The sequence below is a fragment of the Triticum urartu genome, chromosome 3, assembly GCF_003073215.2.
Source record: "Triticum urartu cultivar G1812 chromosome 3, Tu2.1, whole genome shotgun sequence".
NCBI classification, from domain to species: domain Eukaryota; kingdom Viridiplantae; phylum Streptophyta; class Magnoliopsida; order Poales; family Poaceae; genus Triticum; species Triticum urartu.
The window spans coordinates 564,139,806-564,211,894 of NC_053024.1; the positions used below are offsets into that span (position 1 = coordinate 564,139,806).

Genomic DNA, 72,089 nt, shown 5'->3' on the forward strand with positions numbered 1-72,089 from the left:
TGCGGTTAGATGGGTTGTAGCTGGTTCTCTGCCCAACGGTGTAAGTGTGCAATCTGGAAGAGTCTCGATTATGTGTGGTGGGGCTAGTTTGTGGGCCAGTACAACCATGGTTCTATCTGCATCGACGGGTAGCACTGTCTTTTGTGAAGAATGGGTTTTTGCTCCCTTAGATACTGCCATCACCCCCTCCAATTCAAATGGCTGATAAACAAGAAAAGAAATTGAACATACAGACATTGTATGATAGACAAATGTGGTAATTCACATATATGTTGTCTAACCAAACAGGACAGCATGACACAATTTCACATATATGATGCCTAACTAAACAGGATAGCATGACACAGTTGCAGATATATGATGGATAACTTAACATGATATAATGGCATAATTCAACATATGATGAGTACCTAAATAGGACGACATGACAAAACTATATGATGTCTTTCTAAAATAGGTTGGGATGAAATAAGTCACATACATGTTGTCTAAGTATACAGAATGGCATGATATAATTGACATAATTGATTCATATACTAAGCAGCTGGCACTCGCATGTATGATCTCTAAACTAAGTAGATAGAATTCAATATTGTGCATATGATGTCTAAACTAAGCAATGCAAGACACCATATGCATCATATGAGAAATACAAACATTGCAACTTAGAGCATACACCTCAGGTGGGATATAGGACTGGTCATCTATCTCTGAATCCTCCTCCGAGAAGCTCCCTATAACCATCGAGATATATGCTTCAACAGGTACCATTGCCTGCTCTAAAGACCTTGTTTTCACTCCAAATTTTCCCATAACCGGCTCAAATGGCTGATACACATGAAGAGTAGTTCAATATACACAGATTGTCGACAAATGGAATATGTAATGAAAAAAATATGGCATGAGATAATTCACATATATGATGCCTGGCTCCAGGGCAATGCATAATTCACATATATGATAACTGGCTGAAAAACATGGCATTGCATAATTCACATATCTGATATAGAAAGCAAACAGGAGGCATTCACACAAAGCATGTCTAATCTAAGCAGATGGCATGGCAATGCAAGACACCATATGCATGATATGAGCAATATAACCCAACCAAGTTAGAGCATGCACCTCGGGGGGGGGGGAATACGACTGGTCATCTCTCTCTGAATCCTCCTCTGAGGAGCTATCTGTAACCAGCAAGAAATCTGCATCGACAGTAGCACTGACTGCTTAGAAGACCTTGTTTTCACTCCAGATTTTCCCATGACCGACTCAAATGGCTGATGCACAGGAAGAGTAGATGAATGTATAAAAATTGTTGACAAATGGAATACATTATGGAAAAAAATATGGCACAATACAATTCACATATACGATGACTGGCTAAACAGGATGGCATTGCATGATTCACGTATATGATGCCTGGCTAAAGAAGATGGCATTGCATAATTCCCATATACTCCCTCCGTTCCTAAATATTTGTCTTTTTAGAGATTTCAAATGGACTACCACATACGGATGTATATAGACATATTTTAGAGTGTAGATTCACTCATTTTGTGTCGTATGTAGTCACTTGTTGAAATCTCTAAAAAGACAAATATTTAGGAATGGTGGGAGTATGATATAGAAACCAAACAGGTGGCATTCACACAAAGCAAATCTAAACTAAGTTGATGACATATAAGATGTATAATGTAAGCAATGCAAGGCGCCATATGCATGATATGACCAACATCAGCATGCCAGGTTAGAGCAAACACCTCAGGTGGTAAACAGGCGTGGTCGGCTCCTTCTGAATCTCCATCTGAACAGTTATCTTCCTCTGGAATACAATATGGAAATGTAGGAGGGGGGCACTTCGCCCACCATGGAGCGGCGTCTGCATGAAATTATATTTGCACGCAACGGTCTTCTCTTTTTCTCTACATGTTCAGTACGATTGTGTACAATATCTGACATGCATAATAAAAAATAGTTAGATTTTGTAAGGCCTAAGGGGTGCATGCAAAAGTCAAGACTGATGGTAGAAAACGAGTGGATGGATCCAAAACTAATGATAGCAGGTAGATTATAGCTTCAGTTTAAAAAGATAGACAATGGATCATCTATTGTTTGTTGCCCACCCAACATGAACCACATAGAAGACCCCAGATGAACTAGATAGTAGACATATACTATTTGTTGCTGGCTCGATATGAGACCCATGGGCAATTCAAAACTCAAGATTGAACGATAAAGTAGCAGGTAATAATAACCGATGTATAACGTAAGCAAACACGAAAGACTGCGACCTCTCTTCCAGAACTGTGTAGTCCTTAGGTTCATCTGCTCAGTCGATGATGGTAATGCAGTTGGCATGGCTTCCGGCAACGGGGAAGATGATCTGAGGCGGCGAAAGGAAGTCTGCAGGGGGATCTCTGCTGCAGTGAACGCTTTTGTCGATGGTGCACCTCAGGTGGGGTGGATGATGGCACGGCAGGAGCAGGACATAACACACAGATTTTTCTTTGACGCCTATCTGAAAATGAAGTAAATCTGTAAGGGCTCCTTAGAATTGGAGGATTCTATAAACACAGGGACAGGAAAAACACAGGAATAGGATAGGAATGCACGTGCAAAACAGAGCATTTGGAAACATAGGATTTCAGTCAACCTGGGTGTTTGGCTCACATGAATTGGAAGAACAGAGGAATGGAGAAACAAAGTGATGCGATGAGTGTACAACCTCTTTGGCATAGCCTTGTGGACCTTAGCATCATTGGTTTGGACGTGGAGGATGGTGATGATGCTGGTGTGACTGTCGGAGGCGGGGAAGAAGATCTGAGGCCTCTGGAAACGGCGTCGAGGGTACTGCTCCGCTGTGATGGACGGTTCCGTCATTGGAGTAGCTCCGCTAAGGTGTACGGCGACGAGGCTAAAGCATGACAAGACAGACAACATTAATCTGAAGTGGGACCCTAATATCATCTGCAATAGATGATGTAAAATACATCACCAAAAAGTGCTAGATGTAAAACGCATCAGCCACACCACGGCCGCTCCGACAGATGTTGTAAGTACTGTTCACTCTGAACTTAACTGAAGAAAATGAACTTCACAGTCAAAACTGAATTTTACTGTCGAAACTGATTGAACCAGTAACAGAGCATTGCAATAGATGTTTAGGGCGTTCGAGCACTAGTAGCAGAGAAGCAGGGATCTAAATCAGCAGACGCTCGAGCAGGGAACGCACTTGCAGAGAGCAAGTTGTGCAGTAGCACCATGAGCGAGTGCTAAAGCAGCAAATCATGTAGCTACCGGAGGTCGTGCAGCAGCAGCAGTAGCGCAAGCAAGAGCAAGAGCAGAGCAGCAGCACGAATGAAAGCAGGAGCAGTGCAGCAGCGTGACCGACAGCACGAACAGAGCCGCAGCGCGAGCGAGAGCCGGAGCAGCTGCAGCTAGTGCCGTTGTGGAAGTCGTCGCCGAGGAAGCAACGACATGGGGGAGAGACACCATGGATGTTGTGGCTGGCGATGGTTCCGTCGATGGAGACACGCAATGTCTGCTCGGTATCGAGCACCGGCTGCCCCGTGAGATCGAATAAAAGATAAAATTCAGCGGTGAGTGCAGAACCTCCTTGGTGGCACCGAGTTGGCCTCGGCTTCATCGGAGAAATTGGTGAGGGTGTTGCGGTTCCGGTGGGGCAGGTCAAGACGGCGTTGTGGGGATTGAGGTGGCGCGATAGACGAGGCGAACATCGGGCAGCTCCTTGGAGGTGGAGGACGGGGCAGCTGATCCGGCGGGACGACAAGATCGACAACAGATCCTCATCCAGTGCGAGAGATGAGGGACGGCGAGCTGTTGCGGTGGACGACGTAGTCGGGGAAGAGTCTCCGGCTGGGCGGCGGTCGAGAGGCCGACGGAGGAGCGTGGGGTTTCGCGGGTTTTGGCGGCCTCGATGTACGAATGGGGGGTGAAGGGGGAGGGGGAGCCAAGCTTAGGGACGCGCTTGTCCGAAATGTAGGGTAAGTTACCAGCGTACCCCCATCGGTTTTGACACCGCGACGTGGAGCTTCATTTCCGGCTGAGGGGTAGAAGGGGGATTTCGCGTGTCTGGGCTGCGGGAGCGATTTCGGATGAGGAGGGAGTTATCACGCGCATCCAAATTTCGGGATAACAAGGCGCGGCGCGGGTTGAAGAAGCGGGAGTTTCAAAGCAGGTGAGACAAAAGATACTCGAGCTTGAAAATTTCGGGATAACAAGGTGTGGATTCCTTGTTTGGCAGAACAAACTTAACGTGTAAAAAAACAATTCATACAAAACACAAGAGAGTCATGTCCCCTTTTACTATACTGCTATAGATGCCATTGAAAAAACTACAAGAAAAATGTAAAAAAAATCGGGAGAACAAGATTACCCTGCACAGTACCAAATCGATTCGCACTTCCCTCAACAACAACAAAAAACAAATCAATTCCCACCAAAGAAAGAGTAATGTCCCTTTTTACATCATTAGAGATGCCATGATCTCGAATTTCAATTTTTGAATCCACGTTATGTTGAATTCGAATATATCGTTAGGTGACCTTGCGGTTTATAATTGATGTAGTCATACATTTTGATCTTCCATCATATATGAACATTTTACTCCACCATGTGAACATATATATTGTCGTCTACCATATGGACTAAATTTGAATCAATTTTCCTTATTTGAATACGATTGTTGTCAAGTTATACAATAATTTAAATATTATCTTCATATTTCACTATGAACTACATGTACCATACGCTCTCCAATTCAAATATTTGTATCCATTTTATGTTGAATTCAAATCATAGTGCATTATTGGTCTAGGTAGCGAGATGTTTGGGATAATCTAAACCCCGTTTTCATACATATAATTTTTGGCTGAATTGGGACAAGTTTTGGTATAAGCCTCTTGCAAAACCGGAGATTCTCTCAACAAGCCTCGTGGTTCCGAGAGGGAACGTGTCACCTTTGTGTGTGAAACGATATACGCTGCCTCCCCCTGATTTTATTTACAGAGGCAACATAGAACTATATGAGTTCCCTGTTAAATTTTGGAATTATTTCGAGTTCATTTGGCCTTTTTATACATTAATTGAGTTTCTGGACTTTTAATGTGCATAATCTAAATATGAATTGCATGCACATGCTCCGGTGCACCAAAGTGGGTTGAAAAATCACATGTGTGTCCTTGGTTGAATTTCTAGGTCCCATGGAAGAAATGAGAATGAAATTCAAACATCTGGGCATCATTACTCGGGCGAGAACATCGAGAAACTTTGATTTTAAATTCATGTAAATTCAAAACTCGCCTGGAAATCATGAAACTTGGCATGGTGTCATGTCATGGCACTAACATGTTGTGGTAAAAAATTGGGCCGATTTGGAAGCTCGTGGTTCTAAGAGGGAACTTGCCACCTTTGAGTGTGAAACGATATACGCTGCCCCCCTTGAGTTTCTTAACAAAGGCAACATAGAACTACATTAGTGCCCTGTTAAATTTTGGAATTATTCCGGGTTCGTTTGTCGTTTTTTATACATTAATTGAGTTTCTGGTCATTTAATGTGCATAAGTCAAATTTGAACTACAATCACATGCTCTCGTGCACCAAAGTTGGTTGAAAAATCACATTTGTGTCCTCGGGTGAATTTCTAGGTCCCATGCAAGAAATGAGAATAAAATTAAAACATCTGGGCATCGTGGCTCGGCCGAGAACATTGAGAAACTTGGTTTTAAAATTCTTGTAAATCCAAAACACGTCTGAAAATCATGAAACTTGGCATGGATGTCATGTCATGGTACTACCATGTTGTGGTAAAAAAATTGGCCGAATAGGAACAGATTTTGGTATAAGCTTTTGCAAACCGAAGCTTCTCTCAAGAAGGCTCGTGGTTCTGAGAGGGGACGTGCCACCTTTGAGTGCGAAACGATATACGTTGTCCCCCTTGAGTTTATTTACAAAGGCAACATAGAACTACATGAGTGCCCTGTTAAATTTTGGAATTATTCCGGCTTCGTTTGGCCTTATTTACACATTAATTGAGTTTTTGGTCATTTAATGTGCATAATTCAAATTTGAACTACAAGCACATGCTCCCGTGCACCAAAGTTGGTTGAAAAATAACATTTGTGTCCTCGGGTGAATTTCTACTCCCTCCTTCCATCTATATAGGTCCTAATGCATTTTTCAAGGCTAACTTTGACCAAACGTTAGAGCAATAATATATGACATGCAACTTTCACAAAGCATACCTTCAATTTTGTATGTCAAAGGAGCTTCCAATAATATAATTTTCATAGTATACATCTCATGTGCTATTAATCTTGTCAATAGTCAAAGGCTGTCTTGAAAAACACATTAGGCCCTATATAGATGGAAGGAGGGAGTAGGTCCCATGCAAAAAATGAGAATAAAATTCAAACATCTAGGCATCGTGGCTCGGTCGAGAACATTGAGAAACTTGGTTTTAAAATCATGAAACTTGGCATGGTGTCATGTCATGGTAGTACCATGCCGTGGTAAAAAAATTGGCCGAATAGGAACAAATTTTGGTATAAGCTTCTTGCAAATCGGAGCTTCTCTCAAGAAGGCTCGTGGTTCTGGGAGGGAATGTGTCACCTTTGTGTGCATAATTCAAATTTGAAATACAAGCACATGTTCTAGTGCATCAAAGTTGGTTGAAAAATCGCATGTGTGTCCTTGGGTAAATTTCTAGGTTCCATGCAAGAAATGGGAATGAAATTCAAAATTCTGGGCGTCGTGGCTGGGTTGGAAACATTGAGAAACTTAGTTTTTTAATTCCTGTAAATCCAAAACACGCATGAAAATAATGAAACTTGGCTTGGTGCCATGACATGGCACCAACATGCTGTGGTAAATTTGCAGTCCGATTTGCGAAGGCGCACACATTAACAATCAACAAAGTCATTTTGGAACAAGTGTTGTCACGTTACAATCGGAAACACAAGTATTATTGAAACCATGGGCGTTCTACTTACTAGTACCATTTACGTGCCGCCAGGCGTCCCTATTTTTTATTAGCTAGGAGGCGTCGTGCAGGGTAGCTATTTGAGTACGAGAGGCGTGCGATCAGACCCCTGCGCCTGCTTATCGGGAGGAGAGCCCTTTGACCTCCATCTGCCGTCCACCTCTCTCCCAAGGTCTCCATTAATGGTGCCCAAGCCTTTGTTTAATGGCGTGGCTATGTCTCACTCGACTGAGATTTAAGAGAGAAAAAAAATAAAATCTGAAAGCACGGATCTTGATGTAAGATCCGACGGACCTATATAGCATCTACTGCGACTTATAGCAAGACTGATGAATATATAAGGATGATTAATTTTTTTTATCAAAGAAGGGCTTGCCCCTTCCGATTTTCATTACTGAAAACCACCACAATTCACAAGAAGTTCAGCACAACTCCAGCCTAACACGAAGGACTAAAAGCTACCAGATTGAAATCGCAACATCCCAAGAGGCCAACAAAGGCCAAACATCCGCCCTAGAACCCAACATTTCACAACCGACGACACAATCCACATCCTAAACCGATTATTACATCAAAAGAAACCAGGAAACTAGTCTCCGCGGCAAGCGGCGATGAGCTCTTTCGTGTCCTCAAGACGCTGCTTGAGAACATCCACGGATTCTTCCACCAGCCTTTGGCGCTCGTTGCGGTGCATGTCATTCTCATCCATAAGTTTCTTGACGATGTCGCCGGTCCTCTTCAACAAGGCACTGGTCTCCTCCTGCTGGTCTGCACTTCGGACGATCTTCTCCCTCAGCAGGTCGCGCTCGGCCCAGAGCCTCTCATTACCCTCCCTTAGTTGCCGGATGACGCCGGTAGCCTGTTCAAACAAGGCTATCATGTCGTCCTGCAACCTCGCCGAGCCGGAGATCTGATCCATCTGGCTATGGACGATCGCATGCATGCGCCTGTAACAGTCATCGCCTGCCCGCGAGAAATTTTCCCAGGCCACCGCGGCGTGGCGGGACATCTCTGCTGCTTTTGCGGCACGGCCAGACCAGTCTGTTGCATCGACAGTGCGGCGGGACCTCCGTGCTGCTTTAGCGGCACGGCGGGACCTCTGTGCTGCTACTTCCGCGCGGCGGGACATGTCGGCTGCTCTCGCAGCGAGGCGGGACATCTCTCGTGCTTCCGCTTCCATGCTCGACCCAGAACTCACGCTGGCCATGGCAGACGCGAGGGAAGGATGCTGAATGACTTGTTTGTTTTTGTGGATGAGGAGTTGAGGAGGAATGTGCAGTCATCTTGGCATACTAGTATTTATAACCGAGTACTAATACGCTCCTAAGTGGGAAACCGTTTAGGTTGTGATCGGTGTGAACAGGTTTGCAATTCAATATAGCATGGAGTAATTTGGAGTGTGACGAGACGCAAGCTCAAAATTTATTGACGGTTCTAGTTTTGAAGTGCGGCACTATTCCCGGATGGAGTACTTCTTTTTCTACTCCCTCCTTTCTGGTTTTATAGGGCTTATCTCAAAATTTTAGTTTTTCCATTTTATAAGGCTCAATTTGGTTGTTCCCCAACACATGGTCAGATTCCAAGGTGCATTAAATCATTGCATGCAAGTATTAAGAGAAAATTGACCAATGCATGTACTTTATGCATGCATGCATTGCAATTAATGCATTGATAAACATAATTTTTTGAGAAAAACAATAGCCGCGTGGCGAGCTCTAGGCTAGTCTTTTTTTCAGACGCATTAAACCTATCTCTCGGGACTTCTCGCACGCACCATCGTGCCACCCACAAAAACTTGTACTCTGAGTTTAGTAGTATGTTATACAGGAAGAGAAGAGGTGCACGCACGCACTCGTCCTCTCACACACGCGTCTATTTTTTTCTCGAAAAGGAGGATGATGACCCCCGACCTCTGCATCTGGGAGTCAAACACGCAAATTATTGAAATATATCGAGTGCAGTGCTTTGATGTGTCGCGTCAACTCGTACATCAACGAGAAGTTTGATTATCCTCTCCCTCGCGGAGTTAACTGCACCTGCCTTTGGCTGTATGACAGGTTGGCCACACACCAGTCGGGCCCACCTGTCATACACGCAAAGGCAGGAGCGTCCCTCCCTCGCCCATGAGCGTGGTGGCTGGCAAGACTAGGAGAAGCTTTCGCTACACGCTCTCCCTCCCGCACGCGGTGGACATGCAGCAGTTCAATCGGTGTCAGATGGCCAAAAGCGTATTGTAGTACTCCTCCAGTGCAGTAGTATTCCATCATTGTTCGACTTCCCGAAGAGGCGAAGAGCCAAGCGCAGCCCGGACGCTCGTGTGGCAGTTTCATATGTAGAGTAGTCTAGGATAGCGTGTACCATGCCTGTAAGCTTAAAATCGTTGGGGTCGGCTCCATGCTATGCGGCCGTCTCGAATTTTTAAAAAAAAAATTAAAATAGTCTTCTGGCCCTACCCGAAAACTGCCACGCGTACTGCCCAAGAAAAGCCCCGCCCTCAACTTTTAACTACGCGAAAATAGTTCGAGCTTGTTCGTTCTATATAAATACAGTACTTACTGTATGTTTATTCACCCGTGGAGTTGTTCAATGAATGGAGGGGCGGGGAGCACAAGTGAACAATACTGTAGTACTACTAGTAGTAAGTAGGAGTCGTACAGTAGTCACCTTAAATAGAGAGTTTCTTTTCTTTAATGCCACGTACACAAATTGAAATGCTTGTTGTGGAGAGAAAAAAGATAATCACTCCACTATATATGGACGCAGGGGCCTGAGCGCTTGCTTTACTAGGGTTGCTCTCTTCCTTCTCTCATCCTCTTCAGATATAAACAAGACAGCGGTAGCGACATTTTCTCTCTGCTCACCGCTGGTCACAGATCCGGCCGGATCCCTTCAGCCAGTGTGTGTAGAGGACTAAAAGGTGCATCGTTCACGCGGTCATCGCCGCGGAGGGAGGAAACCCACAGCTGCCGGAGGGGCTCGGTCCTCTGCCCGTGCCATTCTCTCCGACACATGGCCGGCTTGGGAGGTCCTCCGACCCTTCTTCCTCCCTGTTGTATTATCCGCAGATCCGACCTGTCGCCGCCGACATCCTGGCAACCCTCAGGTATAAGTTCTTCGAAAGCGGCATTGCTCTACTACCCCAGCTCCCCACGTGTCTGCATGTGCATCTTTTTCTACTCCCATCAGCTCTTCCAAAGCCACCTAAATTTTTAGTATTATTAGAGGTAAAACTACTTCATGCATTAAAATCTAGGGCTTTGTTCAAACAACGAAGAAAGGGGGAAAGTTGTAGCATGAATCTAGGACTTGGTTCAAAGAGGAAATAATATGGTGAAAGTAGTAGAGACCGGATACCCAACCGGTCTCTTGGTTGAAAAGGGAAATAATGGGAAAACGCAGTACAAACTGGATAAGGAACAGATCTATTATTGGTTGAAAAAGGATAGAAAGTGGCAGCTGGTGGACAAGTCAACAGAGTATGTCCAGGATTAGATTTGCTGCCATCACATAGTAAAAGGTCTCCAGGATTAGATTTGTTACCCTCACATAGTAAAAGGTCTCAGGATTAGATTTGCTGCCCTCACATAGTAAAAGGTCTCCAGGATTAGATTTGCTGCCCTTACATAGTAAAAGGTCTCCAGGATTAGATTTGCTGCCCTCACATAGTACAAGGTCTCCAGGATTAGATTTGCTGCCCTCACATAGTACAATGGCACTCCTGCTGTTTCCCCCAGTATGATAAGTAAGTTGCTCCTTTACGCTGCTGAGTGTCCTGGTGTCCCCACGGTCCCATGCCCTTAAACCAACTCTTTAGCTGCTGTTGATTTACTGTGTCTGGTAAACAAGCAATGCCACCATTAAAGTAATCCCATGTTTGAGGAATCTCATTGTTGATCATAATGCTTCTGGTAACATGAAACATTGCTGACGTTTTCAAATTTCTACTGTCCTTGCGTGATTGCCATGAACATAATTAAGATGCTTCTTTTCATTTTGTATATGTTTCGTATATTCTTATTGACCAACAACTATTTACTTTCTATCTTTTTGTGCAGATAGGGATATCCATTTCACCTTGTTGCTATTGTGACCTTTCGGTGAACTGCACAAAACACTTTTTTGGAATGAGTGTCTTGTGCAGTTCAACAAATATGTCACGTGGGAAACATCTCTCAATTTTGGTGGAACAGCACAAAATGGTGATTGGAGTTTCCAAAATCTCCGTCAAGTTCTACTGGTAATCTTGTGCAACATTTTATTAGCCTTTGCAAGATGGAGTCGTCACTGTCACCACAATGGCACTTTATTTTAGTGGAACTGCACAAAAGGATAAGAAAATTATAGTTGCACCTTACATGAGCCGGACAGCCAACCTTAATGTTCCTCAATTTTAGTGCAACTACTAAAGAAGAACCTGCCAGCTCACAAGAGCAAGTACTTCTTGCTAGCTGAATGATGCAATCTTTGCTTCATTTCAGGTGAACTGCAGAAAAAGGCGCATGAATTGAATCATGGAACTCCAGGCAGACCTCATCCAAGTAGAGCTAGAGGTTGAGTTCAAGGAGGCCTCTATTAAAGCGAAATCATGCTCTCTTGTCTCCTTGTTTGTGCTATGCAAACATGCTATGCAAACAAGAATACTCAACTACAGATGTTGTGATGGTCAAGAGCATTCTCCCAGTTCTTCGATTGTATGACATGGCTAGCCAAGATGGATTTAATCCCGATATTTACTTTATCAAAAGGCTCTGATGGGTTGGTTCTGAATCTTGCAAGCTGGGAATCAGTGATATTTGTAGGCATCTTTGTTGTACTTATTATTTGAATCTTATTTGTTGGTTCTGAATCTTGCAAGCTGGGAATCAATGAGATGTGTAGGCATCTTTGTTGTACTTATTATTTGGATCTTATTTGTTGGTTCTGAATCTTGCAAGCTGGGAATCAATGAGATGTGTAGGCATCTTTGTTGTACTTATTATTTGAATCTTATTTGTTGGTTCTGAATCTTGCAAGCTGGGAATCAATGAGATGTGTAGGCATCTTTGTTGTACTTATTATTTGGATCTTATTTGTTGGTTCTGAATCTTGCAAGCTGGGAATCAATGAGATGTGTAGGCATCTTTGTTGTACTTATTATTTGGGTCTTATTTGTTGGTTCTGAATCTTGCAAGCTGGGAAACACGGCATGATGATGCAGAGGACAACAACCATAACAAACAGTTCAAACTTGGTAGTATTATCTTTGTGAAAGTGCGACAAATGTGTTGATCGTGTGCGTCCCAAGAATAATAATTCTAATTGTTGTGCATGTTGATCCTGTCGCACTGATAAAACGAGTGAATGCATTGCTTGTTTTGAGTATAAATTTCTATTAAAACTAATTAAATTTAACTAAAGTGACCACTAACTCCTGTTATTACAGTACCAATACAGACCCGCTCGTGAACCGACATGTGGCCGAGGGTGCATCTTCTGTCGGGCGTGCAGCGGACGAGGGAGGGGTAGTAACTGTTGTCGCCTGTACACACTCAGCTTACTGTTGTCGCCTGCTGGATATGGACTTCAGCAAGGAGTTCCCCTTTGAGTTCGTTGTTCAGTCCTATGGCTACACCAAGTTGAATGTGATGTACACCAACGATACGGACTCGGTGAAGCTCTGCCTCGCCTCAGTCCTATGGCTGCACCAGGTTCTGGAGCATTCGCCCATTTCATCGGCAGCGCCGACTGCACCTTCGCTACGGTGGAGAGAAGGAAGAACGCAATGATTCGTCCATCTGGTGCAACAAGCTTGTCGACATCCAGAAGCAATACAAGATCATCAGCAATGGGCAGGAGAAGGACTTTGTGGTTGACCTCGCTGAGACCATCATCGACCCCTGATACGCCAACATGAAAGAAGACGACCTGAACACGTGGGAGGTACCTCTAAATCTAGCCTACATAACCTACGCGGCCAAGGACGCATACGCATGCTACGACATGTACATGCAGATCTTGGACATGAGGGCGTGTCTGCTTCCCGTAACCGACGAGTACATGGACAGCCGCAGCGTCATGATCAAGCGTGCCAGGAAGGTCTAGATGTTGTACTTTATCTGTTTATAAGCATCTTTATCATCTGAGTGTTTCATGCATTAGCCTATGTGTCGTAATTATCTGTTTTTTCCAAAATATTTCTTTTAAGAACTCATTAACCTGATTGCTTTTTTAGTGGCTATTTGCTTATGTATGTAAACTAGTTCACTTGTCCGTAAAAAAAACTAGTTCACTCGGCTTCCGTGCTTTGAATCTCCTTCCTCCCAACATATTCCCCTCCTTAGGTGGACCCAACAGGTCTCTGAATTTTCTCCCACTTTCTTTTTTGATGTAAACTGAGTTTTCTCCCAGTACTATCCCCTAGAACCAACTCAACTATCCCTCGTCTAGCCTAAAAAATAATAATACCCCACGTACTATTAACTCATCAAATTAAAATGATATTTTATTTCGTAAGTTGAAAGTTCTTACAAAATAATAATAATAATTGTTTATATATAACTTGACAAGTTAACTCCTAGTGATTGCGTACATAAGCTTGCAAAGATTTTACTGACGTGCAATCATGTGTTTATGTTTTTATAACATTTCTCCGTCTAGCCCAACATGATATTTTCACCCAGCCCAGCAACTCTACGGATTTCGAGAAAAATGCAAATGGGATTTAAACGGGCTGCATAGATGTTACATCATTGTTTCACCCAGTCCACCAAATGGACTAAAAAACAAATGGACTGACAGCTGGGTCCACGGCCACATCCCAGTTTTTTTGTGATTTGTCAAGTAAGTCGCTTTGTCAGGCCTGTTGGGCGGTAAATCCTTCAAGACGAGGAGAGCTTCATTCGGCTGCCCGAGAAAATGGCCTATCAGTAATGAGAAATGGGTTGTACATTTTTAAAACACATCAAACCAGCAATTAGTTTCAAATATCTTTTTTTTCATTTCAACATTTTTTATTACATTATTTTTTATGCGTGGAGAATTTGTTGGATTTTATATTGATATACATTTATTTTTAAAATCAGTTTGAATGTGAGTCGAAATTTCGGGATTAAAAACAGTTCGGACCGCACCGAAATATGCAAAATTTTGTATAATTTTTTAACCGTGGCCACAATATGGGCTGTAATGCTAACAAAAAGAATATGGGCTCCAAAAAAACCTTAAGAATTAGCAAATCAGCTGTAAATTATTAGAAATAATGGCAGATGGGTTGTATGTTGTTTTCCACATATTTGAGGCTTCCTAAATAAAAAGGTTGACGCACAAGCAGTGACTGTTGGATGGCCATCCAACGGCCGTCGTGCTTCTTCAATCTCTGCTCTTCCTGCTCCAGCCGCTCAAACAAGCACCAGCGGGACTGCCTGCTCCCTCCTCTCCGCGGCCGGCTCTGCTGCCGCGCAGGCCTCACCGCCCCACCGTACTCCCATCGCTGGCCTAGCCATCCCTCTACTCACCCACACCTGCTGTTATTCTCCGGCGAGGGCAGACGAACCAGTAAACCCTCGTACACTCGTACTCCCCTCCGCATGGGAAACAACTTTCGAGACTTCCATGTCTCCGTGTCGTTCCCTTCCTAGGCCTCGCCGTCGTCCACCGTCCTGGTGCTCTCGGCGCGGCCTGGTCAACGTGGTCAATGACCGACATGCATCTGAAGTGAACTGTACGTGGAGAGGCCGACACCTGGGTCCACGGCCGCACACAAGGAAATTCCTCCTTATTACGCGCAAAATAATGATTCCTCCACCTGACATCAGGGACCCACCGAAAGGGCCTCTGTATTTCGCGAAAAAAACGTTACCGCCGCTGACAGCTCAGACCCACCAGCTATATCTTCGCACGCAAGGAAGTGCCTCCTTATTACGCACAAAAAAATGAATACTCCCCCTGTTAGCTGGGACCCAGTATAGTGGCAGGCTGACTTGTGGGCCTACTAAGTTGACGGGGATGGAGGGATTTGTCAACTTAGTCAATATGCACGATTCTAGCTCCAGTGACCGTACGATGTCCATCCAACGGCCGTAGTGCTTCTTCAACCTCTGGTCTTCTTGCTCCAGCCGCCCAAACCAGCGCCGGTTGTGCCTCGTGCTCCTGCCTCCCGTGGCCGGCTGCGATGCGGCGGAGGCCTCACCGCCCCCTACTACTCCAACCGCTAGCCAGGCCATCCCTCTACTGTTGGGGAATGTAGCATAAATTCAAAATTTTCCTACGTGTCACCAAGATCAATCTATGGAGAGACTAGCAACGAAGGGAAGGAGAGTGCATCTACATACCCTTGTAGATCTCTAAGCGGAAGCATTCAAGTGAACGGGGTTGATGGAGTCGTACTCGTCGTGATCCAAATCACCGGAGATCCTAGTGCCGAACGGACGGCACCTCCGCGTTCAACACACGTACAGCCCGGTGACGTCTCCCATGCCTCGATCCAGCAAGGAGAGAGGAAGAGGTTGAGGAAGACTCCATCCAGCAGCAGCACAACGGCGTGGTGGTGATGGAGGAGCGTCGCAATCCTGCAGGGCTTCGCCAAGCACCACGGGATATGAGGAGAAAGAGAGGGAGGGCTGCACCAACAGGCAGAGATCAGATCGCGTGTTATGGGCAGCCCCAGGCCTCACTATATATAGGGGAGAGGGAGGAGGGTGCGCCCCCTCTAGGGTTCCCACCCCTAGGGGGGCGGCAGCCCTAGATGGGAAAGTGGTGGCGGCCAAGGGAGGATTCCCTCCCCCCCAAGGCACCTAGGAGGTGCCTTCCATTATTGGGACTCTTCCCTTTTGAAACCCTAGGCGCATGGGCCTCTTGGGGCTGGTGCCCTTGGCCCATGTAGGCCAAGGCACACCCCCTACAGCCCATGTGGCCCTCCGGGACAGGTGGCCCCACCCGGTGGGCCCCCGGGACCCTTCCGGTGGTCCCGGTACAATACCGATGACCCCGAAACTTGTCCCGATGGCCGAAACAGGATTTCCTATATATAAATCTTTACCTCCGGACCATTCCGGAACTCCTCGTGACGTCCAAGATCTCATCCGGGACTCCGAACAACATTCGTTAACCACATAAAAACTTCCTTTATAACCCTGGCGTCATCGAACCTTAAGTGTGTAGACCCTACGGGTTCGGGAACCATGCAGACATGACCGAGACGTTCTCCGGTTAATAACCAGCAGCGGGATCTGGATACCCATGTTGGCTCCCACATGTTCCACGATGATCTCATCGGATGAACCACGATGTCGAGGACTTAATCAATCCCGTATACAATTCCCTTTGTCTATCGGTACGATACTTGCCCGAGATTCGATCGTCGGTATCCTGATACCTTGTTCAATCTCGTTACCGGCAAGTCTCTTTACTCGTTCCGTAACACATAATCCCGTGATCAACTCTTTGATCACATTGTGCACATTATGATGATGTCCTACCGAGTGGGCCCAGAGATACCTCTCCGTCACACAGAGTGACAAATCCCAGTCTTAATTCGTGCCAACCCAACAGACACTTTCGGAGATACCTGTAGTGCACCTTTATAGTCACCCATTTACGTTGTGATGTTTGGTACACCCAAAGCATTCCTATGGTATCCGGGAGTTGCACAATCTCATGGTCTAAGGAAATGATACTTGACATTAGAAAAGCTTTAGCATACGAACTACACGATCTTTGTGCTAGGCTTAGGATTGGGTCTTGTCCATCACATCATTCTCCTAATGATGTGATCCCGTTATCAACGACATCCAATGTCCATGGTCAGGAAACCGTAACCATCTATTGATCAATGAGCTAGTCAACTAGAGGCTTACTAGGGACATGGTGTTGTCTATGTATCCACACATGTATCTGAGTTTCCTATCAATACAATTCTAGCATGGATAATAAACGATTATCATGAACAAGGAAATATAATAATAATCAATTTATTATTGCCTCTAGGGCATATTTCCAACATCTACTCACCCACACCCCCTGTTATTCTGCGGCGATGGCAGCCTCACACCGCAGCGAACCAGTGAACCCTCGTACTCCTCTATGCGTGGGCATCCACTACCGCGTCTTCCCCGGCTCCGCGTCGTCCCCTTCCTAGGCCTCGCCGTCGTCCACCGCCCTGGTGCTCTTGGCACGGCGTGGTCAACGTGGTCAAGGAACGGCTTCCATCGGACGTGGACTGTACGTGGAGAGGCTGACAGCTGGGTCCACGGCCGCAGCAAGGAAGTGCCTCCTTATTACGTGCAAAATAATTATTCCTCCACCTAATAGCGGGGACCCACCGGACGGGCCACCGTATTTCGCGAAAAAAATGTTTGCCCCTGACTGCTGGGACCCACCAGCTACATCTTCGCACGCAAGGAAGTGCGTCCGGGCAAAAAAACCGATTCGTCCCCCTGACTGCTGGGACCCACCAGCTACATCTTCGCACGCAAGGAAGTGCCTGACAGTCGGGACCCACCTGGTCGAAGCATACGTAGCGTTGTCATTCTGGTCGTGAACGTGTACGTACATACATATTGGTGGATGTAGAGGCACGCACGTGTCGTAGTAGAGGCGCGTACGTGTCGTAGTAGAGGCGCACACGTAGCATGTACACGTACGTACAGCGGCCAGGGTACAAGAAAGAAAATACGGCCACATATGTGTACATATGGGCGGGGTCTCGAACGCCTACTCGCGCATATGTACGGCCAGGGCTCGTGTACATGGCTGGGTCGGAACGGAGAAACAGCATCGTCGTCGTGTTCATGGGGAGGCAACAGAATGCGTCGTGTTCATCGGAAGGCAACGGAACGCGTGGGAGCCAACCGGCTGGGTCAGAACGGAATGCGTGGTCGTGTTCATCGGGAGGGCTTGGACGGAACATGAGAAGGAAACGAGGCCCGGCGTACCGCACAATGGAGGAAACAGACCTCCTACGTTCGGAACGGGGTCCTGTTGATCGGGAGGGGTCTGGCGTACTGCAAAACGGAGGAAACGGACCTCCTATGGTCAAAACGAGGGTCCTGTTGATTGGGAGGGGTGTGGCGTACTGCAAAACGGACGAAACGGACTTGTGTTGGAGCGCTAGGTCGAAACGGGGGTCCTGTTCATCGGGAGGGGTGTGGCATACCGCAAAACGGGACTCCACGAGATACTGTTCATCTCCACCGTCGACCTCCTCCAGCCTCCACGGGCTACCGTCGACCTCCTCCAGCCTCCACGGGCTCCTGTTCATCCAGCCTCCACCGCGCGCTACTCCACCGGCTACTGTTCAACCACCCCTCCACGGGCACCCCTCCACCGTCTACTGTTCATCCAGCCCTCCACCACACCACTGGGTCATGTTCATTCAGAGGCAACGCCACCGCTCACTGTTCATCCAACCCCCCCCCCCCCCCCCCCCCCCCCCCCCCCCCCCCCGCAACGCTCACTGTTCATCCCCAGAGGCAGCATCGATCGGCTTCAGTTAGCAGCAGTAGCGAAGAAATCACTCAATCGGGTTCAGTTAACAGCCATCGATCGATCGCTCGGGTTCAGTAACGCGTAGCCTGCAGTGCAATCGCTCGGGTTCAGTTAGAGCCAACGCCTCGCGCACACGCGCGTACGTGTACGAGAGAAACGCGCATCGCTCGGCCCCCGACCTCCCACTGTAACCGAGAACTCCTCGAAATTTTCCTCCCCCTCGCTTCTACCACGGTTTTTTTCGTCATGGGCGGCCCAAAGAATGTCATGCAGCTGCGTCTCCGGCCCGCCCAGGACGAAAAGCCCATTTTCTGTCATGATTTTTTGTCATAGAAGTAGGAGCCCACCACATCTATGATGATACCAGGTTTTGTCACAATTATCGTCATAGAAGTGTCATATGTATGACAGAAAAAATTCGTTCGGCCCAAAATGTCACGGATGTGTCTTTTTTTGTAGTGTACGACCGTGGGGCCGCCCTCAGTTGTTTATCACCAGCACGGAGCATAGTGCTTCCGCTTGTGCACGGGCATAGCTGCTCCTCGGCAGTGTCAACAGCCAACGCTGAGCATGGTGCTTCCACTTGGGCGTGGGATGGGGGCCCCCTCCGAGAAGAGCCCCCGGGGCGTGTACAGCCCCGTCCTGACACGTGGCTTGCACGGCAGGGCTGCGAGGTGTATCTGGGCACTCGTGAGCTAGTGCGGGACTCACGAGGCCCTACCAAATGAAAAGTCTAAATGCCTCCACGAGGCCTGATGTATGTCGCAGGAATGAAACAAGGAGAATAGCCGCAGGTCACCCCTGAATGCCGCCATCGCCTGCGGAAGAAGCTCCCCTGTGGGCGACGATGTCCTCACCTTCGCCACCAGCCGCAGGATCCACGGCATCACCAGACAAAGGTTCGGAGACAAAGCCGCGGAACTTCCCCAGCAAAGCCTCCACTTGACCTTGAACGGCTGCGGCGGCGGTTTTGTAGAGATCTTCAACCACAGGCTCCAGCAGCTCGTCAAGCTGGGCGTTGGGGTCGCGGAGGTGCAGATGGCTGAGGACGCGGGTAAGTGCGGCTGAAGACAGAATGTGAGCTTCCGCCTCCTCCATGGGACCAAGGCCCTCAACGACCTCCTCAAGCGCCTTCACCACGAGAGGAAGCAGCTGGGCGGGGCCGTCCTCGTCAGTATCCAGTGGCTTCTCCAGGCCATGCTCGTATAGCGTCCTCAGCGCCTTTCGAGATCTTTTCTCGAGATCAGTGAAGGCCACACGGTCTTCGGCCAGGACCAGCGCCTTGGCGTTGAGATCGGCCTCCTTCGCCCCCATCTTCTGCTCCAGCTCCTCCAACCGGTTGCGCTCGGCAACCTGCCTCTTCCCCAGCTCCGCCAGCTCAGCATCATGATTCTTGACGGCTTCCTCCCGGGCCTTCATCTCCTTCTCCTCTGCTTCGCGGTGGCGCGCCTCTTCGACGTGCTTATCGCGCAGGCTCTGCAACTCACCCTCCAGCGATTGGCAGCGGTCACGGGAGGCCTTGGCTTCTTTTAGCGCCGCCTCACGATCGGATGCAGCACCGACGGCTCCTTGCTTCTCTATCTCGGAAGTCGCAACAGCCTGGCCTAGCGCCGCGCGTACTGCCAGGTCATAATGAAGCCAGCCGGAGGCCAACTCCAGACGCCGGGCCACCAGGCACGGGTCGGCGCTCAGGAGATCCGCCTGCAGTTGGGTCATCTATGAAAGGGCACGCTCCAAGACGGAAGCAGGAACGGAAGAACCAAGGAGTGGAGGCGCAGCAGTAGGAGGAAGCGACATCATCACCAGGGCTTGGGAGACCGCGGGTTCCGGAGCAGCTGGAACCTCATCAGCCGCGCCAAGTACCGGCACCTCCGGAGCCAGCGGGGCCATGGGGGCTGATTCCATGCGACGGAGCTCCTCTTGGCCCTGTGAAGACGACCGGGCTGGGGAGGCACGGGCAATGTTGCCTCCTTGCTCTGTGGAGGGAGGCGCAGCTGCCTTACCCTCCTTACTCTTCTTCGCCGAAGATATCGGCCTGATCAACCAAAGGCGAGCGTCAGAACAAAACAAGCACCTGCACGGACCAAGCGAAGTTCGAAACACCTACCAGTCCACCGCAAGGTACTCCACCCTTCGCTTGTGAAGCTTGAGGCCCGATAGCATCGGGACCTGAGGAGCAGGCGCTCGGGATTCGGTGGCGCCATGCGGTGCGGAGGTGGAACCGGATCCAGCCCCAGGAGGTGTTGGGGTGGAGGCAGCACCACGGTCCACCAGCGATGATCTACCCTTCATCGGGATGAGGGGTTGCTCCTTCCCTCCTTGGTAGGCGTCAGCCTCGGCATCATCAGGAAGGGCACGGAGAATCTCGGCCTTGCTCGGATGGGAGGTCTCCTCCACCTCTTCTGGGGTCTCCTTAGAGTCCTCCTCCTCCTCCCCCTTTTCGCGGGACTCGCCAGAAGACACCTCCACCGGCTTTTGCGCTGACGGAGTTCCCGACAGCACCGGCGGCACCAGCCCGCGCGCATCAAAAGTCGGCTTGGAGGCGACAAATTCCTCCCAGTCCCTGCGTTGGAACAGGGGAATGAAGGCGCTAGGCGGGTACTCCTGGTTGTCTCCAACTATGAGGCGCAGGACGACGTCTAGTTCGTCGTCAGGCAGGCCCCCCGGCCTCAGGCGGGCCTTGTTTTCCCCTCCTTCAAGCTGCCAGAAGGGGCGCGCGCGTGCCTGGAGTGGGGCGACCCGCAGCGTCAAGAACTCCCTCAGGAGCATCGCTCCCATTATTTTGGCCGCCCTCGCATTGCTCGGCTTCAGGTCAGTCATCATCTGCTCCAACACTGGCGATGCCCGCTCGTCGACAAGCTCCGCCCTGGGCCACTCCTTGCCTTGCCGGGGCGCCTCCGTCGGCAATGCCAGGCGCGGATGGGTGAGCTTGGCGTCCATCATGACCCACTTGGATTGAATGTTATCGGCCCTCTTCCCGGTGCTTGATATCGAGTTGGCCTTGTCGGACGCAACGAAGTTGGCGCATCCAGAGATGTGACCCTCGCTGACACGAAGGAAGAAGAAGTGGCACAGGAGCGCCACGAAAGGCATCACGCCCAGGTACGCCTCACAGTAGTAGGCAAAGATGGGCAGAAGGAGGACAGAGTTGGGGTGGGATGCAACGCCTGCAGCCCATAGTGGTCGAGGACTTCATAGAAGAAATCAGAGAAGGGAGGAACCAACCAAACGGCAACGCTGCTCGAAAAGAAGAAGAAGAAGGTGCTCCCCTCAGGCTCCGGCTCATCAAAGGCAAGCCGGAGCTCCGTCTTCCCCCACTCGTTGCTCTCTCCCGCCGTCAGCAGGCGCATGGAGGCAAGGCTCTTTTCTGTGACAGTGGGCACCTCAAGAGCGGGCTCGTACCAAGCTGGGGACGAGGAAGTCTTGACCTTGAGAGACGCCATGGGTGGCAGATGCAGAGCGAGGCCGAAGCAGATCTGTAGGTAGCGGCGGCGAAGAGCAAGAAAGGGGATCTGGAGCGAGGCGAGGAAGAAGCAATGAAGTCAAGGGCCGCCCACGCCAGCCTTTTGTCAGGTTAAGCGGTTGCCGAAACAACGTGGGGAAGCGGAGACGCCCACGTCCAATCAACCGCCACACGTCAACCGAGGCCGCAGGCTTTTGGGGCCCGTGGTGCTCCGAACTTGACCCTTGGCTTCGCCGCGAAGCCAAGCCCGAGCGCACCTTGGGCCCGGGGGCTACTGTCGGCGTTCTGGGAACGGGGGTCTCCAGACTTGCCTGCCTGCGGCCTGTGGCGTGGCTGAGCCAGCAGGCCGTACGGCCCATCTTCACCAACAAAGCACCCAAGACCCTCGCGAGGCGGACGACGCAAGACCTCCTCTGGAGTGGCCTAGCTATGGAGGCTCACGAGGATCAGAGATATCAAGGCGAGGTGAACCTCATGAGGCTCTCGTGACGTAAGCCGTGACGATCGACACCAGACGGGCGCCAGCTCGCACAACGTCCTTGTTTCCTCTTTGGTGCAAAGGGGGCAAGCGCAGCCGCGGAGTACCGGGGCCTCAGGCAAAGGTTGCCATTTCGGTGCAACAAGACCAATACCAAGGACTGCAAGACGGAGGTCATCGTGGAGCCCAGAACAGCGTCACCACCAGAACTTTGTGCAGGCGAAGACTACTTTTGTCAAGATAGCTTGTGTTGGGGATCGTAGCAGAAATTTAAAAAATTTCTACGCATCACCAAGATCAATCTATGGAGTAATCTAGCAACGAGGGGAAGGAGAGTGCATCTACATACCCTTGTATATCGCTAAGCGGAAGCGTTCAAGTCAACGGGGTTGATGGAGTCGTACTCGTCGTGATCCAAATCACCGATGATCCTAGTGCCGAACAGACGGCACCTCCGCGTTCAACACGCGTACAGCCTGGTGACGTCTCCTACGCCTTGATCCAGCAAGGGGAGAAGGAGAGGTTGGGGAAGACTCCATCCAGCAGCAGCACGATGGCGTGGTGGTGGTGGAGGAGCGCGGGACTCCAGCAGGGCTTCGCCAAGCACTACGAGAGACGAGGAAGGAGAGGGGTAGGGCTGCGCCAACAGGGGAGGAACTTCATGTGTTGGGCTGCCCCTTTGCCTCCACTATATATAGGGGGAGAGGGAGGGCTACGCCCCCACCTAGGGTTTCCTCCCTAGGGGTGGCGGCAGCCCTAGATCCCATCTAGGGTGGCGGCCACAAGGGGGAGAGGGGGAGGCGCACCTAAGGTGGGCCTTAGGGCCCATCTGCCCTAGGGTTTGCCCCCCTCCCCTCTTGGAGGCGCCTTGGGCCTTGGTGGGAGGCGCCCCAGCCCACCTAGGGGCTGGTCCCTTCCCACTATTGGCCCATGTAGGCCTCCGGGGCTGGTGGCCCCACCTGGTGGAACCCCGGACCCCTCCCGTGTTCCCGGTACACTACCGGTGATGCCCGGAACACTTCCGGTGGCCAAAACCATACTTCCTATATATTAATCTTTACCTCCGGACCATTTCGGAACTCCTCGTGACGTCCGGGATCTCATCCGGGACTCCGAACAACATTCGGTAACCGCGTACATACTTTCCCTATAACCCTAGCGTCATCGAACCTTAAGTGTGTAGACCCTACGGGTTCGGGAGTCATGCAGACATGGCCGAGACAACTCTCCGGTCAATAACCAACAGCGGGATCTGGATACCCATGTTGGCTCCCACATGCTCCACGATGATCTCATCGGATGAACCACGATGTCAAGGATTTAATCAATCTCGTATACAATTCCCTTTGTCTAGCGGTACGATACTTGCCCGAGATTCGATCATCGGTATCCCGATACCTTGTTCAATCTCGTTACCGGCAAGTCTATTTACTCGTTCCGTAACACATCATCCCATGATCAACTCCTTGGTCACATTGTGCACATTATGATGATGTCCTACCGAGTGGGCCCAAAGATACCTCTCCGTTTACACGGAGTGACAAATCCCAGTCTCGATTCGTGCCAACCCAACAGACACTTTCGGAGATACCTGTAGTGTACCTTTATAGCCACCCAGTTACGTTGTGACGTTTGGCACACCCAAAGCACTCCTACGGTATCCGGGAGTTGCACAATCTCATGGTCTAAGGAAATGATACTTGACATTAGAAAAGCTTTAGCAAACGAACTACATGATCTTGTGCTAGGCTTAGGATTGGGTCTTGTCCATCACATCATTCTCCTAATGATGTGATCCCGTTATCAACGACATCCAATGTCCATGGTCAGGAAACTGTAACCATCTATTGATCAACGAGCTAGTCAACTAGAGGCTTACTAGGGACATGGTGTTGTTATGTATCCACACATGTATCTGAGTTTCCCATCAATACAATTCTAGCATGGATAATAAACGATTATCATGAACAATGAAATATAATAATAATAACTAATTTATTATTGCCCTCTAGGGCATATTTCCAACAGTCTCCCACTTGCACTAGAGTCAATAATCTAGTTCACATCGCCATGTGATTAACACTCACAGGTCACATCGCCATGTGACCAACATCCAAGAGTCTACTAGACTCAATGATCTAGTTCACATAACTATGTGATAAACACTCAAAGAGTTCTGGGTTTGATCATGTTATGCTTGTGAGAGAGGTTGTAGTCAATGGGTCTTGCCATTTTCAGATCCCTATGTATTTCACAAAACTTTATGTCATATCGTAGATGCTGCTACCACGTTCCACTTGGAGCTATTCCAAATTATTGCTCCATTATACGTATCCGGTATCTCTACTCAGAGCTATCCGGATAGGTGTTAAGCTTGCATCGACGTAACTCTTTACGTCGAACTCTTTATCACCTCCATAACCGAGAAACATTTCCTTATTCCTCTAAGGACAATTTTGACCGCTATTTGGTGATCTAGTCCTAGATCACCTTTGTACCCTCTTGCCAGACATGTGGCAAGGCACACATCAGGTGCGGTACTCAGCATGGCATACCGTATAGAGCCTATGACAAGAGCATAGGGGACGACCTTCGTCCTTCCTCTTTCTTCTGCCGTGGTCAAGCTTTGAGTCTTACTCAACTTCACACCTTACAACTCAGGTAAGAACCCCTTCTTTGACTGATCTATTTTGAACTCCTTCAAAAACATGTCAAGGTGTGCGTTCTTTGAAAGTATCATCAGGCATCTTGATCTATCTCTATAGATCTTGATGCCCAATTTGTAAGCAACTTTATCCAGGTCTTCCTTTGAAAAAAAATAATCTTCAAACAACCATTTATGCTTTCCAGAAATTCTACATTATTTTGGATCAACAATATGTCATCCACATATACTTATCAGAAATGTTGTAGTGCTCCCACTCACTTTCTTGTAAATACAAGTTTCTAGCAAACATTGTATAAACCTAAAAGCTTTGATCACTCCATCAAAACATATATTCCGATTCCGAGATGCTTGCTCTAGTCCATAGAAGGATTTCTGGAGCCAGCATACCTTTTAGCATCCTTAGGATCGTCAAAACCTTTTATTGTATCACATACAACTTTTCTTACTAAAACTGGTAAGAAAACTTGTTTTGACATCCATCTGTAAGATTTCATAATCGAAAAATACAGCTAATGCTAACATGATTTGACGGACTTAAGCATCGCTACGGGTGAGAAATTCTCATCGTAGTCAACTCCTTGAACTTGTGAAAAGACTCTTTCCCACAAGTCGAGCTTCATAGACGGTAACATTACCGCCCACGTCCGTCTTCTTCTTAAAGATCCATTTATCTCAATGGCTTGCCGATCAACGGGCAAGTCCACCAAAATCCATACTTTGTTCTGATATATGGATCATATCTTGGATTTCATGGCTTCTAACCATTTGTCGGAATACGGGCCCACCATCGCTTCTCCATAGCTCGTAGGTTCATTGTTGTCTAACAACATGATATCTAAGACAGGATTATCGTACCACTTAGGAGTAGTACATATCCTTGTCGACTTACGAGGTTCGATAGCAACTTGATCCGAAGCTTCATGATCACTATCATTAACTTCCTATTCAACAGACGTAGGCGCCACAGAAAACATCTTTCTGTGTTGCATCACTCTCTGGTTGAAGTAAAGGTTCGACAACCTCATCAAGTTCTATCTCCCACTCAATTCTTTCAAGAGAAACTCCTTCTCGAGAAAGGACCCGTTCTTAGCGACAAACAATTTGCCCTCGGATCTGAGATAGAAGGTATACCCTACTGTCACCTTTGGGTATCCTATGAAGATGTGTTTGTCCGCTTTGGGTTCGAGCTTCTCCGGCTGAAGCCTTAAGCATCGCAGCCCCAAACATTAAGAAACGACAACTTTGGTTTCTTGCCAAACCAATGTTCATACGACGTCGTCTCAACGGACTTAGATGGTGTCCTATCTAAAGTGAATGCAGCTGTCTCTAATGCATAACCTCAAAATGAAAACGGTAGATTGATAAGAGACATCATAGATCGCACCATATCTCATAAGGTTCGATTACTAACCCAGTGGTGTTCCAGGTGGCTTCAACTATGAAACAATTCCACAATGTCTTAAGTGTTTGCCAAACTCATAACTCAGATATTCACATTGATCAGATCGTAGGAATTTGATCTTCTTGTTATGATGATTCTTAACTTCACTCTGAAATCGCTTGAACTTTTCAAACGTTTCAGACTTGTGCTTCATTAAGTAAATATACCTATATCTACTCAAATCGTCAGTGAAGATGAGAAAATAGTGATATCCACCGCATGCTTCAATTCTCATTGGATCACACGCATCAGCATGTATGATTTCCAACAAGTCACTTGCCCGTTTCATTGTACCTGAAAGCGGGGTCTTAGTCATCCTGCCCATGAGGCATGGCTTGCATGTGTCAAGCGATTCAAAATCAAGTGACTCCAAACATCCATCGACATGGAGTTTCTTCATGCATCTTACACCAATATGACCTAAGCGGCAGCGCCACAAGAAAGTGGTACTATAATTATTAACTCTACATCTTTTGGCGTGAACATGTGTATCACCACGACCGAGATTCAATGAACCATTCACATAGGGTGCATGACCATGAAAGGTATCATTCATGTAAACAGAATAACCATTATTCTCTAACTTAAATGAATGACCGTATTGCAATGAACATGATCTAATCATATTCATGCTCAACATAGACACCTGATAACATTTATCTAGGTTCAATACTAATCCCGAAGGCAGATGGAGCATGCGATGGTGATCTCATCAACTTTGGAAACACTTCCAACACACATCGTCACCTCGCCCTCAGCCAGTCTCCGTTTAGTCTGTAGCTTTTGCTTCAAGTCACCAATAATAGTAACTGAACCGGTATCCAATACCCAGGTGCTACCAGGAGTACTAGTGAGGTACACATTAATGACACGTATAAATTTTGTTGAAGTTGCCAGCCTTCTTATCTACCATGCATTTGGGGTAATTCCGCTACCAGTGACCGTTCCCTTTACAATAGAAGCACTTAGTCTTGGGTTTGGGTTCAACCTTGGGTTCCTTCACTGGAGCGGCAACTGGTTTGCCATCCATGAAGTTTCCCTTCTAGCCCTTGCCCTTCTTGAAACCAGTGGTCTTGTTAAACCATCAACACTTGATGCTCCTTCTTGATTTCTACCTTTTGCGGTCTTAAGCACCGCGAACAACTCCGGGATCAACTCCATCCCTTGCATGTCATAGTTCATCACGAAGATCTAGTAGCTTAGTGATAGTGGCTAGAGAACTCTATCAATCACTATCTTATCTGGAAGTTTAACTCCCACTTGATTTAAGTGATTGTAGCACCCAGACATTCTAAGCACATGCTCACTAGTTGAGCTATTCTCCTCCATCTTGTTGGCTAAAGAACTTGTCAGAGGTCTCACACCTCTCAACACGGGCATGAGCCTGAAATCCCAATTTCAGCTCTTGGAACATCTCATATGTCTTATGGCGTTCAAAACGTCATTGGAATCCCGATTCTAAGCCGTAAAGTATGGTGCACTAAACTATCAAGTAGTCATTAGGACGTGTCTGTTAGGTGTTCATAACATCCACAGACGACGTTGTAGGGGTTTGCACATCGAGCGGTGCATCAAAGACGTAAGCCTTCTGTGTAGCAGTGAGGACACTCCTCGGACTACAGACCTAGTCCGCATCATTGCTTACAATATCTTTCAACTTGGTCTTTCTTTAGGAACGTATTGAAACAAGGAGCTACAACGTGAGCTATTTATCTACAACATATTTGCAAAGACAATTTAGACTATGTTCATGATAATTGAGTTCATCTAATCAAATTATTTAATGAACTCCCACTCGGATAGACATCCCTCCAGTCATCTAAGTATAACATGATCCGAGTTAACTAGGCTGTGTCCGATCATCACGTGAGACGGACTAGACAACATCGGTGAGCATCTTCATGTTGATCGTATCTTCTATACGACTCATGCTCGACCTTTCGGTCTTCTGTGTTCCGAGGCCATGTCTATACATGCTAGGCTCGTCAAGTCAACCTAAGTGTATTGCGTGTGTAAATCTGGCTTACACCCGCTGTATTCGAACGTTAGAATCTATCACACCCGATCATCACGTGGTGCTTCGAAACAATGAACCTTCGCAACGGTGCACAGTTAGGGGGAACACTTTCTTGAAATTATTACGAGGGATCATCTTATTTAAGCTACCGTCGTTCTAAGCAAATAAGATGTAAAACATGATAAACATCACATGCAATCAAATAGTGACATGATATGGCCAATATCATTTTGCTCCTTTTGATCTCCATCTTCGGGGCTCCATGATCATCGTTGTCACCGGCATGACACCATGATCTCCATCATCATGATCTCCATCATCGTGTCTTCTTGAAGTTGTCTCGTCATCTATTACTTCTACTACTATGGCTAACGCTTTAGCAATAAAGTAAAGTAATTACATGACGTTTATGTTGACACACAGGTCATAAATAAATAAAGACAACTCCTATGGCTCCTGTCGGTTGTCATACTCATCGACATGCAAGTCGTGATTCCTATTACAAGAACATGATCATCTCATACATCACATATATCATTCATCACATCCTTTGGCTATATCACATCACAAAACACTTGCTGCAAAAACAAGTTAGACGTCCTCTAATTGTTGTTGCAAGTTTTTACGTGGCTGCTATAGGTTTCTAGCAAGAACGTTTCTCACCTACGCCAAAACCACAATGTGAATTGCCAATTTCTATTTATCCTTCATAAGGACCCTGTTCATCGAATCCGATCCGACTAAAGTGGGAGAGACAGACACCCGCCAGCCACCTTATGCAACTAGTGCATGTCAGTCGGTGGAACCGGTCTCACGTAAGCGTACGTGTAAGGTTGGTCCGGGCCGCTTCATCCCACAATGCCGCCGAATCAAGATAAGACTAGTGACGGCAAGATAATTGACAATATCGACGCCCACAACTGCTTTGTGTTCTACTCGTGCATAGTAACTACGCATAGACCTAGCTCATGATGCCATTGTTGGGGATCGTAGCAGAAATTTAAAAAATTTCTATGCATCACCAAGATCAATCTATGGAGTAATCTAGCAACGAGGGGAAGGAGAGTGCATCTACATACCCTTGTAGATCGCTAAGCGGAAGCGCTCAAGTCAACGGGGTTGATGGAGTCGTACTCGTCGTGATCCAAATCACCGATGATCCTAGTGCCGAACGTACGGCACCTCCGCGCTCAACACACATACAACCCGGTGACGTCTCCTACGCCTTGATCTAGCAAGGGGAGAAGGAGAGGTTGGGGAAGACTCCATCCAGGAGCAGCACAACGGCGTGGTGGTGGTGGAGGAGCGCGGGACTCCAGCAGGGCTTCGCCAAGCACTATGAGAGACGAGGAAGGAGAGGGGTAGGGCTACGCCAACAGGGGAGGAACTTCATGTGTTGGGCTGCCCCTTTGCCTCCACTATATATAGGGGGAGAGGGAGGGCTGCTCCCCCACCTAGGGTTTCCTCCCTAGGGGTGGCGGTAGCCCTAGATCCCATCTAGGGTGGCGGCCACAAGGGGAAGAGGGGGAGGCGCACCTGAGGTGGGCCTTAGGGCCCATCTGCCCTAGGGTTTGCCCCCTCCCCTCTTGGAGGCGCCTTGGGCCTTGGTGGGAGGCGCCCCAGCCCACCTAGGGGCTGGTCCCTTCCCACTATTGGCCCATGTAGGCCTTCGGGGCTGGTGGCCCCACCTGGTGGACCCCCGGACCCCTCCCGTGGTCCCGGTACACTACCGGTGATGCCCGGAACACTTCCGGTGGCCAAAACCATACTTCCTATATATTAATCTTTACCTCCGGACCATTCCGGAACTCCTCGTGACGTCCGGGATCTCATCCGGGACTCCGAAAAACATTCGGTAACCGCATACATACTTTCCCTATAACCCTAGCGTCATCGAACCTTAAGTGTGTAGACCCTACGGGTTCGGGAATCATGCAGACATGGCCGAGAAAACTCTCCGGTCAATAACCAACAGCGGGATCTGGATACCCATGTTGGCTCCCACATGCTCCACGATGATCTCATCGGATGAACCACGATGTCAAGGATTTAATCAACCCCGTATACAATTCCCTTTGTCTAGCGGTACGATACTTGCCCGAGATTCGATCGTCGGTATCCCAATACCTTGTTCAATCTCGTTACCGGCAAGTCTCTTTACTCGTTCCGTAACACATCATCCCGTGATCAACTCCTTGGTCACATTGTGCACATTATGATGATGTCCTACCGAGTGGGCCCAGAGATACCTCTCCGTTTACACGGAGTGACAAATCCCAGTCTCGATTTGTGCCAACCCAACAGACACTTTCAGAGATACCTATAGTGTATCTTTATAGTCACCCAGTTACGTTGTGACGTTTGGCACACCCAAAGCACTCCTACGGTATCCGGGAGTTGCACAATCTCATGGTCTAAGGAAATGATACTTGACATTAGAAAAGCTTTAGCAAACGAACTACATGATCTTGTGCTAGGCTTAGGATTGGGTCTTGTCCATCACATCATTCTCCTAATGATGTGATCCCGTTATCAACGACATCCAATGTCCATGGTCAGGAAACTGTAACCATCTATTGATCAACGAGCTAGTCAACTAGAGGCTTACTAGGGACATGGTGTTGTTTATGTATCCACACATGTATCTGAGTTTCCCATCAATACAATTCTAGCATGGATAATAAACGATTATCATGAACAATGAAATATAATAATAATAACTAATTTATTATTGCCTCTAGGGCATATTTCCAACAGCTTGTACTAGCTGCCCCCCTTTAAATTAGCCCGTCATTGTTGGCTCCCTTCCCGCTCGATATTTGGGAAGAAGACCAGGGCCTCTATAAATAGGACTAGCCACCACCATAGTAGGGGATGGGATCTTGGCTCGAGAGAGAGACCACCCCACACACACAAGCTCACCGAGCTCAAGAACACCTCAACCTCAGGAGGCCGTTCTTCCCTTGTATTGTTCATCATCAGCCCAAGAGGCAATCCACCACCACCACCACACTGGAGTAGGGTATTACACCACAACGGTGGCCCGAACCAGTATAAACCCCGTGTCCTTCTATGTTATGAGTTCATCGAGTTCGTCCGCAAGATCTTAGCGAGTTAGAGCATAGATCGGTTGGAGGGAAAGACTTCGCGCGCACCCCAGTGTTCGAACCTTAAGGGTTTGCTGGAACCCCACACCCCGACAGATGCGTCAAACCTACTCGATGGTTCGAACAGTCATATCCTAGGCCGGTTGCTAATTACATGGATGCAACGGTTGGAAAGAGAAACATGTCCCTTGCTATGCAACCACACAGTGTTTAGGCAAAATTAGATTCCCTATTAATTAAACATAATTAATTAATTCTAACAAAGTCGCTGACAGGCGGGCCTCTGAACATTGACGCGCCATGTGGGCAAGCCATATAACCAGATACGAGGGATGTGACCGTATTTGCACGAGAATGCAAATTAGATGACCACAAAACCGTACTTTTAAAGTTTTAGCATCAAACTGAATATCGAGCGCAAGTTCTATGACTCCCGATGATATTAACTTAAAAAAATCTTCTATACCTCGTGATATGAGCTGTCTGAAAAACAATGAAACTCCTGCCGAGCTCGACAGAGGTTAGGCTTAGTTTGGCAACACAGTTTTCAAAAAATCGTAGTAATTCAAAACCTCAGTTTTTCAATGTGTGGACAATGAATATTTCAGTTTCCAAAGACTGTAGTTTTTCTGTGTTTTGGCAAAACAGCCTATGCGTTTGGCAAGTGCTATTTTACGATAGTTTTGATTGATTGCACCAATCCTAGCTACAATCAATTAGATGATCTGTGTATAGAAACACCCACCCAATGCAAACATTCATGCCATGCACGTCTGGCCACATAGAACCGACAACTAGCTAGCTTTTAGCCCGCTGTGTACGAATGGGCTTCGACCATGAATTGATCTACTTCACGAGCGAGCTTCGTTCGAGTCATATATAATGAACAGACAACCAGATATATGGGTATAAGATTGCTAGAAAAGTAACATGTGCCTGGTCATCACGGGCGCCGGCCGTAGAAGAACTAATAATCTAACTGAAACACTAATACTCGGAAAATATATTGAACTTCGTTTAACGGATATACAACATATTGTTGACGAGTCGAAGGAGGCTGAGCGCTCCCTCAATTTTTTTCGTCTCAGTCTAGAAAAAAAGAGGTCGGGGCCTCTTTTGTAGATACAGCAAAAAAAAAAAACTGCAGCATGAGAGATATCAGGGCATTGTAGGCTGGAGTATTTGTTTCATCCAAACATCTGAAAATATTTTATACCAATTTTTTTAAGAAACCACGGTATTCTAGAAAAACTGCAAAAATACTTTGCATCCAATCCCGCGGCTGCCCCCCCCCCCCGCCGGCATCTTCTCCGGCTGTCGAGAAGGGGAAAAAAATCCCTTTTTTTTCTTCCATTCTGAACAAACGCGGGAGTTCAGCGATTTGATTAGTTGAACCTCCGCTTCTCCGAACAATTGATTGGCGTTTTCCCCCCACCTAGTCGGCATCTGTTGGTGGTGATTTGCATCAAGCAGTGATATTTTTTGTTTAGCCGTTCTTCTGCCACTGTACCTGCTGCTTCTGCTTGTCTTCCAATCCTGTTTCTTTTTATGTCGTTGCCCCCTTGCATGGTGGATGCTTGGGTGACGGAATCAGTATTTATTTGCTGTTTGCAGCTCTATTTGTTTTGAAGTTTCCCCTCGTACCTAGTAAGAATTTTACTGACATTGACAACTGGTTGCGTGCAGGTCGGAGTTGAGGCCTCTAGTTGGGCCAATGTCTACCTTGTCATCCGCTCCATCTACCGTTCCAGTTCAGGTTCCTCCTCTATTTGGTTTTCCAACCTGCATACTGCTTTGCATGCACCTAAAAGTTGAACTATTATGAAAATGGTACACATCTTGGCTTATATTTTGTACATCGGGGATCCGTGTGTATATGTTTGTGTAGGCTGTAAGATCTGTACGCTGTCATTAGTTCAATGCTCAATCACCATGTGTTCTATTAGGTACCAAAATGAACAGTCGCATTTTGCTTACAGAAACAGTACTGGCAAGCCCTCCTGAGAATGCATTATGCGCTAAAGTAATGTACATAAATGGATCAACAAGATCCCGCAAAAAAAAGAAACAGAAAAAATCCCCACAATTTGTAGGATCTGAAAGCTCAAGAGAAACCAAAAGAAATCATATATAGTTAAGATCTTTTTATCTGTATGCTTAGCCAATTCTTAGGAGTCCTAGCATTCTAGAAGTGACCTTGTTTGGAAGATCCAATTCAGATATCAACACTACTCTGATCTATTGTGGCGCGCTGCATTTGATCAAAGATTACTATTTTGCTCTTTCGTATCTGAATAAACTAGCACCTAAGGCTAAGGGTGATCAACTCGGAAAAAGGATACCCCACTGGGTTGCTCATTAGGTCCCAGCAGCCTCTGCTGAATTACATTCAAGCATTCTGCATTCTTTCATATTGTCTAGCTGTAGCACACTAGAATTTGGCATCTCAGCAGGGTGGTAAATTGGATTGGCATAGTAATTCCATCTTATGTTTCCCTTTTTCAGCCAATGCCACTGCAAACGGTCCGTGGAACTGAGGTAGTGGAAACTCTTCGTCATGAAGATAATAGTAAAGGTACAACTGATGGAGCGCCCACAGATGAGCATGACCCATGGGACCCTCCCCATCCTCCTCCTCACCCCTCATTAGCTGCCTTGACGTGTCCTATTCAACATATGAGGGAGGTGAAGTAACTAGCCATGCTCAAATGATATATATCCCACTTCGTCCCTCTTATTACACTTCTTTTTGTGCTGGTTCTTGACTGACAGTTCCTATTTTACAGTACATGCTTCAACTGCAGCGTTTCCTTGCTCATGCAAGAGCTACCAATATAATCGCCCCAGACCGCACTCCCAAGGTTTTTTTTATACTTGTTCATTTTGTATGATTGACTACCATTTGGCATCTAAATAATATTCTTGTTCTTTTTCCTGCAATGCCTTTTCTTGCTATCCTGTATGTTGCAACATTATAAAAATGTGTGTATTTTCATCCGTCAGCTATTATCTGATTGTAACTTTCATCCTAAAGTCTCAAACGTCTCGAAGTTGCTCCTTTAATCCTCAATAGTGTGCGGTTTTCATCACTAAAGTGGTTCTGTCCAATCCAAAGCGGTTCTCTGGCGTGGTGCCTACCTTTTGGCCACACCAGTTTCCGCCATGCTATCAGTTCCCTTAATTTTTTTGTAAAATTGGTAATAATTTCAAGAGATCTAATTTTTTTGGAAAACAAGAAATGCTCTAGAAAAGAAATCCCCAAAATCACATTTCTTGTATTAAAGAACTTCTAAAAATGTAAAATACAGAAATAACTCAATGCTTATCTATATCAATATAAAAAGATCCAAAGGGGCAGATCCAATTAATCTCGGTCATCAAATCATGTCAATCCAACGACCTAGATTGCTTCAATGTCGAGGGCTCAACATGTTTAGCGTGTAGTTAATTTCATGCCAAATATAGTGCTAATCACATAATAACACGCAAATAATATCCTACTTAATATCCGCGTGCACTTAATATACTTTCAAATTAACGTGCATTGCACGTACACATTGACTAGTGGAAACAAAAATACGAGGGCGATTTTTCTTAATTAAGTTTTTTTATGCCCAAACGTTGTAATAAACGTATGGAATATCATGGAGAAAATTCGTGACATGCTAGACATATGGTGTGATGAGACCAGCATGCGTTTTGTGCGGCGAATCCAGGAGTCTGAGGTGAAGGAGGCTTTAAAAAGGATGAAAGGAGGCAAGGCGATGGGCCCTGATTGTATCCCCATTGAGGTGTGAAAAGGTCTCGGGGACATAGCAATAGTATGGCTAACCAAGCTTTTCAACCTCATTTTTCGGGCAAACAAGATGCCAGAAGAATGGAGACGGAGTATATTAGTACCAATCTTCAAGAACAAGGGGGATGTTCAGAGTTGTACTAATTACCATGGAATTAAGCTGATGAGCCATACAATGAAGCTATGGGAGAGAGTCATTGAGCACCGCTTAAAAAGAATGACAAGCGTGACCAAAAATCAGTTTGGTTTCATGCCTGGGAGGTCGACCATGGAAGCCATTTTCTTGGTACGACAACTTATGGAGAGATATAGGGAGCAAAAGAAGGACTTGCATATGGTGTTCATTGACTTGGAGAAGGCCTATGATAAGATACCGCGGAATGTCATGTGGTGGGCCTTGGAGAAACACAAAGTCCCAGCAAAGTACATTACCCTCATCAAGGACATGTACGATAATGTTGTGACAAGTGTTCGAACAAGTGATGTCGACACCGATGACTTCCCGATTAAGATAGGACTGCATCAGGGGTCAGCTTTGAGCCCTTTTCTTTTTGCATTGGTGATGGATGAGGTCACAAGGGATATACAAGGAGATATCCCATGGTGTATGCTCTTTGTGGATGATGTGGTGCTAGTTGACGATAGTCAGACGGGGGTAAATAGGAAGTTAGAGTTATGGAGACAAACCTTGGAATCGAAAGGGTTTAGGCTTAGTAGAACTAAAACCGAGTACATGATGTGCGGTTTCAGTACTACTAGGTGTGAGGAGGAGGAGGTTAGCCTTGATGGCCAGGTGGTACCTCGGAAGGACACCTTTCGGTATTTGGGGTCAATGTTGCAGGAGGATGGGGGTATTGATGAAGATGTGAACCATCGAATCAAAGCCGGATGGATGAAGTGGCGCCAAGCTTCTGGCATTCTCTGTGAAAAGAGAGTGCCACAAAGCTAAAAGGCAAGTTCTACAGGACGGCGGTTCGACCCGCAATGTTGTATGGCGCGGAGTGTTGGCCGACTAAAAGGCGACATGTTCAACAGTTAGGTGTGGCGGAGATGCGTATGTTGAGATGGATGTGTGGCCACACGAGGAAGGATCGAGTCCGGAATGATGATATACGAGATAGAGTTGGGGTAGCACCAATTGAGGAGAAGCTTGTCCAACATCGTTTGAGATGGTTTGGGCATATTCAGCGCAGGCCTCCAGAAGCTCCAGTGCATAGCGGACGGCTAAAGCGTGCGGAGAATGTCAAGAGAGGGCGGGGTAGACCGAATTTGACATGGGAGGAGTCCGTTAAGAGAGACCTGAAGGATTGGAGTATCACCAAAGAGCTAGCTATGGACAGGGGTGCGTGGAAGCTTGCTATCCATGTGCCAGAGCCATGAGTTGATTGCGAGATCTTATGGGTTTCACCTCTAGCCTACCCCAACTTGTTTGGGACTAAAGGCTTTGTTGTTGTTGTTGTTGTTGTTGTTGTTGTTATTGCTAGACATATGGTGGTGATGTGACCTACATATGTAGGCGCTATGTAATTCAAAATTGTTTTCGAAACCATTATGAGAGATGAATGTTGCATGGTATCAAACTATTCATAGTGGAGGGCTCAACTTTGGGTGGCTTAAAAGTTTAGTGCTGAAAGCTACACATGTAATAGCCGAGGGATGAAAAATTGCACTTTTTTCTGATTTCAATGCCATAAAATGCCTTTGTAGAATTCTTTTGCGGTTATGCTTTGTTAGTTGGATAACTGAACTGATTGCCTTCCATTTTCTTTGTACATGGATTGGTCAGGAAACGCTCGTAAAATATTATGGCATATGCGATCGTTTGTCGGCCGTCCTCCAAAAGGATAGTGTTCCATGCTTCCTTCGCATCTTCGAGAAGTATAGGGAGTCCTTCATTTCTGGTTTTGTCATCATTCCACAAACCCTCGACTTAATTATTCTAGAGAATGCCCTGCGTTGTGCTAATGTTGTTTTGGAGGGGAAGTCGCCAAAGCTCTGCGGGGTGCGTGCCAACCCCAACTACATGACCAGCTTTGGGTACTTCCCCCTCCACCAAGCTGCCGAGTCATTCTCCGCTGACATGGTTGAGTTACTGTTTCGCTATGGCGCATCAGCCAATCAGCGCACCTCGGGTAATAAAGTCATTGAGGGCCTCCTCCCACTCCATGTTGCCATCGAGAACACCTGCCAGCATAAGTATCTGGAGGACAACCTATTAGTTGATGAGAACTACAGGAAGGGGAATGTTGAGTACATCTACAAGCTCATACATCTGCTTTGCCTGCCTGAGATGGTTTGTCTTAAATCCCTCCTTACATACTTTGGTTATATAATACTCCCTCCGTTCCTAAATATTTGTCTTTCTAGAGATTTCAACGAGTGACTACATACGGAGCAAAATGAGTAAATCTACACTCTAAAATATGTCTATATACAGCCGTATGTGCTAGTCCATTTGAAATCTCTAAAAAGACATATTTAGGAACGGAGGGAGTAGCAATAAAGAAGTTCAGCTCATCCCAGTTATTTAAATCCACCACTCTTAACAGTGCTTAAGAACTGACAATCTGTGATTATAGTTCAACTCGTGAGATGGATAGTTTACCTTTCAAAACTTCTGATGTACCTATGTCCATAATACAGGAGGCACTGTTATTCTTTAGTCAATGGGAAATGAGTCAAGTTTCTCTGCAAGTATAAGTTTTAAGTTAGTTTTGCCTGCTGACAGAGTTTGATGTCAATCTTTGTTACTCCCTTTGGTTTGGTTCACAAGTCGGGCATGGATTTTTAGGTCTTCAATTTAACTAGGGAAACATGTATTATATTATATATATAAAATATATCTTTAGATTTGTTGTCAAATGTAGTTTCTAACCATATAATTTTTGTGGCATATTATACATTTTTTATTAGTCAAATCAAAGACCTAAAAACCTGTGCCCGACTAATATACCGAGCCGGAGGGAGTATGTATACTACAAGCACTTTAAGTGACAAGCTGTTCTGTATTGGTGACTTGTGCAGAAGATCTTCTTGGACACCACTAGATCGCTTGCAGCTCACACTGATAATGTAGTTGATGAGCTCTGGAATTACATCAAGCAGGGGAAGCTTGTCCCTGCTGCTATTTTGCTTCTTGCAGCTCAAAGGCAATACCGTAATCTCAATGGGTTTGATATCATCAAGGCTCGTATCGAGGATTCTATGTGTGGATTAGGAAGTGGTAAAAATGCCAAGGCAAAAAAGCAGCTGAAGGAGATGAAATTACATCTTATCAATGCATTGGTGCTTGTTAGGATAATTCTCAAAGCTGGTGAAGCTCTTGAGGCATATATTCAAACTCACTCAGAGGTACCACATTTTCATTTCATCACGGTTTTATTGTATTTAGACATCCCGATTCTTAATATTCTAATATATTATGGTTTGGCTTTTGAACCTTCAAATATTGATCATAGTGAGACGATATTGTACAACTGTTCCCTTGCCGAACCACAAGGAAAAGAACAGAGTATCTATATCTCAATCATTTTGTACCTTTCTAGTTTTTTCTCAGGTCTGTTCTATTAGATTCCTCTGACCAGTATTTGGTTTGGATCCATATGGATTTTTGACCTTTGGGTGCCTGTTCTTCGGTTTGAAGTCAGATAGCAAAGTTGTCACTACTCTGAAGCGAGTCTGGTCAATGTCATGTTGTCATGGCGACACTAGGTGTTGTGCAGAAATGAAATAAAATAATAATAGTAATGATAATAATATCGTAGTAACTTAAAAAAGCAAAAATTAAAGTAATTGCACCGCAGCAGTTATCAACTAGCAAGTTTATTGCATAAGGTGATAAACCGACAAACTAATGTGATAGTAGCAAGTTTATGGCATAAGATGATAGACCAACAAAATAACCCAATTTACTAAAAGCCATTCCGATGATCATTCCACTCCCACTCACCATCATCCAACTCCCAAACTCATTGGAGCGCCCCTCCTCAACCATTAGTCTCTTCACCACCATGATAATCTTCAAAGTCAAAACCATCCACATCTTCACTGGCATGTACTTTCCTATTCATATTGGCGTCAACTTACTGCTAATTGGTTGGATCTACGCGGCTCAAAATTGAAGAACGGACGCCACATAGGATTCTTACACAGCTAGTTACCAATTAAGCGCTCACAGGCAGAGGATGAACAACAAAGACTAACTGGCTATGCCCTTGCAACCTTAGTGAGCTGTAATGCTAGGTCCCGTTTGACTTCGCGAATCAATTAGCCAAAATGAATACAGATATAAAGAAGCTCTATGTTAGTTAGCTTACAGAAAGGCATAGCTTAAAAGATGATAGACGAAGAAAGTCACGAAAACTTGTTTCACCTTCCTTCACATGACATGATAGGCTGATAGCTGTATAGGTATTGATGCTACCATCACATACTTGTTCATACTCATCATCCAAGACATCAATAGTACTAGATAGCATCTCCTCATCACAAGGAAACATTTTCATCATCTTCAACGTATGAACATAAGCACTGTCCTATTCTTTTACGTTAAATCATCAGCTAGGATTCGAAAACAATGCATACACTTTTGCTCCATTCATTCTCCCAAAGTTCGTCATGGGTTTCCATCAACTTCTTCTATAGTTGTAGTTTTCACGCAAAGACTTTGTTGAATTTGTTTTTCGGTGCAAATGTCCATAGTTGCATTAAGCTCCGACATTTCAGGCTTCCCATCGCGGTCAACTAGCCTCAGCTCATTGAGAATATGGTGCCCTTAGTATAGCATTCTAAAATGCCTGAAATGTCTGACATTACAACCTCATAGATGTGATGTGTTTCCTGGTTCCAGTTTTTGCTAACTTGCTTGTGCCAAAAATACCAACAAGCAGTTTCCCGAAAGCCTCTTGTTTGTGTGTAAACACTATTTTTTTTAACACCTGTAAACACTATACTTGGCAAAGTGAAGGAAGTGGTGGCAAACCAAGTAACCATGGGTATCAGAATCTTTTTGTCACTAGCGCTGCCTCCTCATCTTATCAAGAAGCTTCAAATAAAATCTCTATAGATCAATGTCCTCTCGCACGCTTGGCTTTGACAATCCACTCCTTCAACTTAATGTCCTCAAGCATTAGGACCAAACAGTTGACAGCACAAGGGGTGCATTATAAGTTTATAACTGAGGATGCTTGTCCATTAGCATCCTTCCCGTTGCCTTGTTATTGCCATGTTGTCCGTAATAATTTTAACCATCTGATCCTGTTGTCTGTAATGATTTCAACAATGTTCCCTACATGCATCTCCTTAATCCTCTCCTCATGCAAGTCCACCAAGTGGCCACACTTTATGTGTTGGCACATAAGATGGCTAGTCTTGTTTGTTGTCAGTGACTTCCATCTTGATTGCTGTCTCCTGGTTACAAACGCTGAAGATTTAATAGCGTCAAGGATAAAAGTGTACTGGTATGTGTCTGTTAAGGACATTTGAGATCTGTAGTGGTAGACATTGCCATTTTGGGTTTATGGGACAGGTTAGTAGATAGCACATCAGTTGAGTAGGCTTGGGTACTTATCAAGTAAATGAAACCAAAATGATAAACTTAATTACTATTGTTACTGGATTAATAGAAGAATTTTATGTAGGCATCTCATGAGGAGGTCCTTGGAGAAGTTTCAGCAGTTCTCCTGAATTGTGATGTTGGTCCTAGTGGAAAAGAAATCTGCATTGAAGACCTTGACTGGTCTGATTATTTCATGCTTTCTGCTTCTATGGTTGTTAACTTTTTGTTTCTGTAGATGATTACTTGCAATATTTTTATTCGTTCTTTTACATGCTCTTGAAGCTGCCCTTATGACTGTGGCGAGCCAGCCGGTATGTTACATGAACATGGTTCACAGTCTGATATTTTAAATGTGCTTTACAAGTTTTGCAAAATAAGGTGTAATAATTCTGTCATGGGAAACAGGGAACACAGGTTTGACCAAGGCAGCCACTGGATCACCTACTCTGGAAGTCAAGGAGAAAAGTGTAAGGATATTTGAACTTGAGTTCCTCTCGATTTTTCTGTTTCTTATTTTGCTGCATGCTGATTATCAGTTTTTTTATGAATTTGTTTTTTCTGTTTTAATTTCTTTCTGCTGTTTACATTTGGTCCTGGAGATGCTTAAGATGCTTTGATTTACCATTTGAGTGCTTTGATTTACCATTTGAGTGCTTTGATTTACCATTTGGTCCTGAAGATGCTTAAGCGCGTATGAAGACCTGAGCAGGAAGGTATAATATCTTGCCAGTCCAAAGCTTCTGGACATGATATGTTGAGGTTGAGCTGCACTGATATCTGTTTGGCAAATTCACTGTGCAGGTTTGCTGAGACGAGCATCGGCTCTCCCTGCAGTTAGTCGAGAAGGTTATCGAGCTGCGTTGTTTTACCCACCATAGTGGATGCTTGATCCTTGTCTATTAATGCTCGCAATCCCGTTATTAATCTAAAACTGTTGTCTGTTTAAGTAGTAGTATATATCTTTCTGAGGCTTGACATGGGCATGGAGGTGTGGAACATATGTCATATTCAGCTTTAACCTTGACTCTAATTCTTATGTAACCAAGCTCAGCGGCAGCCTGAGCAAGATGACTGTAATTGATTTGCATAAAACAAATTTAGACACCGTACCAAGTGTTTGAATGTGCCAGAATTCATTTTCCAGGTATCCTTCATCAGTTACTTTCTTTCTTAGTTTAAAAAATTGAATTCTTTTTTCTAACAAACATGCCATCTTTCTCCATTTCCTAAATCAGCTCGTTTATGTTTCTTGGGAAATCTGATGAACCCAGTTGCCAGGATAACCTTTTGTGCCGTGCTCACAAACTCCTGACTTGGGGTTCAGTCGTGATAAACGGCCGTAACCTTTGAGGTGCACTCGTACATCATCAGATAGCATGTTTAGAAGTGACAAATAAAACCGTGACGGCGGCAATTTATGGATATCATGCCAATAAATGTCGGTCTAAATCTGATTCACAAATTGATACAAAAAGAAAGATAGCATGTGGATAGTATCACACTTAAATTACTCCGATATGCTGGAGTATCCACCTGGTGGCACCTGTTAGAAATAAATTAGCACATGTTTATTGTTAATTAGCAAATGCTAATTAACAAACCGTAATTAGCAAAGGGTGTGTCCAACAGTCATGTCCCTTCTCTCTATTATCAAAAGGCATTCTGGAAGGAAACCTTCGAACAAGCACCTATTTTTCCATCTCTTCCAGATGTACATATATACTTGAGAATTAGAAACAAGGACTAATCTTTCATTCAATCTTGTTTTATTTAACACGTCATCATGCCGTTTGCTCTCCGTTGGTAGTACTTGGTAGACATAGGCCACCACGGCAAGAAATGGAAGTAGGATCACGGCGGTCACTTCAGTTGCCAATAGCCACATGCATGGAGTTAATTACACAATAGTACCACATTTGGGATGGTGATGGTGAATTGGTACCAAGATTGGTAATTTTTACACGTCAGTACCAAGTTTGAGGCTAGCCGTTACAAAAAGGTCTAAATTGTGTATAAACCCGTATTGACGGTGTATCTGATCGACGGGCCCATTTGGCAGGTGCCTACATGGCATGTTTTTTGCAGAAACCCCCCTTACTTTATACGCAATCACATAAATGCCCATTATTTTGGGCGAAAAAGGGTTAATCGAACCCGCGACCTGCAGAAGTGCCGAACAATAACGGAGCGCGCTAGCCACCACGCCAGGTCGACACTCAGGTAAGAAAGCAGGCGAGAAAACTTTTGCACTAGGTTGGACACGTTGGGCCGGGCGATTGGGCCTAGCGAGGGTGCGCATGACCCAAAATTTATCGACGCGTTTGTTCGCCCCTCAGGTAACGTGTTCGGTTTGTCTCAAAAAAAAAGTTAACATGTTCGGTGAGCTAAAAAAAGGTAACGTGTTCGGTCAAGTGTCTTCACGCAGAACCACAAGTATGCACAATTGTTGTGTATCCTCATTTTATTATTCAAATACAGAATTATTAAAAAAAAATATGCCAAACACAGAGGTTTCTTTGAGTTACTCGTGTATTAATTGTATTTTCTTAAATGTGCAGTTAGTTCAAAAGTTGACAACATGTATTAAAAATAATTATGTAATCATAATAAATTCTGGAAATGCATTAAAACTGTTCAACTTTTATTTAAAAAAATTGACGTGTGTCTTCAAATGCAAGAATGATTTTACACGCTAAGTTCTTAATACATGCTGAAATATTTTTTGAAATATGCATTGTCAAAAAAATTCATTGTGTATTAAGAAAATGTCACCATAAATTAAAAAAAGTTCACGTAAAAAATATTCACTATTTGTAAAGAAAGATTCATTGTGCATTAAAAAATTATTCTATGTATGCAATAAAAAAAAGTGCTCAGCGTACATTAATTTTTTTTCATGCGTATTTGAAAACATGTTCATCATATACTAAAGCCTATCTTAAATATGTCCTGAGTATGTGAAAAATCCAGGAGAAAGACCAGCCCAGTGAATAAAAATAGAAGAAGAAAAAATAAAGAAAAAGAAAGGAAGAAAACCTAAAAATAAGCCAAAAGCAGAAACAAAACTAAAGAGAAATGAAATGAAATGAAAAGAAACCTGGGCACCCCTCAAAAAAAAAAACGGGCAACGAATGTGCCCAGCACGCGCGCTAGTAAAACGCGAAACGGAAAAAAACATGCAGGCCTCGCTGGGCCCATCCGCCATATTAGTATAATAAAAGTTTGGCCTGTGTGCAATCAACACCGATGCTGTGGCCGGATGGCTAGGTCGTCCAGCTCTTAGACGACAGGTCGTGGGTTTGAATCTCCCCGCGCGTGATTTTTAGTTTCTGTTGTTTACTTGTCCTATTCGACGGAAACTTTCAAACGAGTCCGTGAAAACTTGCAAACGAAAAACAATCTGTCAAGAGACCTTTTTCTCCCAAAATAATGGGCATTTATGTGATTGCATATAAAGTAAGGGGGTTTTCTGCAAAAACATGCCGCATAGGCACCTGCCAGACGGCCCCGTCGGTCAAATACACCATTAATACGGGTTTATATACGATTTAGACTTTTTTGAAACGGCTAGCCTCAAACTTGATACTGACACGTAAAAATTACCAATCTTGATACCAATTCGCCACCACCACCCCAAATATGATACTATCATGTAATTAACTCCATGCATACGATGTGAAGGGTAGTACCGGCATTCCATGTACGACGGCGGGAGGCGCGCACAGCCGCACACGACCCATGGTCTGCGCTCAGAGAGACAGCCATGGCGGCAGGACTTGCCTGCCTACAAAAAACGATCAATCCTGTACTTCCTTTATCTCAAAAGACCAACAACAAAGAGAAGATGAAGAAGAGCAGAGATGCGTCTCAACCCTGGCCTCCTCACTGAATGCGATGTCGCATTCACAAGAACACAGGCCATGGCGAACGCCGAAAAAGAGAGGCCTAACTACCATCAACGCACACCGGCCAAGGCGCGGCCAACGACCAGTGCTGGGAGCGGCTCCGTCCGGCGGCGCGGTGCGGCGCATCCCTGCATGCGGCGTGAGCGAAGTAGCGGCATCGTCAGCTCCCAGCCTCGGCCCGCACCGTTCGTGCCCTTTTGCTCGGCGTCGCAGTCGGCAAACACACATCACGAGCGGCAACAGCGACAACTATAGGACGTGGGTTCCGGACGCCCAAACTCACCTCAAATGTCCGCACGGATATGGGGCACCCGGGCATGTTCGTTACGTCGGACCAGACAACCCCATCCCATCATAATTTACATCAAATACATTCCCTTGACTTACCGGATTCATTTGCTCTTTTCTTTCTTCTTCCTCCTTCGCGACTTCCGTCTCGCAGCTCCGCCGCCACGCACGCTCCGTAGCCGTTTTGAGTCTGCGTCGCCAGCACCGGAACAACACTCCTGTCTCCCCTCCTCGACGCCGGCCTGAACGCCACCACGGTACGTCCGGCAACCCCCCCCCCCCTCCTTGCACTCTATGCGTTCGACACATTGTCCGACCTAGTTTTTATGAGTTTTTGAAGGAAAACAATGAATTTCGATATTTCGTCGGACGAGGAGTATGAACCAATGGAGCTTGATCAAATGATTCAAGACGAGTTCTTCGATTCCTCAGATTTGGACAAAGTGGACATGAGCATGCAAGAGAAAATGGACCGGCATATGGAGCATATTCTCAACTTCAAGACCTTAATCAAAGGGAGAAGAGTGATCGATCGGGATAGGGTGTCCGGAGCATGGCTACTGCAGAAGGACTACTTTGCTCCGAACCCACCTTTTTCGGATGATCCATGGTTTTGTCGCCCTTTTTGCATGCGGAAACTATTGTTTTTGCGCATTTGTGGAGGGAGTGGAAGCATACAATGACTACTTCAAGCTCATAAGGAATTGATGCGGCCAACTTTCTTTCTCTGCTAAGCAGAACTGCGCGTCTTCTCTGAGGATGCTTGCACTTGGTACTGCCGCAGATGTTGTTGGTGAGATGGTCAGGATGGAGAAGAGCACATGTCTAAAGACTACTGTCAAGTTTGCTCGCGCCGTGGTACAGGTGTTTGGAGCAGAGCATCTGACAGAACCAAATGCGCAGGGCACAGAAAAGTTGTTGGCTATTGAAGAGGCCAGAGGGTTTCCAGGAACTCTCGGATCAATTGATTGCATGCATTGACAATGGAAGAACTGCCCCAAAAATTTACACGGAACGTATCAAGGTCACACCAAAGAGCCATCATCATACTGAAAGCAATGGCATCACATGACTTATGGATTTGGCATGCTTTCTTGGAATGTCGGGTTCTCGCAACGACATCAACAATCTCCGGTGTTCAGGAGGTTTCATAACAGGGAAATAGCCGCCGTACAACTACATGTCAACGGCCATGACTACAACATGAGATACTATCTTGCCGATGTCATCTATCCTCAGTCGGTGACATTTGCGAAAAACCACGGGGCAACAAACAAAGTCACTTTGCAACAATGCGGGAAGCAGCTAGGAAGGATGTTGAGAGGGCATTCAAAATGCTTCAACTTTGTTGGGGAATTGTTCGTGAAGTTGCAATGATGTGGGAATCATAAACTTTGTGGTAACTCATGACATGTTGTGTTATTTTGCACAATATAATTGTTGAGGATGAGGGTATGTTGCTCAAACCAATGATTTTGAAGCGTCTGGAGAGCAAGTTCAAACCCCGGAAGATCCAGATGCAGCTCAGCTTATGAACTTTCTACAGATGCATTAGAATCTTCAAGATCATCCGATGCACGCACAACTACTCAATGATCTTGTTAAGCATATATGGATCCATAATGAAAACCAAAGAGCTAATGTTTGAGTTGTGCATTTGAAATAAGTTTTATGTGAGAGCTACGTATTTTCTGTACCAATGTTTGTCATTTACTTGCGACATTGGCATGTACGATGGACGTGCATGGATTTGCATTGTTTTGAGAGTCTGGATTTAATATATGTGGATGCCAAACATGAGATATGAGGGTCCGTCCGGATGGATCCGCGGACATGGCCGGGGAAATTCGTGAACGTACAATGGCCGGATTTGATAAGTCCCGGTGTAGATTTTTTTAGGGCTATCACCAAGTTTTATTGCTCAAAATCCACGTAAAGTGGCATTACAAAGGGATCATGCGGCTGAAGCAATCATATGTGTCTTCCCGGATTAAAGAGTTTGAGAACTTGGCTAATCTTTCGGCGTCGCTATTAACAGCTCGGCCTTTGAAAGTAATCATGCAGTTATACATTAAAATTCTATTCTTAACCTCTGAGATGATGGTGCCATAAGCACCATTAGTGCCCTTGTGTACATCATTCACTATTTGCTTCGAATCAGACGCTATTACGAAGTTTTGTAGCATCAGATCATCCGCTAAGGCAAAGGCTTCGCGACATGCAATAGCTTCCATCGTGGCTGCATCATTGATTCCGTTTATGATTAGGGAAGAACTTCCCATGAACTTGCCCTCGTCATTTCTGCACACGGCCGATGCTGCTCCCCTGTTCTGGCTCCTTGCAATGCTGGCATCTACATGGATCTTCATAAAACCTGCTGGAGGAGCCTTGGGCCGGGTCGCCGTGTTCCTGCTGCCTCTGGGTAAACTAACCTTCCGAGGCATAAGTTCTAGCTCCCGGATAAAGTTACATATGAACTGATACGTGGCCGCAGGACTCTGGTAAATCTCCTCATGGATCGCCTTTCATCTCGCCCACCAAATCGCCCAAAGTGTTACTGACAGTTTCAAAAGCAGCGTGCGACAAAATTGAGAAACACTATAACGGGGCTAGCTACGAGCCTCCACAGCGATTTCACTGTCACAGACGTCGGATCATCAAACATACAGTGTAGATCAAAATCGGGTGTCCTTACTCGTCCGGGAACGTCGCACGCCGTCTCGCGGGCCGCTGCTCCGCCGAACGACCCCCTCTTCCTTTGAGTAATTGGGCCGTCAAGGCTCACTTATTCCCAATCGTACGCTAACAGCCCAGGTCACCCCCGAACGAACAGCTCCTCCATGCCGCCATCCTTCCTCCTCTCGATGCGCCGGCGTTCCTCCCTCCTCGATGCACCGTCGATCCGCCAATACGGTCCACCCCCTCCCCCCCTCTACACTTCCTCCATAGCCCCTTTCTTTCTGTTTTAATATTTACTGTCCTGCAGTGTTCGTGTATTTATTTATTTAATGGTGGCTCCGGCGGCCGCCCGCGCCGTGGGCTTTCACCGCCGGCTGTTGGGCAAACTACCTGGCTGGTTTCGCGGTGGCGATGGAGGCACTAGATACCTGCTTTCTCGCGTGCTTTCTTGTCGCCTCTGCTCTTCCCAATGATGCGGACCCAGGAACAGAGTCCAGCCCTCTCCCCTTCTGATTTTTCCTTCGTGTTCTGCACTTCTGGATGCTCTTTGACAAACATCAAATTCTGTTTTTATGTCTCAGTGTGTTCGGTTTGAATTCCCATGTGAGAAGATCCTTCTGAGGAAGGCCGGGAATTGGTACTGAAATTCTGAATATGCATAGGTACAAAGAACCTTGAATTTGTCCAAGCGAGCATGACATTGATTCCGGTTCTGTGATATTTCTGTCTAGCTTAATTCATCTTGGCACCGGTTCAAATTAAATAAATTCATCTTAATTATGTGGTTCAAGTGCTAATCAAGTGAGCTGAGCATTTAGTTTCTTCGTGGCCATGCTAATGGTAGATTTGTGCCATGCTATTAGGAATAACATCTTCTTTTATCCACCGGTCTCTGATAAATGAGAAGTTCAGTCTTTGTTTACACTTGTGACTAAAACACATTTGGTCTCCTATTGTAATTTCTTTTTTCAGATTTTGACGTGTTATTCTTGAATATATTATGCGCATAATTTATTTCTGGAACTATTTCCCCCTTTCTCTAGAGTCCATATTCACTATTAATTTCTGAAAGTCAATTTTCATGTTGTTGAGCACACAGTGCTCCTAAAAGTATTACATGCACGCGGAGCGTAGGGTGAGTGCCCATGTTAGCAATCTTGTGTTCCTTTTTCAAGCTTTAGGATTTAGTTTGGTTAAGAAAGCTTGTTGCACTGTATTAACACTGTTTGATCTATGATTTTTATGCTTTTGAGCCCTAGATCCTCTCTTTGGCAAGTACTGCAGGCAACCGGTGAAGCCGAAGCCATTTATGAATGCAAGGCACACAGACTATTAAGTATGTTTTATGATTTTATGAGAAGTTTAAATTTTCAGCTGAATGAGTTGCCCAAGATTGCACATCTGAATGCAATCTTACTTTTACTTCTCCAGATGCCATGAAATTGTAAAGGTATCTTTCTATTCCTAGAATGATTTGACAAGGCCCATGTCGACGATCTATGCACCCTCACCTACGCCCAGGTTGTCTAAGAAAAACAGTCCATTAGTTGTGAGATCTCTTACTGCTAAAATCAGTGGTCGGCGTGGCATGAATAAAATTCATAGCATGACATTTGGATTTGGCGTTTTTATGTGTACCTGACACACCTTGAGGATTAAAGCTGCGCTTGAGTCAATTCGAATATTGTACAGTTGATTTCTTTATTGGGAGTTAGATCCAAAAAGCTAAGTTATATGTGATAAAATTCAACTTATCGTCCGTCTATATCATGGTTTGTAATTTGTTACGGTGTCAGGGCACCGCTGAGACGCACCTAGCCTGTAGAGCTTAACACTTTGAACAGTTCTCTTGAAAACATCTCTCACATATATTTGGACCCATACAAATTATTTGATTTTTCTTAAACACTGCTTGGATTTTTCAAAAATAGTCTAAGTATTTGTTGTCAATATGAGCGGGCGTGGCAAAGCGCACCTTCATGTTCTAGTGTCAATCATAGAGAAAAGCCACTGTTTCGCGCTGGGCTCCGTCGTCTCGCACAAATGTTCAGCAAGCTCGGGGGCTTTGGGCTGGTTGGGCTAGGCAGGCCTGTAAAGGGGAAGTTCATTTTGACCGAAAGGAATCCGGCCCAAGTTTTTCAGTTACGAACAGATGCACAACTGCGCATGTGCATGTGCCACTCAAAAAAAAAAAACTGCACATGAGCATTCCCTCGACAAAAAATAATAATAATGCTCATGTGCTATCCCATTTGGTTTGGTCGGTGAAAGTGCCTATGGCCACGCAAGGATGACATAATGTCACATTTCACTCACCGAAAGCAACCACCGGCTGGGTAAATGCAGCTACTGGTTGAGTTTTATATACCATCTGTCTTCTTGAGCTCAACCTGACGGAGTGAGTGGGAAAATTCTTGGATATACATAACCTTTTCTTAACAAGTTCATATACCATCTGTGAAATTGAGCAAACTATACGCACCTTCCCTTTTTCTGGAACAAGCTAGTACATACCCCCTCTGTTCATAATATAAGAATGTTTTGACACTGATTATAGGACGGAGGGAGTATTATTTTGTGACAAATACAATATGTCACCCGAAAATGATTTATCATTCTTCACCATTCATGGACTATTGCGAATCAGTACTTTTCTTGCAACCATGACATAGACTCCGAGTGAAAAAAGGTTAAGCTCCTCGGATGTTATTTTCAGCAGTGAATTTGTTTTTTTCGGTGAAAGCTCCTCGGATGTTATTTTTCGATGAAACTTGGCAAGAACCTCAAACATATGATAAAGTTTGATGTAGCAAAATTTCAGATTTTTTGAATTTCGTTTGATAAACTTTTTTCAAAGTTTTTGCTAACTCATCGGCTCTTCTGCTGAAGAATCTGTCCCTTTCCTCCTACTCCGCCCTTCCGTCCGCGGACTCCACGCACTGGCAGAGTGGGAGTGGGCGTGCCGCGTGCGATCTACGCGATCGGAATAAAGGCAAAGCGAAGCAGCAGTTTTCATTCCGACTGCACAAAATCGTTCGCCCCATACGGCGCCGCGCCTACAAAAAGCCGGGGCGCGGAGCGCTCGTGTCCGTTGCAGCTGCGGAGGTCCAGAGCACGAGAGGTCGAGCCGCGCCGAGCTAATACAACGGAGCGCATGGACGGGCAGGGGAAGGAGGGCGGCGGGGGAGCGGGGAGCGAGTGCGACGTGGTTGGCAGGGCCTTCGTGGAGTACTACTACCAGACGTTCGACGGCAACCGCGGCGCGCTCGCCGCGCTCTACGGCGGCACCTCCGTCCTGTCCTTCGAGGGCCACCGCGTGGCCGGCGCCGCGGAGATCGGCCTGAAGCTGGCCCAGCTGCCCTTCGAGCAATGCCGGCACTCCATCTGCACCATCGACTGCCAGCCCACGCCCTCCTTCCCCGGCGCCATCCTCGTGTTCGTCAGCGGCAACCTCCAGCTCGCCGGCGAGGAGCACCAGCTCAGGTTCAGCCAGGTAACTAAGAAACCCATCTCTTCTCAGTCACGCCTCCTTTTGTGTTCTGGGATGTGTTTTGGATGTTGATCTGGGCATCTGGCCTGTGTTGCCCAGATGTTTCAGCTGGTGCCCAACGAGCAGGGAAGCTTCTTCGTGCAGAATGACATATTCCGGCTCAACTACGGATGATACGCATGCTATGCGTATTCGAGAAAAAAACTACGGATAGCAGAGCGGGGTCGCGTGGGGTTGCCGAAAGGATGTGGATGCTTGGATGCTTTGGCCCCGTGGATGGACGCCCTTGCTTTTTCGCGCTCATTCTTTTCTTTACATTACGTTCATGTAGCAGCATCCTGAATGAATAATAAAGTTGGTGGTGGCCGTGGTGTACGTGGTGTACTTCGAACTGAAATTTGAAATTTTCCACTCTCTTGTCAGAAGAAAATGACTGCGTTAAACTTGGGAATGGTTCGTGTGCTATCGAATTACTGCCCCTGCATTTTTTTTACAAGTCGTTTTAGTAGTTACAGAGGTTGTATTCTAGATTCTCTGCTGTGTAGAACGTGCTTGTGATTCCACCGCAAAAAAAAGTGCTTGCGGTTATGCCAATACAGTGCACCAGCGCAAAATAAACAGAAAAACAGTGCACCTCGCAGAAAATGGCACTACACAGAGATCCAGAGGCCAGAAGAGGTTCTGCTGCATTTTATATATATATAAAAAGATGAGTCCATTTATATGAAGCAAGCCCATTAAACATTCTGATAATTTGTACAGTAGAATAAATCTAAAAGACCCGCTAGGCTTATTCATGCATGAAGAGAGTGAGTTAGGCAAGAGGTCCCATAACACGCATAATGCGCTGGGTAAGGAACAATCGACATTTCATATTTAACACATTAAGTGCTGGTCAACATTCCGCGTCAACTGTATGAAGCGCGCCTGCATGTTTCGCGAGCGCTGGTTTTTTTTTTGAGGGGTAAAGCCAAACTTTATTAATCAAAAATCACAAAGTGTGGGATACGAGTCGGGGTATGAGGCTGGCCAAGCCATACATGACGTCCCGGAGCTAAGGATAAAGCAAACTTTACTAATCTATGTGCATCCATATTGGTTGCACGACCTTCAAAAGAAAAGGTACAAGTTAAGAGGGAGGCTCTAGCTTTTATTTCAGATATAATCAGACCATATACTCCTTGATTCCCTCCATGGATATCTCCTATGACTTGCTTCGAGTCTGAAGTGATCATAGCTTGCTGCACATTTAAGTCTTGAGCCAACGCAATAGCCTCTCTGCAAGCAATCGCCTTCAGGGTTGCTGGGTCCGCCACTCCCGCAATCACCAGTGCAGAACTTCCCAGATAAGTCCCATTTCTGTCACGACATACCGCTACCGCCGATCCTCCTCTTGAGGCCCTCACACCAGCATCAACTTGTATTTTAACAAAGTTCTCTGGTGAGGCTTTTGGTCTCTGCGAGGCACTTGTTATCTGAATTGGCCCTGTTCTTCTAGGCTCCCCTTCTCTCACAACATCCAATTCACCAATGAAGTGTGTGATAAAATTATATATTGCATGTGGAGTTTGGAAAATCCCTTCATGGATTGCCTTGCGCCTCGACGTCCAAATTGCCCAAAGTGTGACTGCAACTCTTATGAACTGTTCATGTTGGAGTGTTTCAATAAGGGTAAACAGCCAGTTTCTTGCGTTTGTTTCTGTGTTAGCAACCAAAGTTGCACTTAAGTCCTCATCAACTAGCGCCCACATGCACCTGGATACCGTGCAATCGAGGAGAGAATGGCACCACGAGTCATGGGCGCCACAGAAGCCGCATGAGCTTGAAGTGGCCATGTGTCTGTGCGCCCTAATATCCTCAGTGGGGATTGATTGTTTGGCGAGTCGCCACAAGAACATTCTCAGCTTTCCGGATACCTCCGTTTTCCACAAGGACTTCCAAGATCCTTCTTCATTACTTGACCTTGATGCCGCAGCCGTCCCTTCCAACCAGGCCTCTCTTCTTTGCCTAGTTGCATTACAATTTTGGAAGCTCCTTCCCGGTGCATTTTTCTTCCGTTTAATTGTTTTTTCTTTCGGTTTTCTTTCCAGTTTTGATTGTCCTTTTCCTTTTTATTTTTAGTTACTTCTTTTCCTCTTCTTTTCATTTTTGTTGTTCTTTAAATTCTTGAACCTTTTCAATTGCAAATCCACAAAACTTTTTCCAAAGTATTGAAAAATTTCAAATTTATGAACAATTTGTTAGCTTTCTTAGATCTGCAAAAAAATGAATTTATAAATTTATTTAGTATACAAAAATCCGGAGTGTCCACTTTTTTTATGAAAATCAGCAGATAAATCATATGCAAGGAGAGGGAGCGCGTCAAGCCGAGCGATGCGCAAAGTTATGCCGAGGCTTGCTCCACTTGCGTGTTCAAGGTGCTGATTATGAGCTCTTGCCGCAATCACGCACTCCCTCCCTGCCTGAATGTGGAAAGGGCTGGCCCAGAGTGCGATGATGCTGAGAGTTTGATGGGGGGGTTTTGAATGGTTTTTTCACATGTTTTTTTATTTTGAAGTGTTACATTAAAATACTTTTTTATTTCCTCAATTTGATAAAATGTTCGTGAACTGAAAAAAAAGTCATGAATTTAATATAATATTTCACAATTTGTAAAATATTTGCGACTTAAAAAACAGATCACAAATTTCAATAAATATTTTTGATTTTTTAACTAGAAAGAACATTTTATCAAATGACGAATCTATTGAACTAATTAGTGTTGTAGATGTTGGCTTTTTTTTGTAGACTTGGTCGAATTTAAAGAAGTTTTACCTGTAACAAACTTAGAACTTCAAATAATTTGAGTATGAGAGAGTAAAACTAATCTTACCCACGGTCCTATCTAGTCCAAGTCATTATATATGTGGTCAAGCTAAGGTAATAAAAGTCCAAGCAACTAGTGTCAACATCTCAAAGTTGACAGAGGAATAAAACAACAAGTTTTTTTTGAGGGGCAATAAAACAACAAGTGTGTGAAGCAAGCCGGCAAGCAAAACCCCACTTTGATGTAGGGATAATGGGCCTAGTGCACGATGGATTATGTGCCACATCACCCACTAGTTCACCATGGACGAGCTAGTGGACCACAAATTAACTCATACCAAATGATATATCCGTTGGGGTTGCTACAAGAATTGGTTGTGATACAGTCAATAATTTTTTGCTGTATGAAACATTAATATTGGATTAATAATTTTAAGAAAAAAGGGAAAATACATATGGCATTTATTTGTATATGTGTATTGTATAGTGGCAATGTATCAGATGGAAACTCAGTTTTCGTGCAAATCTGAAAATGTTCTTCCTAGGCCGTTGGATCGTGATAGACAACTCAGACACTAAGTGGGATGTGCCTCATGTAATATAATTGTGTTTATAGTTGTAAATTATTTGTTGAATATTCACATGCATGGTTGCATGTTTGACGGGCCCTTTTTTGCATGGTTACCATGTTGAGGTGAATCTTTTCCTATGCATAGGTACATGTTGAGGTGGCATGCTGAGAGAAATTGAGGATCAGCTATTTAGTGCTCCCTCCGTTCCAAAATACTTGACGCGGTTTTAGTTTTATTTCAAATCTGAACTAAAACCATGACAAGTATTGTGGAACGGAGGGAGTAATATACTAGATGATAGCTTGCATTTTTCTACGTGAATTGGTTGCAATATAATTCAATGAAATCTGGTTGTATGAAACATTAATATCGACACTAATAATATAGGAAGTAAAACTAAAAACACATAATTGATTGTATTTAATTATTGTTTAGTTGTAAAATACTTATTAAATATTAGTAGCATAATAGAAAGGAAATAATTTTTCCATTTATTGTGGCATGTTGAGGTGAGTATGAAGGCGTATGGTTGTGATTTTGTAGAAAGAAAAGTCCATACATTATTTTGACACGTTGTGAACTCAAGTGGTATTTAATGCAAGCACACGGATGATATGTTGCAAAGACACTGGATGCCTATGGCGAATGTAGCGTTCATGATGCAAGTGTTTTTTTTGTTGCTGCGACTGTTGGCTCTTATGCTGCATACAGGGCTTTTCCTCGACAACTTTACTGTGCCTGGTCGATACTTGTCGCATATTTTTTTTTGCTGCATTGACATATGTGAAATGTTGCGACGTTCATTCCGGCCTATTTTCTACATACCGCGTGAGAAAATGCTACGAGGGTGCTGCAAACATGTAAATAAACACAGCATGCAGGGCCTTTTATTTTTCTGAACACAGTACAGACACAAGCGTTTATATAAACGTGCATACACTTATCTCTATGAAATTTTATGAAATCACCATAAACACCTCGTAGTCGACAGGACTCTCACTGAAAGCATATCACCGGAAATCACCCCTGATGGGTTGAGAATGCCACTGTCCACCTAACCACCACAACCACAGATTGGTTCGCGTGCAGGGCCTTGGGGAGACGGCCGATGGGTGGCTGCCTCCGCCTGGCCGACCCATAGCACTGGCCAATATTTGTGGGGAAAATGAACTTTTACTTTTCCCCATGGGCTTCTATAAGCCAGACATGGTTGGAATCTGGCCCTTTCCGGGCATTGAACAGTTGTACGGTGAACCATGCGCTGCAGACTGCTGAGCGTAAAGAGCTTCTCGCACAAACTAAGAGCATCTTCAACAGGCGCTCAAAAAGAGCTTCGCGCATTAAAAGTTTAGTTTTTTGGGCGCCGGGCAGCTCCAGCAGAAGCTGTAGCGCTAAAAGTTTTTGGGTGCGCGCTGAAAAACGCTATCGCGCGCAGCATATTTTGGGCGCCGGATTGCGTCCGCTTCACAATTTGCACTGTCTGTCTTTTGGGCGCGCGTTTTTGAACGCCTGCCTAAGCAAAGTTGGTACCGGGGCATTAAAAGTGCTACAGTGCACGCTATAATGTTTGTTGGGCACGGAATTTTTATGCGGCCATTGGAGATGTTCTAAACCACACTTCGGGCTGAAAAGCGAGTTTTGCACCGAGTACATCCCACAGCTCTTACGCAGAGCAAATTCATGAAAGCAGTAGAGCTGCTAAGCTGGCCAGATCATGCACTCGCCTATATAACCCACTAACACAGACTCGACAAGTGCATTTCCAAGTTCTAATCGGTTACACAACAATCGTCATGGATCCGATCAACGAGCCCCTTCTCTCTTCTCCACCACAAAGAAGCTGTTCCGCGAGCAAAGCTCTCTTGGTCACACCGATCGTCCTATCTAGTCTGCTTTGCTTTTGCTTCGCCGCCTTCCTCCTCCTCAGCCCTGCCACGGTCACGGTGGACCTCTGCACGAACTCCCCGGACCCGGCCTCGTGCCACGCCATCGTCGCCGACGCCGTCCTGGCGTCTCCGGACGCCCGCCCGAGCCGACCGGTGCAAGTGCTTCGCGCGATACTCGTCAGGTCCCTCGACCAGCATGACGCGGCCGCCGTTGCGGTGGCCGACATGCACCGGCGCGCCAGCGACCCCAGGCACCGCGCGGCGCTCGCGGACTGTGTCCACCTGATGGAGCTCGCGCGCGACCGTCTCGCCGGCGCGGCGGACCACGCCTCGGTGGCGCCGGAAGACGCGCGGACGTGGCTCAGCGCGGTGCTCACCGACCACGTGACGTGCCTGGACGGCCTCGACGACGGGCCACCGCGCGACGCCGTGGGGGCGCAGCTGGAGCCACTCAAGTCCCTCGCGAGCGCGTCGCTCGCCGTGCTCAACGCCGTCGGCTCTGGCACGGCCGCCGCCGACATGCTCGCCGAGGTGGTAGACGAGCTTCCATCGTGGGTGCCGACTGCAGACCGTGCGCTCCTCGAAGGATCACGCGCCGGCGCCGTCCAGGCGGACGTGGTGGTGGCCAAGGACGGGAGCGGCAAGTACAAGACGGTGCAGGCGGCGGTGGACGCGGCGCCGGACCGCGGCAAGAGCCGGTACGTGATCTACGTGAAGAAGGGGGTGTACAAGGAGAACCTGGAGGTGGGGAAGAAGAAGCGCGAGCTGATGATCGTGGGGGACGGCATGGACGCGACAGTGATCACCGGCAGCCGCAACGTGGTCGACGGCGCCACCACTTTCAACTCGGCCACTCTAGGTAAGGATGCTTCGTGTTCTCTCTTAGCTTTGTGCCTTTCCGAGATTCGCACTGATTTCCCCATCTATGACCGCGATTGCACCTTTAGTATGTTCGATAAACTTTACTAGTTTCTTCTTTCTTTCTATCATGATGAAGGGCCGCATCAAAGCCTGAAACCCTGCTGCCTTTCGGCCTTTGCATTGCCACGTTCTAGCTAGTGCAATAGAGACGATCTTGGCATCACAAAATCAATCTGTTTTGCCAAGAACATGCATACAAGATGTACGGTGTGCATACGTTTATGTCAGTCAATACACTGATTGCTGGCCGTAAACCAGTCACCTAAATTAAATTAGTTGGACAAGTTTGGTACCTGTTCTTACGAGATAGAGTAAGTATAAAGAATGAAGCTGCCGGTGGTAGCTGCGCCATACCGTTACGATTAGTACCAACTATTACCCGAAAAGAATGGACAGCGAGATCTAGATCACATACACAGTGATGGAAGACACATAGAAAAATAGCACATATCGAGCATTTTCTACAACTAGTTATCAAAAGCGCTAGCTTTTATTTCCGCCACCACCTAACCAGCTCTCCTAAGCACGCCGGTGATGCATCGCAGGCATAAGGCGCACAATTAATTTTGCACGTGTACGTACGTACGTACGTATGTAGTACTACAAGTATACGTACTGAAAGGTCGTTACGGATTCTCCACTCTTTGGTTGAAAGCAAGCATGTGAATGTGATCGCCTTGCACGGTCGAACCCATGGATGGCTCGCATTTACAACAGTATGCAAGGCCGCTAATGGCGTCCTGAATTAAGCGGACAGTCGTCAAGGATTAACGGTTGTGTGTGTCGAACTCGAATGTTGCAGCCGTGGCGGCCGACGGGGTCATCCTGCAGGACCTCAGGATCGAGAACACGGCGGGGCCCGAGAAGCACCAGGCGGTGGCCCTGCGCGTGAGCGCCGACCGCGCCGTCATAAACCGCTGCCGCGTCGACGGCTACCAGGACACCCTCTACACGCACCAGCTGCGGCAGTTCTACCGCGACTGCTTCGTCTCCGGCACCGTCGACTTCGTCTTCGGCAACGCGGCGGTCGTGCTCCAGAACTGCGTGATCACCGCGCGCCGGCCCGCGCACGGCCAGAAGAACGCGGTCACCGCGCAGGGCAGGACGGACCCGAACCAGAACACGGGCACATCCCTCCAGCGGTGCCGCGTCGTGCCCGCGGACGACCTGGCGCCCGTGGCCGAGGCGTCCCCGACGTTCCTGGGCCGGCCGTGGAAGGCCTACTCGCGGACGGTGTACATGCAGTCGTACCTGGGCGCGCACGTCCACCCGAGGGGGTGGCTGGAGTGGGACGGGGACTTCGCGCTCAGCACGCTCTTCTACGGGGAGTACGCGAACGAGGGGCCCGGGGCCGGCACGGCCGGGCGCGTCAAGTGGCCGGGGTACCGCGTCATCACGGACCGGAGCGTGGCCGTGCAGTTCACCGTGGGGCAGTTCATCCAGGGCGGCTACTGGCTCAAGGGCACGGGTGTGGCGTACGACGATGGGCTCTGATCCGTGGTTACTGGCCCTTCGTTTCATGTTTGTTTACTCCCTCATCAATCAATCTTTAATGGCAGTTCTGTCGGTTGGCCGTTCGATCACCACGGCATCCTAAATAAAAGTGATTTATCAGTGTCACTCGTGTTACCTATAATCTTGTGGCAAGCACAAGCATAAAACCTCGGGTGCTTGAGTTGATCTGATTGGATGTTGCATTTCATGCTTAACAATTTTGTAGCCGCGGGTATTTTTTTTCAGAACAATCTCCCGGGAGCATTTGCTCCCGGATGAACAATACGCAAAAGAAAAATGTTAAAATGTTTCCGAAAAATTCTGACTTTTTTGTGGATATTCGTGTTAGTGTCGCAAGATTTTCTTTTGGCTCCTTCTTCATGATGGAGTCCGTACAAGAAATATTTTGCACAGAAAATCTTTCTATCTACCATCATATAAATGTGAGTTGTGCCAAGACAACACCGAGGAAACGACTCTTCATCTATTCTAAGGGCCTGTTCGGCAACGGACCACTCCAGGGAAATCACTCACTCCGCTCCACTCAGCGCTGGGAGCGCTCCAGCGAGCGGTCGTGACGCGTTCGGCTCGCTCCGCTCCAGGAAACCATGGGCTGCCAGCCCATTGGAGGCGAATACAACCCGTTCAAGTGTGTGTGTGTGTGTGTGAGAGAGAGAGAGAGAGAGACGAGACAAATGGGAGCGTACCGGTTCAGGTCTCTCACTTGGCGGTGGCATTTTCTGTAATTTCGAGCTGATCCGGATTCTGCTGAAACAAGGAGCGACAGAAGTGCTGCTCCGTAAAACTGAACTACGCGCCGCTCCACTCCACGACTTCAGCTCCGCGGATTTTGAGAGTTCGGGTCTGCTCCGGCTGCTCCGGCGGCGGAGTTGGGAGCCGGAGTGTTGCCGAACGGGCCCTAAGACTGCCCTTTTGCTCTTAATTGCTGGGATTCCATCCTGAGACCTAAACATACAGGGATTTCAGTTCATGATGAGATAAATTTGATAATTCAAACTCTGCATGGCTCAATTGCTCTTGAGATAACCATCATGGGATGCTGTCACATATGGATGCAACAAAATGGTAAAATCTTCAGAGCTCAAACTCCAACTATTGCTTCTTGGAGAAGTCTACTCAAAGTTGATCTTATATTGCTCCAGCACAGAATCAAGAACAAGTTTTAAGACCAGCTTCGTAACTGGTTTTACTAGCATCTATAAAGCCTCATGAACACCATGGGATTTCCTAGAGCAGGCATTGGATAGCCTCTTTTTTTTTGCTTTCTTTCACCTGTATATGTACCCTTTTATTAATATATTTGCCGTAGAACGATTGTTCTACGGTTTCACTTTCAAAAAAGCATGCTTGACTCATGCGAAACGGATCAGTAATGTTTTGTCGATGAAAAAAAACAAATTTGGGATGACATTTTGGGGTAACATTTGGTCTTTAAAATTTGTCCTTTTTTGCACATACTAAAATCTTTAACCCTTTTACCTAAAACTTCTCAGGTAGCATTTGGATGTGACTATAAATACATAAAAAATGGTTGGATTTTTTTTGACATTTCAAAAATTATTTTCCGTGCCCAGGAACACGTACTCCCGGGAACCAAATTGGATTTCTAAGAACAACTGCAGTTTTACAAGTCAAAACCCTTTGAAGAAAGTAAAACTTTTTTTTGCGGGAAACTAACCTCCTCACACCCGCTAGTAGCAGGCGACAAGGCCCACCCACACGGAAAAGGACGTCACCACAAAAGGGACTCATCAATGCCGTCATGAGGTGTCCACTCCGGGGAATCCTCCTTAAAGATTTCTTTTCAAGAGTATGCAATCTCGTAACATAGCTTTGTAGAAGGCAGGAAGTTATTTACAAGACAAGAGAAAACGAAAATTACACCGCCACGAAGTGGCATGCAACGGCTCTCCAACTCCTGCTATGTGTTTTAGGATCCTAGCATGGTTTTTGTGCACTAGTGACTCACTTAGACAATGCTCTATGTGTTTTAGGATCCTAGCTAGGCTTTTCTGCACCAGTGACTCACTTATACAATTTTCTATGTGTTTTACGATCCTAGCTAGCATACATTGAGGACTCCACAAGAAGCACTCCTGCAAGCACTTGATACGTCTCCAACGTATCTATAATGTTTGGTTATTATATTATCTGTTTTGGATGTTTTATATGCATTAATATGCTATTTTATATTATTTTGGGGACTAACTTATTGACCCAGAGATCAGTGCCAGTTTCTATTTTTTTCCTTGTTTTTGAGTTTTACAGAAAAGGAATATCAAACGGAGTCCAAACGGAATAAAACTTTCGCGATGATTTTTCTTGGACCAGAAGACACACGTAGGACTTGGAGATGAAGTCAGAGGAGTCCCGAGGTGACCACAAGCCCTCAGGGCGCACCCTAGGGGGGCTCCCCCTGGCTTGTGGCCCCGCGGGAGTCCTCTAACCCTAATTCTTGGCCTATAAATTTAGAAATATTCCCAAACGACTAGAAGCATCCACCAAAATACTTTTTCCGCCGTTGTAACCTTCTGTACCCGTGAGATCCCATCTTGGGACCTTTTACGGCACTCTGTCGGAGGGGGATTCGATCACGGAGGGCTTCTACATTAACCCTATTGCCTTTCCGATGAAGCGTGATGAACCCAAGGTTGGTGATGGTAGTGGCGATCACGATGATACAAGCAAGAAGAGGTGCATCACCAACGAACTCCCGTCCTTCAATTCTACAAGACATGATTTGCATCTCCTCGAGTTCAAGAGTGGAAACCAAAAGAATGGAGATGAGGATGAGGCTGAGGTGGAGATTCAACTAACTCAAGTGGATGGGAAGGAGACTGGTAGTCCATCCAAGAGCCCCACCACATCGTTGGAGCTAGGGGTTGATACCTCACCTCAGCAATAGGGGCAACTATGGGGAAAGGACCAATCAGGCACATGGTGGAAGCAGTGCATTAGCCCTGACTATCCTGAGGCAAAATTCCGCTGCCACATCCGGATGGGTTGGGGCACCTTTGACATGATCTGTGATGCATTGGCTTCCTCTATTGCCAAAAAGGACACCTCACTTCGTCCTGCTGAAGGAAATATGCCCTAGAGGCAATAATAAAGTTGTTATTTATATTTCCTTATATCATGATAAATGTTTATTATTCATGCTAGAATTGTATTAACCGAAAACTTAGTACATGTGTGAATACATAGACAAACAAAGTGTCCCTAGTATGCCTCTACTTGACTAGCTCGTTAATCAAAGATGGTTAAGTTTCCTAGCCATAGACATGTGTTGTTGAAAAAACATGCGGTGCCCCCATGTTTGGTTTTGGTAATTAATGACAATCTCTATGGACTAATGGTTGCCCTGAGTTATATTTGAATGTTTTGTCCATAGGCTTTTCTTGGAGTACATGTGTTGGTTTCAAGGAGAGTTGGTGTCGACCAAGGTGCTATTCAAGGAATTATCCAAAGATTGGTCATGTGAGTGTCGAGCTTATTATAAGCATGTCTTGAAGAAGAAGATTGTGTGATCATTCATGTCTACCTTCGAGACATCATCCAAATGAAGAGAATTGGAAAGATTCAAGGTTGATCAAGATTAAGTCAAGAATGAATCAAGTTGATCAACTCACAAAGCGCAGAAGATGTACCGAGAGGGATCAAGTGATCCCATGGTATGGTAAGCATTGTCAATTTCGCTTTGTGTACTAACCCATGGTCTTCGTCAGAATTCTTTGTCGGGTTAGGTTGCGGTGTGCAAGTTCAAGTGGAGCATCATGAAGAGATCAAATTCTTGAAGCTTGCCGTCCATTGTGGTGACAATGGACCTGTGAAGATGTGCGGAAGAGTGGCTCACCCAGTGGAGTATGGGGGAGCAATCAACTAGTCTTCATCGAGCCAACACAATGAAGAAAGGTGGTCCAACTTGAGGAAGTCAAGATCGTCATCATCTAGCTCAAGTAGACTTTGTGCAAGACAAATGTTTGCCCTTGATAAGTTTTCTATTTTACCGGTCTCATAGTGCTGGTTGGGAGACCGGGTTATAGGATCGATTGCCGTACTATCAAGGGGGGCTCTCGATGAGTAGCTTGATCGTATCGTTCGTAGAGAGCTCACACCATTGCATCCTTGCATCATCTTTATTGGTTCTTGTTTGGTTCTTCTCTTTGTGAGTTTTGGAGCTTATGGACATCTTGGTGACAAACTCGAGTTCATCGAAAACGGAGTTCACTCGCATCTTCTATGATGTTTTCGATGTTGGAGGTTATGCCAGTTCTTCTCGGTTGGAGGTTTCACTCCTCTATTTGTTGGCATACCTTCCTTGCCTCTTCTTACTATAACCAGCCACTGTTTTGATGCTACTCGTCGTCTTGTATCCAACAAGCTTGAGTTTGCTCAATTCGGAGCTCTTATGAAGAAGTTATGGCAGTTCTGGTTTTCTCCCTGCGGTAGTACCGCGGTCGGCAGCGGTAGTACCGCTTATAGCATCAAGCGGTAGTACCGCTCCAGTACCGCCTCGATTTTGGGTCCTCCTCTTTTCGTGTCGGGTTTAGCAGTAGTTGCATGGCAGTAAGGCACGGTAGTTCCGCCTATAAGCGGTAGTACCGCTCCGGACGGGCGGTAGTACCGCTACTACATTACTCCCGCCATACGCTGCTCTGCCCTGCCTCTTTTGGTCCCGTGTTATGCCCCTCCAGCGGTAGTACCGCTGGGGTGAGCGGTAGTACCGCTTTTATGCGGTACTACCGCTTATATGCGGTTCTACCGCCCCAAGGTTCATGTTTTGTTGCTCCTTTTCCCTGCTTCTTCCGCCCGAGCGGTAGTACCGCTCGTGTGCGGGCCGAGCACATAACGGTTGGATTTTTCACCTCCTATAAAAGGGGTCTTCTTCCCCAATGAACCTTATCCTTTGAGCTTGTGTTCTTTCCCCATTGTTGACCTTCTTCGAGCTTGCTAACTCTCAATCCCTCCATGGATTCTTGCTAGTTTTTAAGGGAAAAGAGAGAGGAGATCTAGATCCACATTTCCACCAATCACTTTCTCCTCTATGTGAGGGGAACCCCTTGGATCTAGATCTTGGAGTTCTTCATGTTCTCTTCTTCGTTCTTCCTCTCATTTTCCTCCCTAGCATTTGTTGCTTCGGTGGGATTTGGGAGAGAAGGACTTGGGCACTCCGCGTGCCCTTGCCATTGCATTTGGTGCATCGGTTTGAGTTCTCCACGGTGATACGTGGAAGTTACAAGTTGAGAAGCTTATTACTCTTGGGTGCTTGGTGCCCTTGAGCTTGTTCCTCTTGGGTGCTTGGACGCCTGAGGGAGTCCTGGATTAGGGGGTCTCCAGACAGCCAGACTATATCCTTTGGCCGGACTGTTGGACTATGAAGATACAAGATTGAATACTTCGTCCCGTGTCCGTATGGGACTCTACTTGGCGTGGAAGGCAAGCTAGGCAATACGGATATGTATATCTCCTCCTTTGTAACCAACCTTGTGTAACCCTAGCCCCCTCCGGTGTCTATATAAACCGGAGGGTTTTAGTCCATAGGGCAACATACAATCATACCATAGGCTAGCTTCTAGGGTTTAGCCTCTCTGATATCGTGGTAGATCAATTCTTGTAGTACTCATATCATCAAGAACAATCAAGCAGAACGTAGGGTATTACCTCCATCAATAGGGCCCGAACCTAGGTAAACATCGTGTCCCCTGCCTCCTGTTACCATCCGTCTTAGACACACAGTTCGGGACCCCTACCCGAGATCCGCTGGTTTTGACACCGACATTGGTGCTTTCATTGAGAGTTCCACTGTGTCGTCACCATAAGGCTTGATGGCTCCTTCGATCATTGCTAGCGATGCGGTCCAGGGTGAGGCTTTCCTCCCCAGACAGATCTTCATATTCGGCGGCTTTGCACTGCGGGCCAATTCGCTTGGCCATATGGAGCAGATTGAGAGCTACGCCCCTGGCCATCAGGTCAGATTTGGAAACTTGAACTACACGGCCGACATCCGCGGAGACTTGATCTTCGACGGATTCGGGCCCATGTCGGACGCGCCGTACAGTCTTGACGAGCATGACGTAACTCTGCCGTCGGATAGTGTTCGGGAGATCGCATCCGCAGATACTCCGTCTATCAATCCGGAGCAAGTCGCGCCATCGGAGAGCGGAGGGATGGACCCCGCCATGGAGTCCGCACTCTCAGTGGCGATAAAGCCGGATACTGACTTCACCCCTTACGAGAGCCATGTCGCCGAACCACTGGATTTGTCTCCGGCCACGGACTCCGAGCCGCTCATATCTGTGCCCATCGAGTCCGACTAGGCGCCGATCATGGAGTTCACCTCCACGGACATCTTTCAGCACTCACCCTTCGGGGATGTGCTAAATTCATTAAGGTCTCTCTCCCTGTCAGGAGAACCTTGGCCGAACTATGTCCGGCTAGAATGGGATGCGGACGACGAAGAAATTCGCTGCCCACCCACCACCCACTTAGTAGCCACTGTCGACGACTTAACCGACATGCTCGACTTTGGCTCCGAAGACTTCGGCGGTATGGACGACGAAGCCGGAGACGAACAGGATCCACCGCCCTCAGGGCACTGGACCGCCACCTCATCATATGATATATACATGGTGGACACCCTCAAATAAGCCAATGGCGACAAGACAGCGGAGGACGACCCCTCCAAGAAGCAACCCAAGCGCCGACGTCGGCGGCGCCGCTCTAAGTCCCGCCATAGCAAGAGCAGTGATACCGGCATAGGAGATAATAACACTCTGGATAGCGCTGAAGACAACAAAAATCCCCTCCATCACGGTGCAGGGCTAGAGGACGAACAAGCTAGCCCTCCAGAGCAGGCAGCAGATGGAGAACCGGAGGAGGACAATTACATGCCTCTCTCCGAAGACGAGGCGATCCTCGGCGACGACGAGTTTATCGTGCCTGAGGACCCCGTCGAGCAAGAGTGCTTCAAGCGCCGGCTTATGGCCACGGCAAGTAGCCTAAAGAAGAAACAACAACAGCTTCAAGCTGATCAAGACTTACTAGCAGACAGATGGACCGAAGTCCTTGCAGCCAAGGAGCATGAACTCGAGCGCCCATCCAAGAGTTACCCAAAACGCAGGTTGCTACCTCACCTCGAGGAGGAAGCATTGAAACCTCATTCACCAGTGTACGATGCGGCTGACCGGCCACTACGTGGCCGAGCCAGAGAGGCGTTTCGGCCTAAAGTTCAGACCGCACCCCGTCGCCACTCAATCAAAGATACTAAGGCCTGGGGCAACACAGAGGACCTGCGAGACATCTTGGACAGTAAGGAAAAAATCGCAAGGTCAATATACGGGACACGAGCACGTGCGCCCACATGGGACGATGATCGTCGCATCGGATACACCAATAGTAAATCCGGCCGGGCCGAATACAGCAGACAAGACTCATACGAACTACGTCGGGATATAGCCCGGCATAGAGGCGTCGCACACCCCCTATGCTTCACTAATGAAGTTATGAATCATGAATTCCCAGAGGGTTTAAAACTCGTAAATATCGAATCATACGACGGCACAACAGATCCCGTTGTATGGATTGAGGATTTCCTCCTTCACATCCACATGGCTCGCGGTGATGATCTACATGCCATCAAGTACCTCCCACTAAAACTCAAAGGACCAGCTCGGCATTGGCTGAATAGATTGCCAGCAGATTCCGTTGGTAGTTGGGAGGATTTGGAAGATGCATTTCTTGACAACTTTCAGGGCACTTATGTGCGGCCACCGAATGCTGATGACTTGAGCCACATAACCCAGCAGCCAGGGGAATCGGCCAGACAATTCTGGACATGGTTCCTGACTAAGAAAAATCAAATTGTAGACTGTCCGAATGCAGAAGCCCTAGCGGCATTCAAGCATAACATCCGCGATGAGTGGCTCGCCCGCCACCTCGGCCAGGAGAAGCCAAGATCTATGGCAGCCCTCACAACAATCATGACCCGTTTTTGCACGGGCGAGGACAGCTGGCTGGCTCGCAGCAACAACACATCAAGGAATCCGGATACCTCGGATACCAAAGACGTTAACGGTAGGCAGCGTCATAATAGACCAAAGCGCCACAATAACGACGATAACACCGAAGATACGACAGTCAATGCCGGATTCAGAGGCTCTAGATCCGGTCAGCGGAAAAAGCCATTTAAAAGAAATACTCCGGCTCCGTCCAGTCTGGATCGCATACTGGATCGCTCGTGTCAAATCCACGGCACCCCTGACAAGCCAGCCAATCACACCAACAGAGAATGCCGGGTGTTCAAGCAGGCCGGCAAGTTAAATGCCGAAAACAAGGACAAGCGGCTGCATAGCGATGACGAGGAGGATCCCCGACCGCCAAACCCAGGAGGACAGAAGGGGTTTTCCCCACAAGTGAAGACAATGAACATGATATATGCAACCCACATTTCCAAGAGGGAGCCGAAGCGTGCACTAAGGGATGTCTATGCGATGGAGCCCGTCGCCCCGAAGTTCAACCCATGGTCTGCTTGTCCGATCACCTTCGATCGCATGGACCACCCCACTAGCATCCGTCATGGCAGATCCGCCGCATTGGTCCTAGACCCCATCATTGACGGATTTCACCTCACTCTAGTCCTTATGGACGGCGGCAGCAACCTGAACCTGCTTTATCAGGATACAGTGCGAAAAATGGGTATCGATCCTTCAAGGATCAAACCCAGCAAAACCACCTTTAAAGGCGTCATCCCATGTGTAGAGGCCCATTGCACAGGCTCAATCACACTGGAAGTGGTCTTTGGATCATCGGATAACTTTCGAAGCGAAGAGTTAATCTTCGACATCGTCCCATTTCGCAGTGGCTATCATGCACTGCTCGGACGGACATCATTTGCAAAATTCAATGCAGTGCCGCATTATGCATACCTCAAGCTCAAGATGCCAAGACCCCGCGGGGTCATAACAGTAAATGGAAACACAGAACGCTCGCTCCGTACGGAAGAGCACACTGCGGCCCTTGCAGCAGAGGCACAAAGCATCCTGTTCAGGCAGACCACTCATTCGGTGTTACAGCCCCCGGACACCTTCAAATGAGTCCGGAACAATCTGCAACAGGATCGCCTGGCGCGATCAGCGCTCGCCTAGCAATCCAGCCCCCGTCCCAGTCCCAGTGCAGCGACGAAATTCGTGCCGCGTGTACATAACTATGCATTGGAAATACCATGGACATAGGCGGGGGCACAATCAGGACACGCCCCGCATTGTGGCTTAACCACACCAGGGGTTGTATACACTACAAAAAAAGACACATCTGTGACATTTTGGGCCGAACAATTTTTTTTCTGTCATACATATGACACTTCTATGATGATAATTGTGACAAAACCCGGTATCATCATAGATGTGGTGGGCTCCTACTTCTATGACAAAAAATCATGACAGAAAATGGGATTTTCGTCCTGGGCGGGCCGGAGACGCAGCTGCATGACAATCTTTGGGCCGTCCATGACGGAAAAAACCGTGGTAGAAGCAAGGGGGAGGAAAATTTCGGGGAGTTCCCGGTTACGGTGGGAGGTCGGGGGCCGAGCGATGCGCGTTTCTCTCATACACGTACGCGCGTGTGTGCGAGGCGTTGGCTCTAACTGAACCCGAGCGAGGCGTTGGGCTCTAACTGAACCCGAGCGATTGCACTGCAGGCTACGCGTTACTGAACCCGATCGATCGATCGATGGCTGTTAACTCAACCCGATCGAGCGATTCCTTCGCTACTGCTGCTAACTGAAGCCGATCGATGGGATGAACAGTGAGCGTTGCGGGGGGTTTGGATGAACAGTGAGCGGTGGCGTTGCCTCTGGATGAACATGACCCCGTGGTGTGGTGGAGGGCTGGATAAACAGTAGACAGTGGAGGGGTGCCCGTGGAGGGGTGGATGAACAGGACCCCGTGGTGTGGAGGGCTGGATGAACAGTAGACGGTGGAGGGGTGGTTGAACAGGACCCCGTATTGTGGAGGGCTGGATGAACAATAGACGGTGGAGGGGTGGTTGAACAGGACCCCGTGGTGTGGAGGGCTGGATGAACAGTAGACGGTGGAGGGGTGGTTGAACAGTAGCCGGTGGAGTAGCGCGCGGTGGAGGCTGGATGAACACGAGCCCGTGGAGGCTAGATGACTAGGAGCCCGTGGAGGCTGGAGGAGGTCGACGGTGGAGATAAACAGTATCCCGTGGAGTCCCGTTTTGTGGTACGCCACACCCCTCCCGATGAACAGGACCCCCGTTTCGACCGTAGTGCTCCAACACAAGTCCGTTTCGTCCGTTTTGCGGTACGCCACACCCCTCCCGATCAACAAGACCCCCGTTTCGATCGTAGGAGGTCCGTTTCCTCCGTTTTGCGGTACGCCAGACCCCTCCCGATGAACAGGATCCCGTTTCGAACGTGGCCGGCCGAACACAAGGCCGTTTCCTCCGTTCTGCGGTACGCCAGGCCTCGTTTCCATCGCCTGTTCTGTCCAAGCTCTCCCGATGAACACGACGCATTCCGTTGCCTCCCCATGAACACGACGCATTTCGTTGCCTCCCCATGAACACGACGACGATGCTGTTTCTCCGTTCTGACCCAGCCATGTACACGAGCCCTGGCCGTACGTATGCGCGGGTAGGCGTTCGAGACCCCGCCCATATGTACACACACGTGGCCGTATTTTCTTTCTTGCACCCTGGCCGCTGTACGTAAGTGTAAATGCTACGTGCGCGCCTCTACTACGACACATGCGCGCCTCTACATCGACCAGTATGTACGTACACGTTCGCGACCAGAATGACAACGCTACGTATGCTTCGACCAGGTGGGTCCCGACTGTCAGGCACTTCCTTGCCTGTGAAGATGTAGCTGGTCGGTCCCAGTAGTCAGGGGGCGAATCATTTTTTTACCCGGACGCACTTCCTTGCGTGCGAATATGTAGCTGGTGGGTCCCAACAGTCAGAGGGAAACGTTTTTTTCGCAAAATACAGTGGCCCGTCCGGTGGGTCCCAGCTGTTAGGTGGAGGAATCATTATTTTCCGCGTAATAAGGAGGCACTTACTTGCTGTGGCCATGGACCCAGCTGTCAGCCTCTCCATGTACAGTCCACGTCCGATGGAAGTCGTTCCTTGACCATGTTGACCACGCCGCGCCGAGAGCACCAGGGCGGTGGACGACGGCGAGGCCTAGAAAGGGGACGACATGGAGGCAGGGAAGACTCGGCAGTTGTTTCCCACACGGAGGGGAGTACGACTATACGAAGGTTTACTAGTTCGTCTGCCGTCGCCGGAGAATAACAGCAGGTGTGAGTGAGTAGAGGGATGGCTAGGCCAGCGATGAGAGTACGGTCGGGCGGTGAGGCCTGCGCGGCAGCACAGCCGGCCGCGAGGAGGAGGGAGCAGGCAGTCCCGCCGGCGCTTGTTTGAGCGGCTGGAGCAGGAAGAGCAGAGATTGAAGAAGCACGGCGGCCATTGGATGGACATCCAACAGTCAATACTTGTGCGTCAACATTTTTTTAGGAAAGCCTCAAATCTGTGGAAAACAGCATACAATCCACCAGCCATTATTTCTAATAATTTACGGCCCATTTGCTAATTCTTAAGGTTTTTTTGGAGCCCATATTCTTTTTGTTAGCATTACAGCCTATATTGTGGCAACGGTTAAAAAATTATACGAAATTTTGCATATTTCGGTGCGGTCTGAACTGTTTTTAATCCCAAAATTTCGACTCACATTCGAACTGATTTTAAAAATAAATGTATATCAATATAAAATCCAACAAATTCTCCACGCATAAAAATTAATGTAATTTAAAATCTTGAAATGAAAAAAAAGATATTTGAAACTAATTACCGGTTTGATGTGTTTTAAAAATATACAACCCATTTCTCATTACTGATGGGCCATTTTCTTGGCCAGCCAAATGAAATCTCTCCTCGTCTTGAAAGATTTCCATCCCAACAGGCCTGACAAAGCGACTTACTTGGCAAATCACAAAAAACTGGGCTGTGGCCGTGGACCTAGCTGTCAGCCTCTCCACGTACAGTACTCTTCCGATGGAAGTCGTTCCTTGACCATGTTGACCACGCCGCACGGAGAGCACCACGGCGGTGGACGACGGCGAGGCCTAGGAAGGGGACGACGCGGCAGTGGAAGCCCGCGCGGAGAGGACTACGAGGGTTCACTGGTTCGGCTGCGGTGTGAGGCTGCCGTCGCCGCAGGGCCTGGCCAGCGGTGGGAATAGTAGGGGGCGGTGAGGCCTCTAGGGCAGCACAGCCGGCCACGGGAGGCAGGAGCATGCGGCACGACCGGCACTGCTTTGGGCGGCTGGAGCAAGAAGACCAGAGGTTGAAGAAGCACTACGACCGTTGGATGGATATCGTACGGTCACTGGAGCTAGAATCGTTCATATTGACTAAGTTGACAAAGCTCTTCGTCCCCGTCAACTTAGTAGGCCCACAAGTTAGCCTCCCAGCAAGGTGGGTCCCAGCTAGCCAGGGGAGTATTCATTTTTTTGTGCATAATAAGGAGGCACTTCCGGTGGGTCCGAGCTGACAGCGGGGGAACGTTTTTTTTCGTGAAATACGGTGGCCCGTCCGGTGGGTCCCAGCTGTCAGGGAGAAACGATTTTTTTCGCAAAATACTGGTGGCCCGTCTGGTGGGTCCCCGCTGTCAGGTGGAGGAATAATTATTTTCCGTGTAATAAGGAGGCACTTCCTTGCGGCCGCCGTGGACCCAGCTGTCAGCCTCTCCACGTACAGTACTCTTCCGATGGAAGTCGGTCGTTGACCACGTTGACCACGCCGCGCCGAGAGCACCAGGGCGGTGGACGACGGCGAGGACTAGGAAGGGGACGACTCGGAGCCGGGGAAGATGCAGCAGTGCATGCCCACGCGAAGAGGAGTACGAGGGTTCACTGGTTCGGCTACTGTGTGAGGCTGCTATCGCCTTAGAATAACAGGGGGTGTGGGTGAGTAGAGGGATGTCCTGGCCAGCGGTGGGAGTAGTAGGGGGCGGTGAGG

General features: G+C 47.0%; 3 protein-coding genes across 3 annotated transcripts; all 3 read left to right on the forward strand.

The window, feature by feature from the left end:
- Positions 1-34,145: 34,145 nt before the first annotated feature.
- On the forward strand, positions 34,146-41,800 carry LOC125546957. Its single transcript, XM_048711038.1, has 8 exons — positions 34,146-34,212; positions 34,410-34,498; positions 37,220-37,726; positions 38,458-38,784; positions 41,073-41,170; positions 41,273-41,301; positions 41,396-41,457; positions 41,792-41,800. Exons 1-8 carry the CDS (start codon positions 34,146-34,148, stop codon positions 41,798-41,800), a joined length of 1,188 nt encoding a protein of 395 aa, XP_048566995.1.
- Positions 41,801-50,897: 9,097 nt separating this feature from the next.
- On the forward strand, positions 50,898-51,749 carry LOC125548714 (nuclear transport factor 2B-like). The gene is made up of 2 exons (XM_048712266.1): positions 50,898-51,355; positions 51,452-51,749. Exons 1-2 carry the CDS (start codon positions 51,017-51,019, stop codon positions 51,524-51,526), a joined length of 414 nt encoding a protein of 137 aa, XP_048568223.1. The 5' UTR covers positions 50,898-51,016; the 3' UTR covers positions 51,527-51,749.
- Positions 51,750-56,324: 4,575 nt separating this feature from the next.
- On the forward strand, positions 56,325-59,245 carry LOC125545026 (pectinesterase). Its single transcript, XM_048708865.1, has 2 exons — positions 56,325-57,474; positions 58,339-59,245. The coding sequence occupies exons 1-2, from the start codon at positions 56,523-56,525 to the stop codon at positions 59,028-59,030; spliced, it is 1,644 nt and encodes a 547-aa protein (XP_048564822.1). The 5' UTR covers positions 56,325-56,522; the 3' UTR covers positions 59,031-59,245.
- Positions 59,246-72,089: the final 12,844 nt, after the last annotated feature.

Coding starts and splice junctions, on each gene's coding strand:
- LOC125546957 (XM_048711038.1), top strand. CDS start 34,146: ATGCCACTGCAAACGGTCCGTGGAACTGAGGTAGTGGAAACTCTTCGT. Junction 38,785..41,072: donor ATATTCAAACTCACTCAGAG/GTACCACATTTT, acceptor AATTTTATGTAG/GCATCTCATGAGGAGGTCCT. Junction 41,302..41,395: donor TGACTGTGGCGAGCCAGCCG/GTATGTTACATG, acceptor CATGGGAAACAG/GGAACACAGGTTTGACCAAG.
- LOC125548714 (XM_048712266.1), top strand. CDS start 51,017: ATGGACGGGCAGGGGAAGGAGGGCGGCGGGGGAGCGGGGAGCGAGTGC. Junction 51,356..51,451: donor ACCAGCTCAGGTTCAGCCAG/GTAACTAAGAAA, acceptor TGTGTTGCCCAG/ATGTTTCAGCTGGTGCCCAA.
- LOC125545026 (XM_048708865.1), top strand. CDS start 56,523: ATGGATCCGATCAACGAGCCCCTTCTCTCTTCTCCACCACAAAGAAGC. Junction 57,475..58,338: donor TTTCAACTCGGCCACTCTAG/GTAAGGATGCTT, acceptor CGAATGTTGCAG/CCGTGGCGGCCGACGGGGTC.